Raw genomic sequence first — 69,927 nt, 5'->3', positions numbered from 1 at the left:
AGAACATAGCAAGACATGGCAAGATCAAACCTCCAATCTTCCTATCAGAGGTTGATTGCTCTACCTCTGCACCACAGCCACCCAAATAGCAAAAGGTTGGAAGACGCCTCATGGCTAAAGGCGCCTAACAACCCTAGAAATATCAGGACTAGCCATTTTTTTTTTTTTATTACTTGTCCTGTCCAACAGCTAGGCAGGCAGATGAAAGCTGAGGGCCTCTTATGTTGGACATATTTTAGTTTAACAAGAGGGGTTGTTAATCTTCAGACAAACCAAAGGTCTGTCTGAATAAACCCCTTTTGTAATTGAGGCCAAACTTTATTAATTTCAACCATGTCTGAAAATCTTTGGTGTTGGAACGGACGGAAAAGGAAAAGAGGGAAGAAGAGGGAGGGATGTCAGAGGGGGGGGGGGGGGGGGGTGATAGTGAGAGGGGGGGGTAAGACCTTGAAGCAGCATAGAGCAGACAGGTTTACTGGTTGTTTATCATTACGGTACGGTTCAAATGTAGTACAAAAAGGGCGGGGCCTGTTCACACACACACTCAAATATTATCAACACACCTGCTAGCTGCAAAAAAATGTTCACATGTCAACATGTACACAAAACAGATAGTGTTCACGAACGCATACCTATGCCTTTAAACCAACTAGTGTGAAATCTTTCATTCATTCAATCATGCAAACTATTAGTGCAAAGGTGAGCTAACACCTGTGCTCAGGTGAGTGTTTATGTTCTTCTAAAATGGATGGTGGAATGTGAAAAGAAGGAGGAGGAGCGCCCAGCCACCCCCACACCCAGACCCCCGCCGCAGCAGCAGCGGCAGCCGGAATTCCCCCAACGCCACACGGGAACAGGCAGGGAACAATCGCCCCCCGGGCGACCAAGACCGCCACCCAGGCCAGGGCCAGCAGGACCGCCGCGAGGCCCCCAGAGCCAGAGAGCAGGGAGGCGCGGAGGGAAAGAGAGTGCCGCCCCAGCCCAGCCAGGAAAGCAGCCCCCCCGCCGCGCCGGAAGAGCCCAACGCAGGGCCCCACCGGAGAAGGACGCCCACAGCCCCAGACGAGCACCCCACCACCACCCAGGAGTTCCGGGCATCCCCCCGCCCCAACCCCAGGTACGAGCCAGGACCCCCCAAGGGAGACCCGCTCCGCACTCCAGGCAGCCACCCACCCGGCCCACGGTTGGTCAAGGGAGGAGCAAGGCAGGGGCCCGCCGCCCCCGCCCAGGAGGGCGGAACCCCGGGGAAAATAGGGTGGCCCACAAGGGGTGTTATAAATATAGCCCGACCAGGCTCGGCCATGTTGGAAGTTTGGCGGGGCCCAGCGCTCAGGGGCAAGGACCAGGACCCACCCCCCAGGGACACGAACACCCCCGGCTCAGGTGTAATATGAACCCCCCCACCGTGTGGAGAGAGCACCGCCGGGCCCAGGGAGCCGGCACCCAAGGGACACGGCCGCCGTCGCCAAGGGGCCCGCACCCCCCACCAGGGAGGGGGTAGGGGACAGATGGACCCAGGTCCCACCTTCCTTGCAAGATGTGTGTGCGTGTATGTGCGTTTGAGAGGGTGTGTGTGTACATGTGTGTCTGTTTATGTTGGAATGTATATATTGAAGGGGGAGGGGTGTGTGTACTAAGGGGGGTGCAGTTAAAATTGGCGAGTAGGGCACTAAGGGGACATCTCCTGATTACTCACAGTGATGTCCCCTCACCCTCCCCACCAAGGGGCCCTAAATGTCTGAGGTGCGGTTAAAATTGGCGGGTAGGGTGCCAGGAGGACATCTGCTGCTTGCTTGCAAAGATGTCCAAGCACCCCCCCTACCAAGGACCCTACATGTCTAAGGTGCAAATAAAACCGAAAGAGGGGGGCCCCACTCCATACGGCAACCATAGGAGGGGACCATAGGACTAGCCATTTTTGTCCACTTAGAGATAGTTTGGGGCAATACTTCCCCCCAAATGAACAACTGTTGTAACTGCAGGATTAGTTAAGCCACTGTGGTCGTCCAACTATCTAAATGGATCAAAGCAAACCAAGGCTAGAAACCTCTCAGCCTTTCTGCCAAGTTGAACTCAGCCAGCCAGACTGTTCAAGTGTGAAAGCACACTTAAAGCCATGACCTAACTTCATTTTTGAGGATTTTATTACTTTCATTTTGTGAAATGTTACAAGTGTGCTGCATGAACAGGCTCTTTATTCTGCAACTCCTACAAAGCGTGATACATGAAATATTGAACTTTCGTCATCATGCAGGATCACCATAACAGCAGTTATCTTTTTATATACTCCCCCAGAAACACAGGTGAACCACAGCTGTGTTTTTCTCCACATCTTTGGAAAAGTATTTTGAAAAGTGTATAAAAGTCTGATCAACAGGTTAAAAATCTAAGTACGTTTATGAAATATGACCCCCTAAAAAAGTACCATTAGGCCAGGGTTTCTGCCACAACTAATGTGGTAAAACCTTTCCTCTGTGAGGCTCGTGGAAGCAGGATTGAGGTAGGTCATAAAGAGTGGGGATTCAGGACAGAGAAAGGAGACCATCATAATTCAAAAACTCCACATTTCTCTCTCCGACGGCAGAAAAAAGCTCAACAGGCTTCTCATTTGTGAGCCTGAGTTTGTGTAAACTCAGGCATGCTCACTATGCATGCAAGTCTGCACGTTTTCCTGCACTGAAGCTTTGCTGAGGATAAATAACTGCTTTTCCAAAGAGGATGAGACCTGCAGCAGGAAGAAAGCAGCAGGCATGGGACCTTCAACAAATCCAACGAAATGAGAAAAACATCTGGCAGTGACAGGGACACAGTTACACATTAAATTAATAAAAACAAATGTTGAATCCATGAATAAAAGGAAAACTTTTTGATAATGCTGCCAAGTCTTTTTCAGGTGTGACTAAAAATTGGTTAAGTTGAAAGAATGCTGACTAGCAGAGAAATTGTTTTTTAACTGGCTGAAGAACTATTTTGCTAAAATTTGTATAAAAAATCAAGTTAAGCAGTTTTTGGAAAAAGCATGGTACCAGAAAAACTTAATAATATGACGTAGAAACAGTGCAGCTGAAACACATCCAGGAAGGACTACAGTTGTTGTTGTTGTTGTTTCTCTTTCGGCTTTTCCCATCAGGGGTCGCCACAGCGAACGAGTCGCATGGTAAACTTGGCAATGTTTTACGCCGGATGCCCTTCCTGACACAACCCTCTCAAAGAACCTGGGCTTGGGACCGGCACAGATGTGGAGAAGGGAACAGGGAGCAGCCCGGAGTCAAACCCTGGTTTCACGGACGGAAGGCGCCGCAAACCAGCACGAGCTAAACCGGCTCCAGGAAGGACTACAGTAGAAACCTTTAACTGTTTTTGTTCAACGTTCAAAGTACTATTGTGGTTTTATTGTATTTTTATTATTTATATAGCTGTACAAAAGGAGAAGGGCTTATTGCAGTTGCTGCTGAAGAAATATTTACTATTAACTCTGATCAATAAATGTGTACCGACAAACAATTTATTTAATTAATTGGTAAAAAATGTATACATTTATAGACATGCTTTCTCTGTATCATGGAAAAAGGAAAGCAAGACACAAAAACAGGCAACAAACTATTTAACCCTTGTGCTATCCTAGGCACTTTAACATTGGGAGTTGGGTCATCTAGACCCACTGTACAGTGTGCTGAACCTTTTTTCTTCAATGATTTGTGAACCTCACTGGTGTCCATGGATTACATGAAATCTTTCTACCTTTATCCACCTTTGTCATGGTATGGAGAACACGTCAATGTAAGGGTGGGGTCATCTAAGATAGCACAAGGGTTAAAATGAAAGGCTGTTGAATGGTCAAATTTATTAGACATACAGTCATGTCCATCATAGAGAAATTTGAAGGACATAGATCTTTTGTACTGTTGTGATAAACTGTGGAATAACAAATGTCCACCTATGGTACAAGTTTCTGTTGTTCTGGTAAACATCTGGCGTTTAGACCAATATTAGCGCAAATATATAGAACAATCAAGGCTATGTGACCGGAACATCTTTTTGAGGTGTCCATTATCACTTTTTAATGTTGCAACCAGTTAAGTACTCACCTGGACCATGGAATATTAACATGTAATTTTTTAAAGAGAGAATTTATTTTGGATGGATGATATTAAGAATAATTTTAACATAAAATGGAATCTGTTTTTCCAGCAAGATCCAAGTATAGAAAGGTGCATGCTACAGTCTAAAATGATAAACCTTACTACTGAAATCACACAACAGAGATTCAGAGCCAAAACTGTTTCCAGGCTTCCACAGGTTGAAAAGCATTCCGCTCCTCCTTGGTTTCAGCATAAACCCAGCGACACTCCGTCTAGCGTGTGGACACATGCTAAAGCCATTTGTCGTGGTGGAGCATTCACGCTGTTATCAAAGGGCAGTCTTGTCAACAAAAGTTTACTCTGAAAATGTAAAAAAGTTATAATTCATGGCTGACAGTAAAATCTGAGGAAACTGACAAAAGAAATCAAAGCAGGAGATGTTTAACCCTCTAGGATCAAATCAAGCGATGTGTGAGGCACAAGCTGTCACCCGCACATGTGTCTCCCAGTTGTTATTTACACACATTTCTGGCAAAAACCAAAACCCTGAGGAAGCACGAACACGGAAGATGAAGAGACTGCCATGAACTGCAGACAACCCGACATCACGTGCGGTGTGTTTGAGGAATCAACCAGGCCGGCTTTAGAGAGGATTACTTATTGCGCATTAACAACTAACATGCAACATGATTCTGCCTGATTCTGCTTGTTCTAAAGAAACGTGTTTCTGCCATAATTTATCCTGAAGGATCAACTGATCCAGGCCAAAGTCTAAATGAGCCACAGAAAAAATGAGCGTTCTGGCTCCCTCTTCTTCTTCTTTTTTTTCATTTGTATTATTATTCATGCCTGTATTTCTCGTTAAAATAGTTTCCAGCTGCTGAAAAGAAGATTAGAAAGAGAAAACGGCCTCAGGTCATACCTGCAGGGGTTTTGGCCAAACAACTGGGCTGAACATTTTTGATAACTACTCAACCTTTTAGCTCCGAAAGGTTTTTTTCTTATTTTCTTTTAATGGAGAACAAAGCAGGTCCTCTGCTGTTAGAGCTGCTCATCGAACAGCAGAGGACCAAAACAAAGAAGAGCAAAATTAAGACATTAGGAATTCTTTGAGCAACCTCCAAAGAAAGTCTGCTAAAAGAGAAAAACAACATTGCAACCAATAAAAAATCCTCATCCATTCAGCTTGATACTAGTAACTTTCTGTCACTGTTCATCCATCCATTTTTTTAACACACTATATCCCTTTCAGGATCACTGGAGCCATTCCCAGCTACTGTTGGGCAAAGGTGGGGTACACCTTGGACAGGTTACAAGTCTGTTGCGTGATCACTCACATTCACACCTCTATGGGGACGATTTAGAGACACACATGAACCTACAGAGTATGTCTTTGGACTGTGGGATCAAGCCAGAGTCATCAGAGAAGACCCACACATGCACAGGGAGAACATGCAACCTCCACCAAGAAAGGTCCCAGCTGGGATTTAACCCTGGTGCTATCCTAGGCACTTTAACATTGGGAGTTGGGTCATCTAGACCCCACAAGACAGTGCACTGAACCTTTTTTCTTCAATGATTTGTGATCTTCACTGGTGTCCATGGATTACATGAAATCCTCTTCACCTTTATCCACATTTGTCATGGTAGGGATAACACATCAATGTAAGGGTGGAGTCATAGGATAGCACAAGAGTTAAACCATGGCCTTCTCACTGTGAGACAAGCGTGCAACTGTCACTGTTAAACTCAACTGAAATAGTCATGAGACACAACAAGATGAACTCATCACATACATTTTCCAGACTGTACTTTTCTCAGTTGGCTGGGTGGAGGACTCTCACACAGGAAACCTGAGTTCAAAACCCAGTATGTGTCATGACTAGCAGAACTGAATAGACCCAGACGCTTGGAACCCGGAAGGAGACGCAGGTGAGCTCTGAATTGGTTTAGAAAGGGTTTAATATTCAGATCCTGAATCAGAGGTGAGTATGAGAAGCGGCAGACTCCGAGGAGAACCCACAACGAAGATGGAGGATTTCCGTCGGCTCGTGACGTCACTGGTGGCTTTGTCCGTGGCTCGTGGTGAACGGCAAGTTCGGCAGAGGTTTGTGGTGGAGAGGAGGATCGGCAGAGGCTCGTGGTTTGACTGGTGATAATGACAAGGCTGGGTTCCGGATTGGCAGCAGACTGCCACTTGTGGCAATGGAATCCTGGAGACAGGTAAGAGCAAGATTTTAGGTACAGGCTTGAGACAAGGGCAAAAACCGTGACGACCATGCTATGCAGCATCAGGGGCAACGAACTGGTGATGAATACCTGGAGCTCCTTATGAAGGCAGGCGGGTGATGAGGTAAGTGGCAGCAGCTGAGTTGCATCAGGAGCCAAGCAGAGAGGGGAAGGGGAGGAGACTGACAGGGGCACCATGACAGTATGTCCCAGTATGAGCTTAGGCATCCCATTGCATTGCTGCCTATCTGCGTCTCCCTGTCCCCTGATGCAGGGTTGTGTCAGGAAGGGCATCCAGCAGAAAAACCTTCTACCGAGGCATCCGTGCAAATCAGTGGCAACCTTTGACAGGATAAGATGAAAATTGGACAGCTGAAATTACTGTCAGATTCATTTTGTGCATATAAATTAGTATTTTATGCACACAAATTAGTAGTAGGACTTAAAGATAGTGAAATAGGCTACTAATTCCTATTGTGCAAAAAAAATTGTGATTTGTGTGCACCAAATGCTTATTTGTTGCCACTAAGTGCTAGTTTGTGCACACAAAATACAAATTTTTAATTTGAGAGAACAGTTTATCATATATTTTTTATGTCCAGGTAGTTTTGCAAATATTTCCGTTTAAACGGTTTCAAGCAGCCAAAAGGCTAACAAAATTAACTTGACATCTGCTCTGTTTCTCTCTACCACACTTTCCTGAGTTTCACCTTTAGATTATTTTCACCCATCTGCAAAGAATTGGAGCACATTTTCACAGCGATAGATTATGTTCCACAGATTTACAATGGTCCAAATGGGATTTTCAGGACACTGTAAAGCAACGGGAAACCCACACTCACCGGGGAGTCAGGAGATCTGCTGTTTTGGAAAACCCTTGAGCGGAGTTAGAAGAAACCAGTGTGACACTAAATTAATCTGCACTGCTAAAAGCTGTGTTTTTTTGTAAATGCGCCTTTATATTCTTTAAATGTCTTATTGTACTTTTAATTTTTACATTTTAATAGTTTCTGATTAGCAAATATTTAAAGACTTTAGTCCTTTTCCTCTGTCCAAAAAACTCCTCTGGTTGTTTACATCCAAACCTTGGTCAATCCTGATTTTATTTTACTTTCCTTTACATTATTCTCACAAGGTTTGACAAAAGAAACAGAATTAAAAAAACAAACAAAAAAAGGAATTTACGTCATAATAAAATCAAAAAGAAAACTTTAATTCATACAAAATCTGAGATGTTTTAAAAGGCTGAGCTGCGTTTTGGTAGATTTGGTAATGTGCTATTTTCAACGGATTCATCATCCAGTGTATTAAATGTGTAAAGTGAGTAAACTAGTGTATGTATGTTTTTTGCTTTTTTTTAAATGTTGTTTTTGTTTACAGCAATTTTAGCGGAGAGATAAATTACCTTAAAGTCTCAAAGTCTCTTTTTTTGTCTAAATGTCGTTTTAATGAGCCTGCATTCATCCGACCATATTTCATTAAGTTGGGGTCTTCTAGAAGGTAGTAAAACGCTAAACGGTGTATGATTTACCACTTACCCTCTGTGTGGAGAGTAATACTTACTACAGTAGAACCTTTCAGCTGAGGTGCTGCCTGTCATTTTAGGAGGCTATATATGATAGGATCCGCCTTCAAGAACTGGTTCTAAAGTTCTGAAATCGTTCAGCCGCTGCTGTGAGGAATTGAAGTTACGAAATGGACAGGAGACAGGCAAATGGTAAAGATTTGTATTTTACCCATCCAAAGTTTGAAACTCATGATTTATTAAGTTTAAAAGTTCTATTGTTTACTTTATACTTCGAGGTAATTTGTCATAAATTGTATATTTATTACACTCCACAGTATTACAATTGCTAAAAAGAAATCAATGTAACCGGATTAACTGAGAAGCAAATAGTTTAATTCTTGGGTCTAATGAGGTCTGTGTCATAAAATCAATAAAATGTGGCCCCCTGCACTTTCTAGGAACTACGATTTTTCTCGTTTGTGATTGGCTGAACTATGTTATTAACCGTTGTAAACCTGTGACAACGACCTGTGGCTACTTGACCTTTAGGGCCTTAAAGGCCAAACGAGAAGAACAGATTTATTTGTTTCTGTGATCACAACCACAGTGGTTTGTACTTCTAAATTGGAGAACTATTTGTTTTTTTTTTTTGTTGTTCACATTATTTAAATTTAGAAGTTTACTGTGAATATTTAGTAATGAATAATCTGTTACATTTCAAATAGAACAGATTAAATAAATAAACCCAGATTTAATGTTGACAATTTCTTCCCCAGATGGACTTTTACTTTAATTTACTTCTGGTTTTTTAAAAGGGAAATTCACTGTACTTTTAGTAGAAAATGTATTGACTTATTTATGTTCAATGTGAATAAATGAAAAGTATCCCACTACAAAAACGTTTCAGGTAAATTGTTAATATGCATTCAATGTTATAATAAGACTTCAGAGACTGCCGGCCAAACGGTTGGCCCTCACCCCTTTTTTATTCCACAAAATCTGTCCCTCTTTGAAAAGGTCTGGACACCCCTGATGTAATTTGTAATCAATTTATGTCTTTATTTTCCAAAATGAATTATGCAAATGATTTGCACTTCCTTCAAAGACAGGAAGGAAAATAGCTGAAGGGACGAGAAGGTTTATGTCAGTGTTTCTGGGATTTACACAACCACTTTCTAGTGGATTTTACTTTAACGGTTTGAAAAACTGTCACAAAAACGAGGGTAATTTCAGTTTACTGTAAAAAGAATCGTTTTTTTTTTTTTTTTTTTTTTTTTTCTTAACTTGTCCTGTCCAACAGCTAGGCAAACAGATGAGAGCTGAGGGCCTCTTGTGTTGGACATATTTTATTTTAACAAGAGGGGTTATTCATCTTCAGACAAACCAAAGGTATGTCTGAATAAACCCCTTTTGTAATTGAGGCCAAAATTTATTAATTTCAATCATGTTTGAAAATCTTTGGTGTTGGACCGGACGGAAAAGGAAAGAGGGGAAGAAGAGAGAGGGACGTTAGAGAGAGGGGGGGGTAGGAGGGTGATAATAGGAGGGGAAGGGGGGTAAGACCATGAAGCAGCATAGAGCAGACAGGTTTACTGGTTGTTTATCGTTACGGTACGGTTCAAATGTAGTACAAAAAGGGCGGGGCCTGTTCACACACACTCAAATATTATCAACACACCTGCTAGCCGCAAAAATGTCCACATGTCAACATGCACACAAAACAGATAGTGTTCACGAACGCATACCTATGCCTTTAAACCAACTAGTGTGAAATCTTTCATTCATTCAATCATGCAAACTATTAGTGCAAAGGTGAGCTAACACCTGTGCTCAGGTGAGTGTTTATGTTCTTCTAAAATGGATGGTGGAATGTGAAAAGGAGGAGGAGCGCCCAGCCACCCCCACACCCATACCCCCGCCGCAGCAGCAGCGGCAGCCGGAGCCCCCCCAACGCCACACGGGAACAGGCAGGGAACAACCGCCCCCCGGGCGACCAAGACCGCCACCCAGGCCAGGGCCAGCAGGACCGCCGCGAGGCCCCCAGAGCCAGAGAGCAGGGAGGCGCAGAGGGAAAGAGAGCGCCGCCCCAGCCCAGCCAGGAAAGCAGCCCCCCGCCGCGCCGGAAGAGCCCAACGCAGGGCCCCACCGGAGAGGGACGCCCACAGCCCCAGACGAGCACCCCACCACCACCCAGGAGTTCCGGGCATCCCCCCGCCCCGACCCCAGGTACGAGCCAGGACCCCCCAAGGGAGACCCGCTCCGCACTCCAGGCAGCCACCCACCCGGCCCACGATTGGTCCAGGTAGGAGCAAGGCAGGGGCCCGCCGCCCCCGCCCAGGAGGGGGGAACCCCGGGGAAAAAAGGGCGGCCCACAAGGGATGTTATAAATATGGCCCGACCAGGCTCGGCCATGTTGGAAGTTTGGCGGGGCCCAGCGCCCAGGGGCAAGGACCAGGACCCACCCCCCAGGGACACGAACACCCCCGGCTCAGGTGTAATATGAACCCCCCCACCGTGCGGAGAGAGCACCGCCGGGCCCAGGGAGCCGGCACCCAAGGGACACGGCCGCCATCGCCAAGGGGCCCGCACCCCCCACCAGGGAAGGGGTAGGGGACAGATGGACCCAGGTCCCACCTTCCTTGTAAAATGTGTGTGCGTGTATGGGTGTTTGAGAGGGTGTTTGTGTGCATGTGTGTGTGTTTATGTTTGAATGTATATATTGAAGGGGGAGGGGTGTGTGTACTAAGGGGGGTGCAGTTAAAATTGGCGAGTAGGGCACTAAGGGGACATCTCCTGATTACTCACAGTGATGTCCCCTCACCCTCCACACCAAGGGGCCCTAAATGTCTAAGGTGCGGTTAAAATTGGCGGGTAGGGTGCCAGGAGGACATCTGCTGCTTGCTTGCAGTGATGTCCAAGCACCCCCCCTACCAAGGACCCTACATGTCTAAGGTGCAAATAAAACCGAAAGAGGGGGGGCCCACTCCATACGGCAACCATAGGAGGGGGGCCACTCCCAAGTAGCCCCCCCCCCAAGGCGCATCGCAGGCTAGACCCCCCACCCCCTCACCCTAATATGAGGTTATATAAGGAAGGGGGTAAGTTGGGGACAGCTGGTAGACTGTCCCCCGGTGGTCAAACAGCCGTCCCCCAGCTCACCCCCAGCAAAGGGGCCAGGGCCACCCAGCCCAGGGGCCCACCCCCGGAGGCGCCGACACCCCAGGCCCGGCACCACCCACCCCACACAGAGAGAGAGGAGCCAGAAAGCGTCGCCAGAATCGCCAGAATCGTTTGCCAAAGAGCCTGATCTGAACAGTGACAGCTGCGTTTGACAGAAACCGTAATGCTGAAATATAAATCTGAGCTGCTTTACCATGTGTTTATATAAGAACTTTGGGGGGAAAAAACTTCCTCTGGGGTATAATTTGGTATAAAATGCATACCATCTGTAAAAACATCTGACATCATAAACAGAAGTGTCGAACACACGATAGGAAAAGATGAAAGAGAAAAAACTCTTTCCAGACTAGATGACAAGAGGCTGTAAAAACCCACTTTTTCTGACAGGTGTTCAAAACTATAGGGCGTCTTCTGTGTTACACAATACACACTCAGCAGAAAAGGACAGCTGCTCATTTTGGAGCATGTGTGTAAAATAAAACCATCACATTTCAGGGTGACTGAAACAATAACAGAGACAGTAACCGCAATGCAGGAAGTGAATGGTCATAAAACACATGATGTCCATTTTAATGTATTGAATGTCACTTCTTCAATGTTTTTTTAAATCTAAGATTTAAAGCTTTTTTTTATCATCTTTTCAGACGTTAAACCCATACAAGCAAGCGATTCTATTTTTCTTTTTTTAGCAATTATTTTAACAGAATCAGTATCGTGGCTGCATACAACACCATCTGTGTGGTGGCGTTTTACCACCAAAGATGGTGGTAAAACCTCATTTTCTTTTGCACAAGTTTAAAATGGTTCATTGAAAAAACAATGTCAACTCTTTAGTTTAAATTTTATACATTTATTTTGTGTTCTTGCAGTACATTACTGGGCGGCCGTGGCGAAGCGGTAGGGCGGTCAACCCATGATCATAAGATTGCAGATTCGATTCCCGCCTTGCGCGCCCATGAGTCAAAGTGTCCTTGGGCAAGACACTGAACCCCACCTTGCCTCTGGTGGGAAATTGGCGCCTGTGTTTGGCAGCGGAGCCACCACCAGTGTGTGAATGTGTGTGTGACTGGGTGAATGGGTCTGTGACTGTAAAGCGCTTTGTCCTTGTAGGAAGAAAGGCGCTATATAAGTATACGCCATTTGCCATTTTACATTATGGTTTGCCGTCAATTTTATTCATACCCAACATCTGTTCTATGTGAAAAACTGCAAATAAATGTAATTTTTTATTTTTTTAGTTTATTTTACCAATAAAACATTTTTTTAAAAGATAAGAAAAAAAGATAACTTAAAAAAAGAGCAATTAGAGTAAAAAATAAAGTTGGTTTTCGTGAATCCACAAATATACCGGTAGAAAAATCAAATACATTAAATTTTTCAGATATTGTGCATGTAAGAACGTTGGAAATTTCCTTTAGTGCCTTTAAAAAAACTTTACCCTTGAGAGTGTAGTCATTTCATAAAAACAATAGAGGAACATTAGAATTTGAGAGGTAACTTTATGTTTGAATCATGCAGAGTAAGAAAATATGTTAAATGGAGATGTCCAGTTTTTGGAACAAAACTTTGTAATTGTTTGGATAAAGATCTTAAATTAGTTAAAACTGTCAAAGAAAAATAGGTTTACTGCTAAAATCCAATAGAAATTGGTCAAATTTGTGAAACTTAATTTTGCATTAGAAAATATGTATGTATACCACGTTCACAAGCCCATTTATAATTTTATTTTATCTACTTTTGAGAGAGGAATTTAATTTACAAATATTTTTTATATTCCTTTTTTTTGGTTATTCCATACATCATTAGTTTGGAACTAGAATGTATTTTAACTTTTGGTCCAAAAGTTCACACTGTCCACAGCCTGTTCCAACAAAAACAATCAAATCACTGAGTATTTTGTACTGGTCACCAAACTGTGGAACAAGCGGCTGCATATAGAAGCAGCACACACAGCTGTCTTCAGTCTCTTCTCAATATACCTTCACCCAGCCAATAAGTCATGAAATAGAAAATTATGTGAGTTTTTTGCATATTATGTGTATTTAAATATTTATAACATTATTTAATAATTTTTTGTGGGTTTTTGTTGTTATCTAATTATTTTGGAGGACTTTAACAGCTTTTTGTTGATAGAAAGTGTTTAACAGTAAATTGTACAACCTAAAACATTTTGTTGTTTGAATTTTTATTTAGCAATTACTTAACGTATGGCAAAGAAGCAAAATGAAAAAGAGGAAGATGGAAATGCTTTTAAAAAATGCAATTTTAGACCAATTCTAACCATTGTAGTCCACATTGAACAAACATGTGGTTACTACCTAGAGAGAGGTGACAGTCAGCCATGAGTAGCCACACACAGCCATAAATCCAACACAAACTGTTGACTGGCTGACATCTGAAGGTGCCAGCTCGTCCTCATACAACATTGTAAATTATGGCTTCACAGATGGCAAGGAGAATCATTCCTCCATCATCCTTAGCCAGTTGGTGATGGCGAGATCATTGCTTACCTTTGCTTTGTAATTTATCTGCTCGTAAACCTGCAGACGTTTATAAGACGCCTCACCAGAGTCTGCGCAGACGCATGTGAGACAATGAACTGAAGACTTATGAAGCTGTCAGACAACAAGTCTGCAGGCCCAACAATATGTTCTGAGGTTAAAAGGAAAACAAAAATCCTTTAAATCCACTGCAGTCGCTTACAGACATAAAAATGGATTTATTGCACGTCACATGTGCAAACAGATGTTGCAGAAAAGAAATTCATTATTACAAAGCTACCACTTCGTAAGTCATACTTGAGGACAGTAAAGACCTAATCCAATCATCTTATATTCTATTTTCAAAGTATTTCCAGTGGTCTTTTAATTATAATGATGTTTTTGGGTCTAGGACTATTGCAGAGCGGCAGTGGTTAATTAGATATTTACCTGAACTGTGCTGAGAAACCCCGCCCCCACTTCCCCTCTTTGTCGCTGATAGCTTGTGAATTGCAACAATTTAAATAAAGAAATACTCAGAAATGTTATTTTGGGTTCAATTTTCTTTATTCATGTCCTCCATAATCAGAAAAATACCACAAGTACTTGTTAAAAACACCAAAAACACAATTTTTATTGGAGTTGGCCAATAAGTGCACATTGATCTATATCAAATCAACCCTAAGGTTACAATTGTCTCTTTACTGCAGCACCTTCCAAAGTTGGATTTGTTGAGGAACAAGAGCATGGTTTGTCCACAAAGTTAACGTGTTGGAAGCAGGAGAAATTGGCAAAGATATGTTCTTGCGTTTGACAAGGGCCAAGAACATCTGTAAAACTACAGCTCCCGTGGAGTATCGCAACCTTGCACATGTTCATACCCGTCAAAAATGAAGCCAAGGAGAGAACAGAGGGTCAAAGGTGGCTCATGCTTTCTGATGCATCTGCATGATTCAGCTTCCGTCACTCAAATGACCGAAGAAGTACATGCTGAAGTTTTGGAGTCTGTTGTGTGAGTAGCTGCAGATGAGTGAGGGTTCCCATGCTGTTTCCTGTGCACAGTCAGAAGCACCAACAATGGGAATACAAGCATGAGAATTGGAGTAAGCTGCGATGGAAGAAGATGGCCTCCTCTGACAAATCACACATTTTTCACCTGCATCATCTCTTTGGGCCAGGAACATGTGCAACCCCTGTAAAGGAAGAAAAGGCGTTCCTTATGGAGAAAACACAACCCTGTGGAGGCAATGCTGAGACATTTAGGCCTGGTCATGCCTGTGGATGTCACTTTGACATATACCATACCCCCCTAAGTAATGTTGTAAACTTTCATTGAAGCCATGATTCCTGATGGCCAAATTCTGAAGAATCTTGTGCTCAGTCACAAAGCAAAAAAGGTTCATAAATGGCCTCAGTCAAGTATGAACCATATGTTAGAGGAATTAAATCCTCTTGGTCCCCCTCAGAGCTGTAAAAAGAACAGGCCTCAATGGTTTGGCAGTAAAAAAGGAAACCAATGAAACATGCAGCTGTTTATATAGTCATCTCTGATCGGTATGTCATTTCAAGACTTTATCTGTGAGCAGATACTTTTCGAGCAAATAGGACACCCATTCGTTTTCGGCACCGTTTTTACGTTCGTAGGGTGATCGCCACACAAATAGCACTCCTAACAGCTGCCGAGAGTCTACATCAGTTATTTTGGGGATTATCCAAAGTGCATGTCAACGATGGGCAGTCTGCCTGGGTTTCTATTAAAAATATTAAAAAGGTAAAACTTTGGCCATGGCAGGTCCATATCAGCATGGCGGTTTTGAGAATAAAAGCTGGACTTAGTTTAACAGCTAGAGATGAAACTGGAAAAAAAAACATAAAATCCTTTAACCCTTAAACGCCGGAGCTTTAGCTCCAGTGTTTACATCTTTCCACTACCGTAACTCTTCCACCATTTACATAATTTGCATAATTCAAATGGATTCTGAAGTGAAGAAAAGCAGCTTTGCGCTGATAAGCCACACTTTACAGTAGTTAATCAGCTGATTCTGTCACAGAGAAAACCCGCTTTGTTAGCAATGTGTTAGTAACCCTTGTGCTATCCTAGGTACTTTAACATTGGGAGTGGGGTCATCTAGACCCACTAGACAGTGCTCTGGACCTTTTTTCTTCAATGATTTGTGATCTTCACTGGTGTCCATGGATTACATGAAATCTTTCCACCTTTATCCACCTTTGTCATGGTAGGGAGAACACGTCAATGTAAGGGTGGGGTCATCTAAGATAGCACAAGGGCTAATGCAACACCGATGGGAAAAGCCGCTTTTCTGCGCATCGGAATCCGCTGATTCCTGGTGATCGTGTAAAGTATAAAACAGACCACATTATCTGCACTATAAAGTTGACTTCAGAGCATCATGCATCATACATATGTATTCCTTCTGGTTGGTTTTATTGATGTTGAAGCAACTTTGCGAGGTACATTCTGCTCTTGTAAAATGTTTGGTTGGGTGAAACTGTGAGTATGCTAATGTGGCTGACGTGCAGCTGTGTCAGACTTTTCTTTTTACGTGTTACTAACAAGGTTGGGAGTTACAGTTAACACAGTTAAACCTTGTGCTATCTTAGATGACCCCACCCTTACATTGACGTGTTATTCCTACCATGACAAAGGTGGATAAAGGTGGAAAGATTTCATGTAATCCATGGACACCAGTGAAGATCACATATCTTAGAAGAAAAAAGGTTCAGAGCACTGTCTAGTGGGTCTAGATCAGTGTTTTTCAACCTTTTTTGAGCCACGGCACACTTTAACCTTGACAAAAATCCCGCGGCACACCAGCATCCCAAAAAAAAAAAAAAGCAGAAACTCATAGTCTGTTTTGATCTACAGCCCCCCCCCCCCCCCCCCCCCCCGGCAATCTGACGTGCATTTTTGTGATAATTGTGGCAGAAAAAGCAGGAAGTTGCAGATGTTTTTCTAAAAGATTTAATAAAAGTTAAGTTATATACAAACTGTATGTTCGTTGTGTTTTCAAGACGTGTAAGAAGGACGACTCATTAAGCCAATGCATCATGGGAGATGTAGTGTGAAAACTGCGAGAAAACGGCAGAAAGACTCGCGTCTCTGAGCTTCATGGTTTTGTTCACTTGTTCCACGGTCTGATACCGGATTCTGTGGAAAGCTCCACCGCTAAAGACGAGCTTTAGCTGGTGTTTTTGTCGGAACTGACTGAGTTATGAGCTAAATTGGAACAAGGAAGTGGAGACTTTAACCACTTCTGATTGGTCAGACTGATGACATGTGATTAAGCCTTCAAGAATGATTGGTGGAGTCGTGGAGACAGTAAAAGCTGCGGGACTTTTCCTTACACAGTTATAGCTGCAGCTATTTCGCGTTACCGTCATTCTTATCAAAATGTCTTTAATAGAATCAAATAAACACAAAGAAAAAAGTATTTTATGATCGTTTATATTCCTAACTACTCAGTGTTTTATCAGGACCTGTTTGGATGAACAAAGAGCTGATTTCCTGGAGATGGGAAATGCTTTTAGATCAGTTAATGAGGGCAATTTTCCACGGCACACTTGACCATCTCCCACGGCACACTAGTGTGCCGCGGCACACTGGTTGAAAAACACTGGTCTAGATGACCCAACTCCCAATGTTAAAATGCCTAGGATAGCACAAGGGTTGATAAACTCTGACTGATTTATCTCTGACTTGTATGTCTTGTTTACTGCAACTTATGGCTCAGCGCACCTTATAAGTGACATGAGTTTAAAAATAGACCACTCCTGTGCGCCTTTTAATTTTTTGCACCCAGTGCGAAAAATAATTGCTCAAGGATGCTCAAGATCCTTGATTGCCACTGTAATACATGAAATAGTCTACTTCTTTTTATCCCAACTGGTTGCAAATTTGCTGTAAAAAATATTTTTACATTTGGGTTCTGCAGACACAGAGATACAGAATGATTACATCCAGTACATTTTCAATAAATGTTGTTCTGTGTAGAAAAGATACACAACCTGTGAAAAGCCTTGAAGACCTTAAATAAAGAAATGTGAAATAATTATTTACACCAGACATATAAAAAAACACTGTTTTATTTTACACAGCAGCTTTTGAACACAGTGGTGAACAAACACACTCTATAAAACTGTACATTGCTCTTTATCTGCTTCTTTGAACAATAAATGCACTATTATATAGATGACAAAACACTGTTTCATAAGCAGGTGATGACAAAACTGTGCAGACAAACGCACAATCTATAATAGAAAAACAAAACTGAACGCTCAGATTGCAAAAAGCAGCACATCCTGGGCAAAAGATCTGTTTTTTGGTCTTGGCGTCTAAAAGGAGACAACAGTGCACCAAGGCTGTAATGTAAACAGCAAGACCTGACCAGTCCAGACGTTCATGCTGACTATAATCGACTGCAGCTGTCCAGGTCCACTGAGAGCAAAAGAAAACACTTTAATTTATCCGACAGAAATGTTTGTGATCCAGCAGTCAGATGGCAGCTCGTTCCAAGGGCATCTAGGGAAGGGAAAAACCAAGCTGCCTGTGCTATCGTCCTAAGATAAGGATGAATATAATCTATTTCTGTGTGTGTATTAAGGCTGATCTAATGCCACATTATTATTTCTGAGGTGATATCACACCTAAACTCCAGACCTATCAAAAAACGGCTAAATAGCCAGGACAAACAGGTCTCACAGTTGATGACCCCAAAATATTTAAGAGCTGAGGATTGATTGTTCACTTGTGGGTCAAAATGCTTTGCCCCTTCAGCAGTTTTAATCTGAAATGTCAAATAAAATTAGCTTTACATAGAAAAATAAGCCTACCCCGAGAGTGGTTACGTTTACTTTTAGTAAAAAAAAATTAAAAAAGACAATGTATTTAAGTATGTTTATTTCTGTTGTAAGACTTGTTTACATTTTTCTAACTGTTGTGAATCAGGAGCAGATGGAAAAAAATGCTGTTGGAAAAAGCTTGTGGTTGTTACGTAAGCTACATTTGGCAAGCCACAATACCACTGCTGGATCAAACCTGTTTGACTGAATAGCTCCAATATTGCTCGCCATTTTTGTTGCACAGGTAATTGAATCAGTTAGTTCAAAAGGGGCCCAAGTCCAAGAGGTTTGTTTTTCCAGGGAATGATTTTAATTGCATAGCGTATAGGGAGGCTACACCAAATGATTAATACTTTACCCAGATTTAGCACCAGTTCATAGGTTACAAATACTATAATATGAAGCACCTCACTTTTATGATTTCAGAGGACTAGCAAACTAAAGTCTCTTGATTTGGGCCATTCTTGAATTAAACTGGGGCGCTGCCATATTGGATAACTAGTGCTGCCATCTATGGGATAAAGAAAAACCCATGCATAGAGGCCCAAGTCCAGGAATTTTGCACCTAATGCATTTTAAATGTCAAACAAAGTCAATACATTACAACGGACTTGGGACTTTTTTGCACATAATCAGGTAATTTTTCCCTTGAAGACCATAGAACATTGTTGAAAAATTGTGGACTTGGGCCCCTTTTGAACTAACCGATTCAATTTTTGGTTGGTGGTATGAGAGGCTGTAAGCTAATGGGAGAGAGTGTAAACTACTGGATGATGGGAAATGAAGGGAGGCTTGCTCTGCGCAAACAGTCCCGCCCACAACTCAGAGGTTAAAGATGCTTTTGGAAAACCAACTTCCCCTTCACAATAAAAGCAGGAAACCAACTACTAGTTACCTGCACAACATTAGGAACGTGCAAAATCCCCAAATAAAATCAAAGTAGTTTAAAGCCAAACAACCAAAATGTCACCCACTCTGCACACGTTTTTTTTTTTGGTTTTTTTTGCTTTCTGTCCTGCTTGTAAAAACCAGAGATTCTGTCGCGGCCTTAATAAATGAAGACGTTTTTCTTCTTTTTAATGTTCATTTATTTTGAGATATCTACATTTTTACCGTTTAACAAGTATAAAAACTAACAAGTAAAATTACTCACCTTGCTGTTTTGGACCAAGCCAAATGCTGTCATAATTTAGTGACATTTTTAATAATTTCTTACCCTTTTACCCGTGTCCTCTAGGAGTCAGAGTTGCATAAATTGTGACATTTTGTACATGGAAATGTCCAAACATATAGATAAATTATCCTTTTTTTGTTTTCTGCAGGAAAACCACGACTATGGTCTCAGATGACCAGAACAGCACGCATCATGTGATGGTCATTTCTAATGTTGTACACTGAGAGAGATGATTTTTTTATTGATAAATTTAAAGTGACTACGTTTTCTTTTTAAACTATGATAGCACCATTGTCTAAAACAGAACAGTTTTCCAAAATCTGCCTCTTTATGAAAAATTAAAAGCAATAAAAAGACAAAAAGCAGTAAAGCAGCCTGTTAAAAATCGACAAGCAAAAGTCACGTTGACTCTAAATATTTTCACAGTTTATGCCTGTCCACTTCTGAAGATAAACATCTGATAAAAGATAGGAACACTTCCTCTATATCATTTCAATACAAACCTGGTATAAGTATGTGCTAACAGTTCAAGTCATGAAAAGCAGTTCAGCTTTTCCTAGTGGGAAATTAGACTGAAGCTCCGATGAGAGAAGGCACGTAGAAAACTGAAGGAACAGTCAGTAGAAGGTTAAGTGGAAGAATTTAAGGACCATCAGCTAGGAGCTAGGAGTCCAGGCTTTGAGGAGCATCCTGAAAAAAAGCCTCAGTTTGGACAGGACAGGTGTGTTTCTGTGAAGCAGAGGTAGACATTTTTAGTTTTAATACAACCTTCACTCTACGCACGGGTGTCACTGTTTAGCCAATAAGGAGCTTCAATGGCAGGTCAGTTGTAAAAAGATGTAGGACACTGACCCTCGCATCGAGGGTCAGTGTCCTACATCTTTTTACAACTGTCCTGCCATTGAAGCTCCTTATTGGCTAAACACGCCTGACCCAGGTAATCAGCAGCAGACAAGGCAGAACGTCTGAAAAAACCAGCAGAAGTTTGACACTGCAGTCTAAAGCCTAAACTGTCTGTCTGCTTTTCTTAGAATTAACTTGTTCTAAGTTTTATTATGTCAATTTAAAATGTGTTTTCTGTTGAAAATTTGAGACAAAGCATGACACTGTAAAAGAGGCAAAAAAAGAACCTTAAAAATTTAAGAATGTCAAAAAAATAATGTTTCGCTAAAAGGCTAAACGAATGTCTGAATAATCTTTGAACTGATGTCTGGCATCTGCTTTCAGGTAAAATAACAGTTGACAATACTTTTATAGACTCTAATTCAATTTATTCTATTTTACTGTGTAGTTTTTGCTTTTGTTTTTTTTTTTGTGGTAACACTTTATATTTAGATTTGTCCTAATAAATGTCTTACTAACACCCTAAAAATTCTATTATAATGCTTGTTTATGCATTGACAATGCTTGTTAAGGAATCTTAATATAAAGTGTTGCCGTTTTAGTTTTAATTTGATGGTTTTAATTCGTCTCTTTATTTTGGTTCTTTTTATTGTTTCACTTAATGGTGTCTGTTTTACTTTACTTCAGTGGTTTTTTTTGCTGGCTGTAGTTCCATAACGTGATTTGTTTACTGTTTTGTTTATTCGGTTTATTTAAAGGCATTTATTTTGGCTACAGAAATTTTCAATATTCAATGCAAAGCTCGTTTCTGCATCGTAAAATGATTAATGAGCAGTTGAGTGATTCAGACGTAGCACTACTGAAGGCCCAGGTGTGTAATGCACGGTCCACCACTGTTGTAATCCCTGACTTGTGTTCAGCAAATGAGAGTAAAGTACCTTGTTGTACACACGAGATTTTCATGTCTGTGACGATGAGTTCTCTCTGCAGGTATCCAGGACACTGCAACAAACCAAACATATGTGATCAAACCTGAAAAGAGGACTGTACTTTATGCAACATGGAAGAGGGATTATTTGATTTAAGATGACAGTTTTCCAATAAGCAGATGTAGATCTGCACCTCATGATAGTTTCCTGTGCAGCTATGTCAACCCAGCGTTTGTTGTTTTGTTGGCCAACTGCACAGATTCTTCTCTTCTTTCTTCTGTTAAACTAATTTCCCTCTACTTTGATCAACCGTTTTATTTTCTGTTTTCCATCCAGCATGCATATATCCAAGCTTAGTCCCCAAATGACTGAAGAACTCACGATTGATGCTGCCGCACAAAGTCTGCAAACTGGCGGTCCTTAGCATAAAGTTCAATGATGCGTATCCTGTCTTGAATTTCCTGTAGAGAAAAATGATGTCAGTTGGAGAAGAAGGTTATATCACAGAAAAATAGAGCTGAATAAACTGTGGATGAGTCAAAAACACTTTGCAATAAGGAAAAACTATGGTCAGTCAATGCTTGAAATGAGCTTGCACCTTGCTAACAGTTTTGAAATGTTCTTATCTCCTCAGGTTCGTTACAGTTTAAGACACTTTTTTATCCATGTGTCTAAATGATTTTTGTAATTCTTGCATTCTGTGCCAACAAAACAAATTACCGAATGTACTAAGTTCCCCTTTACAATAACTGTGCTGAATTCCAAACTTTAGGGTTTTACACGAGTCTTTGCTGCAGTTCTGTTTTGGACACACCTCTTTGGTCAATTCGCTGTTGTCATAAATGTGTCGTATCTCCTCGCTGCTGAAGTCAGTGGAGGCCTCTGCGCTGGCGCTGCTGTACACCGGAGGTTCTGGGTAGCGGCGATAGTAGTGGCTGTAGCCAGTTGTGGCTTCGCTCTCATACATGGGGTTGTACTTGGTCGCCCTCTCCAAAGATGGGAGGCTCTCTGCTCGCCTGTAAAATTAACAAAGAAACTAGGAAATCAATGGAGTATTTCTAGATAGTTTTCATGCTGTTTTCATGTAAGCTGTCCAGGGTGTACCCCGCCTTCATCCAGGGCAGGCTCCAGCAACCCAGTGACCCCAAAAGGGATAAGAAGATGGATGGATGGATGGATGGATGGATGGATGGATGGATGGATGGATGGATGGATGGATGGATGGATGGATGGATGGATGGATGGATGGATGGATGGATGGATGGATGGAACATTTGGTAATTATGAGGTTTTCTTGTTCCCATTGGATATGGACACCAAGTTGCAGTGGATGCAGTTTATTTTTCCAAAGAAGCAACACTGCTGTTTTGTTTGGCTGCATTGCATACAGACAGCTTTGATGACACAATTCATTATAAAGCTAAAAGTTCCATGTTGCTCCACCTTAAAACTAGGAACGTTTTAACTGATTGGTCAAAGGAGGAGTCTGTTGAAAAATTGTTGGTTTGTGTGTTGCATAAAGAAATTGAACAGTGAATTGTTGGTTGTTATATTTAGATTTTATAGTTACATTCCTTGGTTAAACCACGGAATTCACATTTGTTGGTGTTTGCTATCTTTTGTATTTCTTTTTTGTTTTGTTTTTGTTTACTGTTTTAAAAGAGGGGGTAAAATTATATCAATGGCTTTAGTATTTAAGTACATTTTTCTTTCTGTTCCACTTTCATTGTCAAAAAACAAAAAAAACTTTTGTTTTGTGGGACATAAATAAATAAATTAATGTGGTCCTGGTGTGTGTGTAGTTTTGTTATTACTCTAAGTATAATATTAGGGACAAATATATGAAGACAAACAGGAATAAATTCAGTGTGAAGTCTTACTGCTGTCACATTAGTTTAAAAAGTAATCATTTTAATTACCAAGTTGTTTTTTTTCCAAACAACTAACCAAATCAGTGGCTGAAGTTTATCACTACCAAAATGTTTGCAGAGAAGTGAATTGTACATTACAATAAATATGAACACAAAATGGGACTGAACTGCATCACAGCGCAATGCTGCTCTCTAAATAGTTTGTTTATCTGAATTTCAGAAGTTCATGTGGAGCAGAAACAGATCTGATGTCTCTGTTAGCCGAGTTCAAATTTGCCTCTCCCGGCTTTCTTTGGCTGTTGTTCAGCAGAGTTGTTTATTAGAGAAGTGTTGACATCAAAACATCCAGGAAATAATGCAATTACACAGATAAATACGATGACCTACATCCCACACCTAGATTCTTGTGTTTTACTGAATCTTAAATTCTTTGGGTTTGTGTGTATCCTGCTGTCCTGGTGGGTTCAGGTTGTGCATAAATACCTGTCTACCTCTGCCTCTGATTAAGCCCACCATGACACAAACATTTTCCTGAGCCAATACCATCATTTATATCAGCGTCTCACCTCCAACAAAAACAATGACCCTGCAGCTGTGCTGGATGAGAAGCCAGTTTGATGAAACAGCTTTAGTTCATGATATTAATCAAAGCAGCAGATTTATCAATAACAACATTAGTGAAAACAGACAGATTATTAGAAAAACAAAATTGAGTGATGTCTATGTGTAATGTGTAATTTCAGTAATTGTGGTGAAAAAGTTCAGGGTAAGTTTAAACGAATGAAAACTCATAATGTAGGTTTACAACCACTGGTGTTTCTGTGAATGGAGAAGATGGCAGAGTCCACCTCTATATAGTGAGCTAAATAAAAGCTGATTAAAATGAATATGCTGGACGGTTGTTTTTATTTAATGCTTTAGTCAGAACTGTCTATACCGGTGGATATGGGCTGTCTGCGGGTGGGTCACACAAAATGATAAGGTTATAGACCGCTCCGTGAGCCAGTAGAGTGAAAATGTTCATGCACATTTTTTCTACATTTATCCTACTGTTGTCCTACAAGTTCTTACCTATCACGTGCACACCCCGTGCATGCAGCATTTGCGCATGGTCATTAACCCTTGCGCTCTCTTAGATGACCCCACCCTTACATTGACGTGTTCTCCCTACCATGACAAAGGTGGATAAAGGTGGAAAGATTTCATGTAATCCATGGACACCAGTGAAGATCACAAATCATTGAAGAAAAAAGGTTCAGCTCACTGTCTAGTGGGTCTAGATGACCCAACACTCACTGCTACAGTGCCTAGGATAGCACAAGGGTTAAGGAGCCAGTACACTTTACTAACGATGAGAGTGGTGTAAGGACACAGCACAACAGCATCACCAGTACGTGTAACTTGCATTATCTTTACAAATACTTCACGATATGTTTACCACGCACACAACAATGGTAGGTTCCATGTTCATGACATTTCATATGAGCTTCAACTGCAAGACACACCTGCACCCTTTATCCTTCTGTTTACGACCTTCTACAGGCATCGACATCCCAAAAACCTGCAGCACTTGTGCGGATTAACCCTCTGTATGGTTGTATGTGAGTAAGGCCTTCCTTAGTTACATTAACCAATCAGATAAGACCTGGGCTGAGGGCAGGTAAAATATTACTTAGAACAGCTCGTATTAGACTGACGAAGCAATAAAGAGCAAACATTTTGACAATAAATGTTCCTTTTAAAACCACGTATAAACTAACGCTGGTGTTAAGGTATTAGTTTGTTTTAAACATGATGCCTTTTTGCCTGGCAGTCCGCACCTTATGGGGTCCTCCGACTCCTCTTTGTCGTACTGATCCCGCAACGTCCTGGCCAAGAAGAATAGGACTCCTGATGCCACAAACAGGAAGCCAGCCACTGAGGCAATCGCTATTCCGACCACTAGGGGCTCTGATACGTACTCCTCACAGTGTTCGCCCCTGTACCACCAGTTCTCCCCAACACGACACCTGCAGACGAGGAAGAGGACAAAATGAAGATGACTTAAGACAAATCAAATCAATACATATTCAAAGCAATAATGTAAAAGATGCTAACTATCTTAGCAATTAATTAACAGCATTTTCTTCTTGACAAAAATTGTAACCTCTTTGCAAATCCGAAGCTATCCTCGCAACAGCCTCAGCGCTTTCAAGCAGCCACTTCCAATAAAAAATCTATGTAAATGCGTGTCCGGTTTTCATGTTCAAAGTTTTTGCATTTCATGTGTCGCTATGCAAGTTTCTACGACCGTTTTCGGGTTCTACAAACAATATGCGTGGCAATTGAATGCGTCTTGTAAGATAAACCAGATTGAACTTAGACCAATCAGGTTTTGGTAGTGACATGTGGACAGCGTCCCTTTTCATTCACAGAAGTGCGAACCATTTGAAAATTGATCATGGGGGAGAAATTCACATTTTGCCGTTTGTCCCAAGCCTCTTCCAAATGTAGGTGGTGGACATGCGCTGGTAAACGGTAGCGACAGTCAAGCGTGAACACCTTGGACTAAACGCACATTCAAGAAAGCGTGTTTAGTACGCTCAACAACGCGTGTCACATGCCCGTAGCGAGTGTTGTTCAATTATTTCTACCTTACTATGGAACAAAGTCTTCATGTTTGTTTTCTGTCTCCATAGAGCCATACAATAGCTTTAGTTTGACAGCATGATGTAAATAACAATCCAAACGCATCTGGATCTGCCTGTGTGCTTTATGATGTGCTGGTGGGTGTGAAACAAAGGTTAGCACTCCTCTTGGCACACAGAGTCCTTCATGATGGTTCAACTCATCATAAACGGCTCCAGATGCAGAGATTTGAGCAGACTGTTGCTATTCTTCCCAAGATCTACCCACAGTCAACCAGATGTGCGTCTGTATCAATATGTAAACAGAAAACATGCTCTGTACAGTGTCCTTCCTCGTTAGTGCTTTTAACAGTAAGTGAAGGGGAAAACAAGATTTTACTGTTTCTTTTTTTTCCTTTTTACAATCACATGGTGTGGGCTTCAAAAATAGTGCACGTGAGGCGAAATTCAAAGAAAGAAAGCAATGTGGTTTATTCCATCTTGTTCCAACTTTCAAGACACGTGAATCATTGGGATGCAGACCCACCTGCAGATGGCTCCCTGACCAGGAATTATGTCACACTTGCCATCGTTGAGGCAGAAGTCTGTCTGCAGCTCACAGATACTCTGACAGGGCAGGCCGTCCACACTGAAGTACCCCGCGTTACAAACGCACTCCGCCTCCCCTGACCACCGGTTGACTTTGCACTCTGCATACTCGTTGCATGCCTGGAACTTACAGGGGTCTGCTTGATCACCTATAAATTAAGATATGAAAAGGGAAGTCGTAATTATCATTTGTTTTCTGTCAAGTTTCTTTCAATAATGTTAAATATTTACATCAATAATCCAAGATTTCAAAATAAATGTGTGCAAGTGTTCATTTTTTTGTCCGTTCATCCATTTACAGGAATAAAGAAATAAATGCTAAATCACTAATTCGTTTAAATAAAACTGTGGTTGTTTTTGGACTATCACACTGTTTTTCTGTGTTTTTACAGAGCAAAACTGTGTAGATACTTTTTTATTTTCTCTGTATCTGTACCGGAAGAAATAGAGAATCACTGCAAAAAGCTGCTTCCAAGTTTTCTTTAATAATGCCTAAGTTGTGTAGTGAACCAACTGTTTATCCCTTGTGCTATCCTAGGCACTTTAACATTGGGAGTTGGGTCATCTAGACCCACTAGACAGTGCGCTGAACCTTTTTTCTTCAATGATTTGTGATCTTCACTGGTGTCCATGGATTACATGAAATCTTTCCACCTTTATCCACCTTTGTCATGGTAGGAATAACACGTCAAAGTAAGAGTGGGGTCATCTAAGATGGCACAAGGGTTATATGTACATATGCTAGATTAAAAACAACCTAAACATGTAGGTTTATGCTGGAAAAATGGCTTCAAATAGCCTATTTTGAAATAAAATAATGATTATAATAATTGTGAGATGTCAGATCTCTGTCTGCCCTTCTGGTCATCAGTGGGAACCATCTCCGGAGTTCTAAAGACACTACATCTCCCAGAAACCCCAGCACAGAGTTTCTCGATGCCACACACCTGCCTTTCATTTGCAATCCCTCACAGTATATACTCAAGCACTGCACTGAGCCTCACTTGGTGGGAAGTTTTATTTGTGCCACTCTGCCTGCATTACTGAGCGTTATATCTGGATTTGATCTTCTGATTTCTTGACCCTGTTTTATCTCTGAATCTGTTGGCCTACTGCCTGGCCAGAATCTTGCCTGGATCCTGATTACTAGGGATGGGAATAGAAGCCCAATGAAGCTTTCACGTGGTTCATGTAATTATGCCAGAAATATAAAAAAATGAATCAACCGTTCACACAGAACAGCGGCATCTGGTGGCGGACTAAACGTTAATCATATGCTTCAACTGAGCTCTTTGTAACACTTCAATGTGGAAATTTTATTCATTCATTCATTCATTCATTCATCTTCTTCCGTTTTGTCCCTTACGGGGTCATGGAGCTGCCGGAGCCAATCCCAGCCACTTATGGGCGAAGGCAGGGGACACACTGGACAGGTCGCCAGTCTGTCGCAGGGCCACATATCACACATCCACTCTCACACCAATGGACAATTTAGAGTTGCATGTTTATGGACAGTGGAAGGGGAGAACCTGCAAACACACAGAGAGGTCCCCCATTGCTGGGGTACAGTACAGCAATGTACTGTTCCCCAGCCAGGACTTGAACCGGGCAAGAGTGCTAACCACTGCGCCACTGTGCAGCCCATTCAACAACAACGTTGTTTTGTTTTACTTTTTTTCCCATGATGATGAAAAAACGTAAAACAAAACGATGTTGGTAATGATGATAAAAAAAACAACACAACGTGTGACGTTTTTCTGTGAGAAGTACTAGACACAACAAAACACACATCACATGAAGAAAATAAACGCACAGCAAAAAAATTGTTAAATACTTGTCTTGAACCCAAGACCACTATCTGCAGATGCCATTGATGTTTCCACTGAACTATCTCTACTGTCACTGTTACATCTTGCCATTATAGATTAACAGAAGTATTTTCTTTATAATTAACGTTCATAGTATATTCTCTTATTGGGAGAAACTGAGTTGAAATGATCCTGAGCCACAGTACGTTTTTTACCAGGAGTCATGGTATGGCTATCAGCGATGGCCATCAGCGTTAGCAGTGAACTGACACTGAATCCAATTCAGGGGAAACAATAGAACTGGTCGGGAAACGTTCAGGATTTCTTTGCATCTATAGAGAAAAGCGCGCCCAACTGTTCAAACACAAGTTACATCTCAACCCTGGTTCCACCAAACAATGCATTTGGGCGCTTCACGTCATTAACCACGTGATCTGCGCTAGTTGACACACGCCCCGAAACACTGTGTCGAACCACTCTGCTTCATGAAGGTGAAACAAGCGCCGGAGCGTCCGTGTCAAACGGGCTATCCCTACTGATTACTGTCGTTTTCTCTCTGGTGCTCCCATGTTCATTGTTGACCCTTCTCCACCTGACCCTGATTTAGCTTTGGGAACTTTTACCTGAGCTAAGAAAACCTGCTGCAATTGGAACCAGTCATCTGCCTGTTCTTGTGACAACAATAAAAACAACAGTAAGTATAGCAATAACAATGATAATTTATTTTACATAAGAATCAATAAAAATACGTTAAATAACTTGTTTTTTAAAACAATACATCATTTAAGTGAATTTGTTAAACTAAATATATATATATATATATATATATATATATATATATATATATATATATATATATAGATAGATAGATAGATAGATAGATAGATAGATAGATAGATAGATAGATAGATAGATAGATAGATAGATAGATAGATAGATAGATAGATAGATAGATAGATAGATAGATAGATAGATAGATAGATAGATAGATAGATAGATAGATAGATAGATAGATAGATAGATAGATAGATAGATAGATAGATATTTTTTTTTTTTAACTGACAATAAAAAGGGAAAAAGGAAAAGCAATTACTGAGAAAAAAAATGCATGGCTTTTCTTTAGATTTTGTGTTTTTTATTTGAAACCATAATCAATTTTGGATGCAAACTTACATCAGATTTAGATCAATGAGTAAATGGCTGCTGCTGCATACTTGAATGCCAGTTAGTCACAATTTGGGTAAAATTAAAATGTCACCATCTTTCACAGTTGTGTCACTCACAAATAACTTTGACAACTTTGATTACTTGGCAAAAAAGTCTTGTTTTTTTTCCTGTAGTCAAGGAGCTGCAGATAAAGCCAGGAAATAACAACTACTGCAAACTTTTTTTCAACATTTGGTAACTTTTTGAGCAACATTATGAGTAATTTGTCAAAAGCTTTTGCAGCTCTGTGAGAATATCTATCAAAGTGCATAGACAGGACATATCCCACTTCTGCTCGTTTGTGACCCAACTGCAGAATTTCTTTCACCCTTTTGTGCTCTCATAATCAAAATATTGGAATCATCTGTTTCATTTTAATTTATTTACTTGTGAAGTGAACTTTGCATCAGTGAGAACCAACCTGACTCCACATCCAGCGAGTATTTGTCGATGGCCAGGTTCATGGTCTGGTAAGCGGTGTTACAGAAGTCCTCCAGGATCAGGTAAACTGTAGTTGTGACGCCACGAGCCACAGGCTTCCCGAATTTCATCCGACTGTTTACCACAATGCTTCCATTCCTGAAGTTCAGGATCTCCAGGTTCTCAAAGTTACTTAGGTTGGACTGAAGATAAGGTACAAGCTTGAAGAGTAAATGCAGACGTTAAAACCACACAACAGTGCTGAAATTTGGAACCATAGTAGTAAAATGCAGGTGTTTACCAGCTCGAGGAAGCGTTGCTCCAAAGCCTTGTATTCGGGAGAACTTTTATTGAAGAGATCTTCAGAAAAGATCATGTTAGTCACTCTCAGGCTGAAAAATACCATCAGTGCTCGTCCAGGATTCACAGGCATGGCCATGCTGGCCTGGTCTGTGGCATGCTCCACCCCCGATGGAAAGCCAGTGCTGCCCTCCTCTGTTTGGTTAGTTAAACCATAACCAAAGGAAACCACACCGTGATCTCCAGAGGTGACGTCGTCCAAACCCACCACAGAGGTCTTGATCTGGGACAGACAGAAAATGAAAAAGTTCAAGTTTTACTTCAGCATAATTAAACCTATTACAGCCAAGCTAACAAACCTAAAGTAGATCAACGTCTCTCTGCTGCTTTTGAATTTAGCTTTTTCTGTTAAAATCCTGCATCACTCACTGCCTGCAGGACTTTCAGGTAATCCCCATCCTGCTCTTTACCTGCTGCAGATCTTTGCCAGAGAATCTTCTCCTTTCGGTCATGTCACACAGCCACTACGTACATTTTGCACCTATTGCACATCCATATTGAAAATTGGTGATCTGTGACTATACGTGGAAAATGTGAGAAAGGTTGTGGTCTTTATGTGAAATTTTCACAGATGTGTCCCAAAAAAGAACAGGTAAATAAACACAGAACATAAATCATATATGATTTTTCTGCTGTTTATGTGCAGTTCATCAGTGATTATGCATCTACGTAATTTGAGCGTGATATGTGCGCCGTGTACGTAATGTAAAAGTTACATGTCTGTGGTACATGCTTGAAAAGTATGTTAGACATACGCGGAATGTTTGTGGAAAGCCACAAATTTGCGAATGCATGTGCAAAAATCACACACAATTGTGGACAATTTTATGTAATAATTGTGTATAAACTATATAAAATACGCATAAACTGCATAATTCTCAACCGATCCAAAGCTTTGAACAGCTCAAAACAGCCGAGACCCTCGACGGACATTTGTGCACGTTGACGAATATAGAGCGCAAGAAACACTGATGAATTACGTGTATCTCGCATGTACTACTAAAGACCAAAATGTCATAGATGGAAAAGTATGTAGTGGCTGTGTGACACGTGGTCTTTAGCTAAGGCTCAGTTTGTCCCAATGTTTTCTGCACTCTAACAATAGATCTAAGCCTGCATCTTGACTGCACAGCGTTTTGATCTCTATACTGGAAGAACTTACAATTCAAGTCAATTCAATTATACTTTATTAATCCCACAAGGGGAAATTAGGTAGGTACGCTAGGCATTTCATGGAGTGAATCTTTTTATGGATATTGGACCTTTTTCCCCTTCAAGGTATTTTTAGAGTTTTCTGTTTCCATAATCATCTGTCTGGAGACTCTTGGTGCAGGTTCCTGTCCAGACAATTGAAAATATTGAACATCTCCAACAACAGTTACTGAATTTAAGGACTAAGTAGCTATCAGCTTTTTTATGAGTTTTTTATTGCACCTTTGCTAGGCAGTGTCCAGTTTTCTTATTATTCTGATTCCTATTATTCTATTATTTCTCACTATTCTTCTGATGTATGTTCACTTTGAGTTAACGATTTTACTCATAGGTTAAAAAAAAAAAAGGTAACCCAGAAGAAGATTAAAATATTAGTTGATAATAACAAGAAAAACTGTATATAGAAACACAGGTTTTACAATCTGATATCATCAGTTTATTTAGAACTCCTGTACAAATCTAGGGGAGAAGCCAGTTAAGAACCCACAATAGTGTCACAAAAATACCAAAAAAAAACGCTTTTATATATTAAATTATACAATCAGAGTGATTAATCTGGGTTTTACATCTATCTACTGTCAGGTTTCTTTGTCCTGCTTAGGCCTTAGGCACAACTGTCTTTATGGGTGGATACAGAAATAGGCAGAACTGTATGGGGCAACCAGGCGGCCTGCATGGAATTTTAAGATTGTAGACCGCTCGCTTTTAGAGCTAAAATGTTCATGTACATTTTTTCTATGGGCATGCTGTGGGCGACAGGTCATAGCAAACACTCACACAACACAATATGGGCATCAATATGGGCAGCCAGACGACACTAGTAAGTAGTGATTGGCTTGAGTCTCCGTTGCTATGACAACCACCCTCACCAATCAGGAGTGAGCTTGTTGGAAGTTCACACCCCTACCACTCGAAAGCAGGCTCAGGAGAATCTGAAGCAAGTTTAGAACTAGAATAATTTGCTCTACAGAAAAAACATATAACGAAAAAGAAAATTATCAAGAGAACATGTTCAAAAAAAATTATCCGAGCAAGAAAGACTATTTTGACCTATAGGATGACTGAGTAATAGCTGGTTCTTTCTCTACAGACGTCTTCTTGGAGGCAGCAGCTACTTCCTGTTTGGAACGTGGGGGGAGGGGGAGCTACTCAGTCAACTTTTCATATACAGTCAATGCTTCCACCATTTTTAGATTAAGACCTAAAAAGTGCCATTTCTAAACATGTTGGGGAATACAAAAGCATGTTAAAAGTATGTGAGATTTTAGGAAAAGCAGCTGTACCTCCACCACTGAAGTGACAGCTGGGACAGGCAGGTCCTCAGAATCAGGATGAATGATCGAGACAACGGTGAAGGCTGATTCCCCCCCTGGAGTCAACACGGTTGGTTTTTCAGGGTCTGGATGATCTGTCACCGGTGGCTCTGGAATATTTTTGTCCAACAGCAAAATTTCGTCCTCAGTAAGGTCTTCATTTGAGATCTTTGTTGCTTGTGCCACCCTTTCTTCCACAGTTGGGGCCTCAGAGAACATGTCCTCCATCACGTTCCCTTCCTCTCTGATTATCGTCTCATCCAGGTTTACTTCTTCAAATGTAGGCGGTTCTAGATGGACCGACACAGATTCATTTTCTTCAGGGATGTGGGTAACTACCTCATTTGCAGGCATCACATCTGTATGTGGAGGTTCTTCTGGGGTCTCCACAGGTTCAGCAGATTCAGGAAGCAGAGTTGTAGGGACGCCCAAATCTTCTGAAACTTGATTTACCAAAACTTCACCCAGATCCCGATCCTCATCACCTGCAGGAGGATGTTGCACCTCCTCAGCAGTAGCATCAACTTGCTCTGTTTTGGTGCAGTTATATGTACAGATGCTGCTTTCTTCTGTCCTTGACACTTGCACATTCTCTGCAGGTGCCGGATCTTTCAGACCTGTACCAGAGGCCTCTGGGGGTTCTAGAAGTGTGGAACTCTCCGTCAGTGCTGGGGACGCTGCTTCAGGCAGGACCACCCCTGAATGTGAGGTCTCTGGAGTCTGTACAGTTTCTTCTAACACCAGACTCTCCTCCCCAACTTCTAAAAGGAAGAGGAGACGGACAAATGAGAACTGAAGGAATCGCAAATGTCAACACAGACTAAAGGGACACCTCTCAAAGGCAAACGTGGTTCATACTGCTAGTTTCAGGCGGCGTGGTGACAAGCCCAACAGCAGGAGGCACTTCCCTTTCCTCCTGGACAGCAACGTCCTTTTCCATTGTGGCCACAGTGTTGGTTTCTGAGACTTCAGGCAGGCCTTCTTCCTGCAAGGTTAAGACCTCTGGCAGGTCATCGACGGCACTGACCTGCAGCACAAATTGGCTTTATTATCTACTCAATCTCGCGTGTGTCCAGTTTTGCTCCTGTGCTGAGCCGTGCAACAGACAAGGCCGGACAGAACTGCATTCAAAATGCACATCACCCCTACCTGCAGCTCCTTTAGACCTCAATTTAGATAACTTTAAACTTTTTTAATTGTTTTTTTAAATAAAAACTTTCTGCTCTGATTCAGCTTTCAGTTTAACTCCTGTTTGAGTTATTTAATTCTGTTTTTTTTTGGTTTGCAATCAGGTTTTTCACTTTTTGTTCTTTTTAAGCCCCCTGTCTCACAACCCAGTGGTTTCTTTTTTAGTCCCACCAAACAATATTCATGAAGTTGGCACTACTGCCTCCTAGTGGGCCCACTTGCACAATTCACCTCTTTTCTACTATTGGTTTTGAAAGACCCAATTAGATCCAATATTTTTCTCTTTAAGAAAAATATGAGGTCCACACCAAACTGTTTGATCTTTGGAAATGATTTGGACTTTCTATTAAATCCAATACTAAAAGATTTTTAAAGATGTTTGAAAAATGGAGACAGGAATTCTTGACAATTTAAAGTCTACAAAATTAAGGATTTACAGCTAAAAGTAATACAAACAGCTGAACATTTGAATAAATAAACAATGGCCAGGTATTTTTAATTTGATCTTTCCATTAACTTGAAGCAGGAATCTTTAGTTGAAAAAAGAGATTGGGAGAGCAGCCAAAGGTTTACTAATACATTGTGATAGTTCAACATAATATTACCCAAAAAAAAGGAAAAAGTACTTTACCAAATATTTTTTAGGATAATATGGAATCAGGCAGAAACGTTTGTGTGAAATCTCATACAATCCCACAATAAAGGAAAAATCAAACACAACTTCTGCAGGAAAAGAAGTGATCAGATGAAGGTAGGTCAACACATCCAATATTGAGTTTGGATGATTCCTCAGAAATATTCTCAGGTAGAAGTAAAGCATCTGTTGAACTAAAGCTAATTTACAAAAAGTTTTTTTTTTCAATTTATTAAAGACCCACTCCAATGAAAATTGTGTTTCTGGCATTTTAAATGTGTTCTTGGTATATTTGGAGGACACATAGAAAGAAAATTAAGATTAAAATTGCATTTTTGAGTATTTCTGTGTTTAAATCATTGGACGTTAGGTTGGGGATGTGAGGGGCTGTAAGCTAGAAGGAGAGCATGTACACAGAGAACTCTCAGCAACAGGAAGGGGAAAGGGGGTGGGGTTGCTTCAACAGTCCCACCCACAACTCAGAGGGGAATTCTTAATGAACTACTGCTGCTCTGCAAAAACTAGAAAGCAACACAGGTGGATAGATTTTGGCTAAAAACGACATAATCATAATTAAAAGACCACTGGGAACACTTTGAAAATAGGTCTAAAGATGATCAGAGTGGGTCTTCAAAGCAAATGTATCTGAGTAACTGTAACTTTCTAGAAAGGTTGTAAAGTAAACAATGGTAGCACAAACACTAAAAATGCAAATGCGACTGATTTTGCACCAAATAACCTTGAAGGTGAGAGGGCACTTAATGATAGTTACTTCCAACTTGTGCCTGTTATTTTTTGTGAATGATTCCTAAAACGATTTTGTTTGTGATCAATATTGCAGTTTTTTTAGTGGTTTTGCAGGAGATCCAACATAAAAAAAATCATCCGGCATGCATGTTTGATGCAGCGGCACACTGATGGATGCATTGTCCGGTTGTCTTTGCCCTAGAATAGAAGTGGATTATTAACAGCAAGAGCCACAGAAATCCTATAAGCTTCACTTCATCCTCCCAGTTGAGCTCATCTTCTATCTTCATGACTAAAGTCTGGATAACGTTTCCAGGTTATCATCCGTCACGCCAAAAAGACCAGGACGGCTAAGCGTGAACGATTTGTGTGGTAAAAACAGCTGGACTGCAGATGATCACAGCACACTGTCAGGATGGCTGTGAGTGTTGCTCACCTTGGGTCTGTCTGCAGGAATTTCTGACTCTGAAAGCAGGAGGAGACAGAAAAAACAATGTGAGCACACACTGTCACATAAATCTTCTGACCTTTTTTTGGCTCTGAAATCTGCAGATGAGTATTTTCTCTGACTCTGTCAGCACACATCGTTATGTCACCAAAAATCAGCAAATCAAGAGTAAAATTTGGCAATCAAATCGTCTGTTACAGCGTTTAGCGCAGAGAAACAAAACCAGGTTGGATCTTTGAGTTTCTCAGCCCGTATGTCGGCCATATGAGCACCGTTATTTTTAAACGTCACGACCTACTGTCAGCATCACAGCCCATCCATCTCCAGGAGTGAACACGAACATGGTGCTTTCTCTAAAATACGATCATGAGGAAATCTCCCTGGAGAAAATAGATCATTCAAATGCAGTTAACCTACTTACTAAATGTCTGATTGGACACATGAACGCCACAGTGAGACAAAAAAGCGGAACCAGAGTGGAATTGCCTTTAAGTAAAAATCACTTATTTCAGAACTGCTGGAAAAAGCTAGTTTTTTTTGTAACCCTTGTGCTATCCCAGGCACTTTACCATTGGGAGTTGGGTCATCTAGACCCACTAGACCACATGTGTCAAACTCAAGGCCCGGGGGCCAAATGTGGCCCTCCATGCCATTTTATGTGGCCCGCAAGAACATAAAAGTTTTTCATTTATTAAAATAAAAATAAAAATGTATGAGTATTTATCCATATCTAGGGGGAATTGGACTTCAAATACCGAATTGGGCAACTATACATTAGGACTTAAACACTGTCCATATAACATAACTTGACAGAATCAAATTTAAAATGATTTATGCTAGAGTAACAAGCAAACATATGTTTTCTATGCAACTGTAATTGTCACTTTAAAATGTTATAGCAAATAAATAATGAGTTATTTAACATCAAGGAGTAGTTACATTTATTTTTCATTAATTCATCAAATTATATCTGGCCCTTTGAGGACAGCCACTATGCTGATGTGGCCCTCTGTGAAAATGAGTCTGACACCCCTGCACTAGACAGTGCGCTAAACCTTTTTTCCTCAATGATTTGTGATCTTCACTGGTGTCCATGGATTACATGAAATCTTTCCACCTGTATCCACCTTTGTCATGGTAGGGAGAACACGTCAAAGTAAGGGTGGGGTCATTTAAGACAGCACAAGGGTTAAAAACACATTTTAAACGGCATTTCTTACGTCATACTCACCAAAAAACACAACATTTTAAGTATCTTTGTCTAGTTTCTAGTTTAAATATCCCATTACACTTCAGGTCAGACTAAACTGATAAACAATTTAGTTACAGTACTTGGGTGGGAGTAGTTCAGGCAGTGGAGCGGGTTGTGCAATGATCGAAGGGACAGCGGTTCAATCCCCGCTCCCCCCAAGTCAACTGTCCTTGGGCAAGACACTTCACCCTCCCTGCCTCCATTGTGTTTCCACTGGTGTGTCAATGCGTATGAATGTCTCAGTGATGGTCAGAGGGGGGCGAACTGGCAGCCTTGCCTCTGTGTGACATCAGTAGCTTACCATCACCAAGTATGAATGAGGAGTAAAATAATTATGGACACATTGTAAGCACTTGAGTGTCTGGAAAAGTGCAGATAAATCCAATACATTATTGTAGGTTTGTGAAATTTAACGACTCTTTTTACAATAAGAGAACGAATTGCGAATATGTTATTGAGATATTTGATCTTGAAAACATCTCATTTTAGTAGATCTCTAATGAAACAAATATTTTTACCGTAAATAATATTTTAAAGCAAAATATTTGTGAATGCTGCGTGGTCCTATTTCAAGAAAGAGACTTGCTTGATTTGGGTAAACTGAAGTTTTTTTTTAGCATGGACGGGCACAGATGCGACGCTGGACACTCGCCAGTCCCGCAGATCTCCCCAGTTGCTGCCTCAGCTGGCACCTAGCAGCTGACTTGTGTGGACTAGAGGAATCCGACTGTTTCATTAAAACAAAGCATAGCGAGGGCCCGTGGCAGGTGTTGACGTGATGTGATTTCTGCCCCGTGCTCTGAATGTCAGAATGAAGAAATTCAATGAAGAGTTTACGTGCTCCTGGCATGGTTTATTCGCACTTCCTTTCAGGTTCAGAGCACTGTCTTGTGGGTCTAGATGACCCAACTCCCAACGATAAAGTGCCTAGGATAGCACAAGGGTTAATCTTAGCTTTGGAGGCACTAGGGGACCAAAGGCTGATGAAAATACATCGTTAATTCTGTAGAGCCCACCACACCAAAGAATTGACAGAAAATTCAATTTTGTGGGGGAATCAAGATTTTTTTAACCCTTTTTGAACCCTTTGATGAAATCAAATTTTTTATGAAATACAGTTATAAAACATTGCATGATTTGCTGAGTTTTTGTTCACCACAATGTTAGTTTAAGATGCAAAAATATTCACATGAAAGTTCAGGACAAAAGCACCTATCTATCTACCATCTCAAATTTGAGACAGTGGTGAAACTGTATTAAACAAGAATATTTATCGACAAATGTTTCATTCTTTTAATAAGGCAAGTAGTCATTTAAGAAAGTAAATAACAGTAGATGAGTTACTTTCACCACAATTTTTTTTTAAATATGTCAAAACCTTTTCCTGTTAAAAGTGTTTTTGAGATTTCATGGAAGCAGCAGAAACAGAAGAATATGTCCTTTAGTTTCCATTGATGTTCAATCATGAAGCCAACAGAAATGACCGGAATTTGTTCATTCATAATTCATGTCAGGGTTGTGTTCACCTCAAGAAAGAAAATACTAACAAATACATGTGGCAATTTTTACCAGAGCCAGCCAGCCTTCAAAAAGAAAACACAAACTTATACATGTTAAGTGTGAACTAACTTACATACTATATCTTACTTGTGAATTCAACTATAAATGTATATTTTACTTGTGTTTAATAATAAAGTAAAATAAATGATGAAATTTGTTCTTGTGTTTGTTTATATGTATGCAAGCTGGGGAGGGGGGGGGGGGGGGGGGGGGAGGGTGCCGTCCAGTGTTTCGGCCAGGACGTCAAACTAGCCAGGACCGCCTCTGAGTTTAGTCATCTGACTGATGAAGCCACTATGATTCCATTTCAAAGCAGCGTCACCTGGATAAATGAGAACCTTCACCCACTTTAGGGCTTGTTAGACCAAGCAACATTGATCCAGTTTTCTACGTTCCATTGGGAAACTGTTTTGATTTTACCGCAGTGGCCCCATGCTGCTTCCAGGTTTCTCATGTTCATTCAGAAAGGTGAATTCTTCACTTGTAACAAATTAATATTAGAGCTGCAACTAAGGACATTTTGCGCATTGTCCACGTATGAAATTTCGGTCTTTTATGATACATGCATGATATACGTAACTCATAAGTGTCTCTTGCGTTTGTCATTCATCATTGTCCCCCATATAATTATAATAAACTTCAGGATGTCATCACCAATAACATTGCACCAATCTGCCTGTCAATCAAACGCTCCGATCTTCCCTCACTCGTGAACAAGACTCCAAAAGACTTAAACTCCTCCAAATGGGGCAGATGCACTCTACCCCAGAGAGCGCAAACTACCATTCTCCAGTAGAGAACCATGGCCTCAGATTTAGCGGTGCTGACCCTAAGAGCCCAACTGCTTCACACTCGGCCGCAAAACCACCCCTATGCACGCTTGAGGTCCTGGCTTGATGAAGCAAACAGGACAACATCATCTGCAAAGAGCAGAGAGGAAATCCTGTGGTCCCCAAACCAGACCCCCTCTGGATCCTTGCAACGCCTAGAAATTCTGTCCCCAAAGACAATGAACAGAACCAGTGATAAAGGGCGGAGTTCAACAACCACCGGGAACTGGTCCGATTTACTGCCAGCTATGCAAACCAACCTCCTGCTCTGGTCATACAAAGACCGGACAAATGAAAGCCTTTGAATTAAAAAAGGAAATCAGAAACACTTTAAGAAACCTATTAAAGAGCATTTTTCAATTTGCTGTACTATACATCCCTTATCAGGTAAGGGTCATCTAAACAGCTACACGAAAACCTAACGATCCGTCAAACTTCATCTTACCACTCTGCTGGTCGTTCTTGTTCTGGCTGTACACCACCGTGGAGAGCTCCTCGGTTTTGTGGTACAAGCTCTCCACCTGATTGGACTGCTGGGTCAGGTAGTTCAGCTGTTCAGCGCTCACTCCATCTCCATTCACCAGCACTGTGACCGCATAGTCCACGATGATACCATCCATACTGCAGATGATGTCACGCAGACAAATATTTACATATTTAAATGCATACATTTTTACGTCAGTATAAATGAAATGCTTCTCTGGTGAGTAGAAAGCTGCAGACAATGCCTAAAATAAAAGTTTTAAATGATGTAAATTTACTTAAGGTAGTTCAAATATGCCTTAGAAAGCAATACAATACTTATCAACTCATGCATGCTGACATACTCCCTACATCTTTACTATCTATTCAGATCAGTGAGGTGGTAAGGCTCTGATAATCGTCTCTATTGAATAGCACCTGTTTATATGTTTGACCCATCTTGATCCCACTTAACAGGTGAGCTACTGCCCTAAAACCATTAACACATACAACCAGTGATACGCTCCCACACGTGCCCTACTTCACAGCCCTGGAGGCGTGACTAGGGGATGATAATGATCGTCAGGAGCGATCAAGAGGGAACGATTGAAGAGTTCACTACTGTCATTGAAGACTCACCCTTGGGTGTCCTTTTGAGGTCTGCGTGAAAGAAAGAAGTGCTGTTAATATAACAAAAATAAAATGTAAGTTTTGCCTTTTTGGTAGCTGTTTTTGCACAAACAAATAGATAAAAACTCACCTAAAGTCCAATACAGACACACTCTTAAATCCAGGCAGCATATCAAGAGCCTCTTCAATCTATGAACAAGATCAGAGCTCTTCATTTAAGAAACTGAACAAAGTACTCATGTCTGTTTAATGGCATAGAAGGTTTTGAAGGATTTTTCTTACATCCATTTATCTTCATCCCCTACAGCAAGTCTTTAAATGTGAGGTCAGTCACAGTGCTGCACTTTTTTAATTATCTGAGATACGCAACTGCACAAAAGATTTTGAATATGTAGAAAAATGTGTTTTTTGTTAGCTGTGACATAAATCACTTCATGTTTGCATTCTTAAACTGGTTTTTGAGCAAACTGCAAAAATGTTAACATTGTTTAGAATAAACCTATGTTGTTACCTACATAAGGCCAAAAATATGCATGTTACAGAGAAAACTCCTCAAGTTGTATACATGGCAAGCAAGAAACAAAAAAAATGATTTGGGGTATCTCTATCTTGAGCAAGGCTGTGGAAGAGACCCATTTTACACTTAAGACAATATCCAAACATAAAGGACTTTAGGAACAAATATGGAAATGTGATTATTGATACATATGTAAATATACAAACCATAAGTAAACTGTTTTTGTTTTTTAATTTACTTTTATTTATCCCACAATGGGGATATTTGCTCTCCACATTTGGCCCATCCCCTGGGGGGGGGCAGTGGGCTGCAGGCTGGCCGTGCTCAGGGGGCGATGGCTGGCTGGGGAGGGTGGGGATTGATCTGCCAACCCTTTGGTTGTTAGATGACCTGCTCTACCGCCTGAGCTAAACTGCCGCCCAATATACTATGTTTATACATGACAAACGTGAGTCAGATGTTTCCGTGTCTTTATTAATATATATGTGTGTTGTTTTATGTGTGTAAATGGGTTTCTGAACTGAATAAGTACTAATTTGGGAAGAAACAGGACTAAAAAAGCTACGTCTACACCAACCTCTGCAACATCCGACCACTTCCAATGAAAAGTCAGTTCGGTAAAGTTAGAAAGATATTCACAGATTCGGACTTCCGGCCTCAATAACTCTTCCGATAAACGTTCAAATGTGCCAGCAAGTATCTAATTCCTTTTGTATTAACCCAGAGAGTGAACTACAATTTCACTTCAAAAGAAAAAAGATCGTTTTTTCACCTCTTGATCAGTCCGAATCTGTGAATATCTTTCTAACTTTACCGAACTTGAAAAGTCTATGTAAAGGTACTTTTTGGGCTTCTACATTCCAACCTTACGTATTCACATGTCACGATGCTAGTTTCCTTTGGGCTCTACATACAAAACACCCGACCATTCAATGCACGTTAAGTATTATGAATTTTGAATTTGACCAATCTGGGAATTTGGTAGTGACGTATGGATGGCGTTCCTTTTCATTCATGGAAGTGCCAAAAGTTTAAAATTGACCATGGAGGAGAAATTGAAGAATTGAAGAAGAAAAAGAAGAAGAAGCCCCCCCCTTAATTGATCTTCACTTTTACAAAATTTTCTCAAAATCAGCACAATTTTACGGAGCCCGTGTCCTGACATTAAGATATAAAAATATATCTTGTTCCCACAGATTAATATCTTGTTCCCACAGGTTATTATGTCGTTCGCACGAAATACTATTCCGTTCCCACAAGATACTATTCCGTTCCCTTGAAATGATTAACTCGTTCGAACGCAATAATTATGTCGTTCGAACGCAATAATTAATCCGTTCGAACGCAATAATTATTCACGTCATAAGTCATTCACGCGGATATGCTCTCTGTACGCCGGCAAAAGCCGCTTTCAGCGGTAACTTCCGTGTCTCTGTGACCCATATTCGTTCAAAAAAGGAACATGAAAAACAAAAATGATCACTTTATTACTGTCTCAATGAATATAAGAAAAATATCAAAAGATTTATGATAACTAGGCTGCTTTGTCATACGATAGCTCCTGCTAGGCTACTACTAGCTCCTCCGCAGAGCTCTTTGATGTATGCCGGCATTTGGGCAACTGGCTGGTCTGTTGTCAGACAGCTGATATTGTAGTTTAGGGTCGAATAGGAATAATAATATTCAGGACTTGTCTTTTATTAACTTTAGCAGTCAGTATCTTTACATTCGAAGGCTATTAGGCTACATGATAACTGACTAGCCGATCATTTCCTGTTATTAATTTACGTCATAGATTTACAGCAGATACCTTCACATTTCTGTCTGTGTGTGTCTCATTACATTGCATTGAAGACACGCAGGATGTTTAGAGAACAGATTTATTTATTTCAAAAAGCACAAAAGCATCCATCGTATTCACGTTTATTCACATGGTGATGTACGCCCTCAGTCATCTTGCTGCAAAAGCCGCTTCCTGCCGCTACTTCCGTGTCTCTGTGAGCATTCAATAGGGGTAAAAATAAAAGCAAGAATGGTCGATCTGTTATTTTCTCGATGAAAATCTGAAAAATATCATATTAAGCTGGCTGCTTCGCCAAAAGCACTTACCTTTAGCTCGTAGCATAACAACAATAGCACTACGTCACGTTTCCCAGCGTGCTTTGCTGCCAATCACTGGCCAATCACCGTGTCCCTGTGACCAAGGTCTAACAACAAGACCAATGATTGGCCAGTGATTTGCAGCAAAGCACGCTGGGAAACGTGACGTAGTGCTATTGTTGTTATGCTACGAGCTCACAGAGACACGGATGTAGCGGCAGAAAGCGGCTTTTGCAGCAAGATGACTGAGGGCGTACATCACCATGTGAATGAACGTGAATACGATGGATGCTTTTGTGCTTTTTGAAATAAATAAATCTGTTCTCTAAACATCCTCCGTGTCTTCAATGCAATGTAATGAGACACACACAGACAGAAATGTGAAGGTATCTGCTGTAAATCTATGACGTAAATTAATAACAGGATCAATGATCGGCTAGTCAGTTAGCATGTATCCTTATAGCCTTCGAATGTAAAGCGACTGACTGCTAAAGTTAATAAAAGACAAGTCCTGAATATTATTCCTATTCGACCCTAAACTACAATATCAGCTGTCTGACAACAGACCAGCCAAATGCCGGCATACATCAAAGAGCTCTGCGGCGGCGCTAGTAGTAGCCTAGCAGGAGCTATCGTATGACAAAGCAGCCTAGTTATCATAAATCTTTTGATATTTTTCTTATATTCATTGAGACAGTAATAAAGTGATCATTTTTGTTTTTCATCTTCCTTTTTTGAACGAATATGGGTCACAGAAACACGGAAGTTACCGCTGAAAGCGGCTTTTGCCGGCGTACAGAGAGCATATCCGCGTGAATGACTTATGACGTGAATAATTATTGCGTTCGAACGGATTAATTATTGCATTCGCACGAGTTAATCATTTCGAGGGAACGGAATAGTATTTTGAGGGAACGCAATAGTATCTGTGGGAACGGAATAGTATCTTGTGGGAACGGAATAGTATTTCGTGCGAACGACATAATAACCTGTGGGAACAAGATATTAATCTGTGGGAACAAGATATATTTTTATATCTTAATGTCAGGACACGGGCTCCCTACAATTTACTATTTTTTGTCTCATTAAAAGCTAGGATCTAGAAATAAGGAAATTATTATTAAAACGATTCAAAATCATTTTACTCTGTACTAGATCTGTACTGACAGTGATTTAATTCTGGTTTGTGCCCGGCTGGAATTATATAAAAACAAGTCTTTCATATCGGAATAGAGCTGTGAAAGAAAAAGCCTGTAGCAAGATTCACAACATTTGCATCGCTTTAACATTTCAGACCAAGCCCTTTGGCCTCATAGGCGGTGGATAGTAGAAAAAGAAGAAGTCCCTCTCTGGTTGTCTAGTATGAACACCATGTGCTATATGTGCATTAAAAAACTAGTGTTTAGAGCGTTCTTGAATGCACTTCACATGCCCGGTGTGAACGCAGCATAATAGACGGCGGGTGCACTCATGTAGCAATAAATCTGGTCAAGGGTATGGGGGTGAGAAGGATTTCATGTCTTCTCATTCCCTTTTGGATGTTTCTTGTATTTTTTTTTTCATTTTGTCCTATCTTTCCTTTTAAAGTGTATATCATTATCGTCTTACTTCATCCCAATAAACTCATTTTAATAATGTTTCTCTGATTGCATTTTGTTACTTAACAGTTAAGAATAATAATATGAGGTAATGTAGGCCCAGGCTGGTGCAGATAGAAGCAGACTAACCTTTTCAGCTAGATGTCTGCTGAGTGCCTGGAACTGGAGGCTGGCTGGATCGTTGAGCTCATCGCTGAACATCTCTCCAGTCAGGAGGATGCTCAGCTCCACCACCTGCTCCAGCGTGGGAGCTGCAGTAGGCTGCACAGTGATTTCATTCAGCAGCTGCATCACAAAACACAAAACAGTGCTGCTTTATTAGCCTTTATTTTAAAGCATCCTTAATAAGTCCATCTGTGGATACCTACTGGACTTTCCTCCACTTTTCCTGAAGTGGTGGCTGCCTCCTCCTCTTCTTCTTTTCTTTTGTCTTATTGGAGGTTAAAAAAAAAATAATGAGATGGATGTGTGGATTACGCTGCCCTGACCCTGAATTCTCTCTAAATCTATTTATGAGCTGGACTAAAGCCAAGCTTACGGACTGAACCCTCATTGAGGCCTGCAGCTGACATGCATCATACGGAGCTCAAAGCTCGGACACGACTGACCCTGAAGCTACATGCTAGGTAATGACAGTAATCCTGCTGCACAGGTGCTGCTCTGTTTCATATGAAAACGTGATTCTGGATCAGGACGGACACTGACCTAACTCGGGAGCTTTGGTGGCCTCTGACCTCGGCGGTGGGGGCGTGCTGTGTGGAATGGAAAGACTTTATTAACATGACACTGACTTCATAACACAGAAATGAATAAATACATAGAATAAATAAACTACTGCCTCCATGAGTTTAGTTTCACCCTCAGTGGAGATGAAAATAAAACATAACAAATAACTTATTGGTTTTTTTTCACATTTCCTAAGGAATTCTACAAAAAAAAAAAAAAAAACTCATCTATGATTAAAAATTGCTTATTGCTCCCTGTGTGAGCCAGATGTGGAAACTTTCTCTGCATTGAATCTTTCAAAATTTAAGATTTCTTGTTTTTAGACGTTGAATATATTTTACCAGGTGGTTTGAACCTAATTGATCTTCACTTTTACAAGCTTTTTCTCTTAAAATCAGCACAATCTACTATTTTTTGTCTTACTGAAAGCTAGGATCTAGAAAAAAGGAAATTATTATTAAAACGATTCAAAATCATTTTACTCTGAACTATTGCCAGTAGAAAAACCTAAAATTGCTTAATTTAAGAAATGTTGGTAAGACATCTAAATAAATTTCATTAAACAGAATTACTGCATAACATGGAGAAGCCACATTAACTCTCAGACCTTTTTTAGCATTGAACACAGTTGTTTTATAGATCATGAATGGGAGTTTTTGAAACGTAAAACGTTATTTTCATTCAGCGCTGATATTTTATTTATTTTCTAAAGGTAATAAGAAACACTGTAATTTTTGGTTCAATTTTAATTTTTTTTAATTTTAAGTTAGACTTGCTTTCATTGTCCTTATTTTGAAATCAAAATTTTCAATTTTATGTTGTAAGAATAAGTGCAATAGTCCCTTTGATGATTTTTTAAGATTAGCCAACTTGTACTAAGATTGACAACAGACCGATCCACTTTTTGATTTCTTCTTCAATACTTGTAAGCAAAAAATACTATTTAGTTTAAACAAATTACTTATTTGGATACACAAAATGCTCGCTTGTGTGCACAGTACTGTGTGTGCACAAAAAGCTAATAAAAAGGCTAATTTAAAAGGCTCATTTGTGGGCACAAAATGCTAATAAAATGTTAATTTGTGTCCAAAAAATGCTAATAAAATGCTTATTTGTGTGCATACAATGCTAATTTGTGAGCACAAAATGCTAATAAAATGTTAATTTGTGTCCACAAAATGCTAATAAAATGGTTATTTGAAGGAATAATTTTTTATGTCATGTCCAGGGCTCCATACATACCACATCATCTCATTACAGACTTTTTATGATTTTTTTTATTTTATTTCTTTTTTGTTTTCAAAGTTTATTTAAAAACACTATTGTTTGCAAAAACAGCAACAGCAAAAAAACTAGCAAAAGCTGTAATGTTTTCTTCATTAATCTTTAACTTATATTCAATATTATTTACCTAGTGGTTTTTTTATTATTTTGTGTTTTCTTTGAGCAAAATAAATCAGGCTGTGGACACATAATTAATAACTTTGACTGCAGTGTAGACTTTCTGATTTGAAAAAAAGGTACATAAAATTGCAAAAATGAAAAATGTCCCCAAAATGTTATCTCTTATAATGGAAACTTTGGAGATACTCTCGTTAATGTCAAAGACACACTCTCAAAACAGCACAAACACATTCATCCAGTAGATATGAGCACAGGTGAGATCCCAAGTGGTTGAAAAGTAAAGACTGGTAATATGAACAGGTAAGGTTGAGGGGCCTGAACAACCTTACCTGCACATATGCTGCCACGACCTGGTGGGCTCACTACCGGCAGCAGGAAAAAGGACAGATTAACAGACGTCATGATCACATAACATGTATGTCTCTGGAATCATACGCCACTAAGCTACTCTGAATTTACCTTTTAAAATTCATGTGTGACAATCGCTATTAACCAAAAGAGCAAACACATCAGCAAACATGCAGGGAAATTTATTATACATCTGTTAACATTTTCAATCAAACTGCGAGTTACCTCTTTAACCAGAGCCTGATGCTCCTCTGATTGGCTAAAAAAGCTTCCAATGATCAGTGTGGTGGCTGTTCCTTCCCGGCATTGGTTCATCCAGCTTTGATACTCTTCTTGCTCAGGGAGACGATCCCAGAAGATTTTGAAAGCCTCCCAAACAGTTTCCTGGCAGACTGTTAAAAAAAAGGGAAAAAATACCACAAAAATGAAATCATCAGAGTTTTCTCTCATATAAATATTTTCATTGACTCCACCATGAGCATGAATGCAACTTTTTTTTTTTACAAACCATGTCAGGGACACTAACTTTAATCCTAAATCCGTAGGAGAGTCTGAAAGGTTCATCCAGAGCCACAATGTCGGCATGGCATCACTGTTACAGCTCAGCCCACCAGGAACTGGTCCAAAGTCAGAGCCACTACGCTCTGATCCTCTTTCTAATTCATTGCTGTTTGCAAAGCCATAGATGCCAAAGGTCAGTGGTACACAGTCTCAGGGGTAACACGTTGTAAAGTAACAAATTAATGTCATTTAATTATTTTTGTCAGTAACTGAGGAATGTAACAAATTACAGTCCAAATTTTGGTAATTAAATTACAATTGCAAGACTATAGAAACCCTCTTCATCACGTTTTTAGTGCAGTGAAACCATTATAGGTGACTAATAACACTAATTAATTTGTGTGAGATGGAAATTAATTTAAAAAAATAAAAATGTTACCGCAGCATCTGCATGTGCAGTAATGCAGGATTGGAGATCAGTCAACGTAAGATAAAGGAAAAAAGGTAAATATTGACATGGAGGATTCATTGGCCCATTAGGCAATTGGATATGTTATTGATCACCTTTCGGCATATCCCATCTGGGGTCGCCACAACGAATCGGATTTTACTGAATCTCACAGGTGGTTTGGCAGAGGTGTTTATGTCAGATGTTCTTCCTGACACACCCTGTATTTTATCCAAGCTGGGGGCCGGCACAGGGAGACCCAGACTCATGCCCCCTTCTGGCTACATACTTATGCAGTCGCAAGAAGTGTCTTGCCAAAGGACCCACACTGGATGAAGCTCATTGCTTCTTTTTAAAAGTAATTTACCTATATGTCAGCTTTGAAACAGTCCATCAAACTTCAGTTCTCTGTAAGCACATGCAGACAAATTCTGTAGCAAAAAACTAATAAAGAAAATTTTTTCAAAGCTACAGATGTTTGTGGAGTATATTCTCTGGACCCAAGGTTTAGACTCAGTTGTTTAACCATCTGCTCTTAGAAATAAAAAAGAGGTTTGCTTTTGGGTTCAGACTGGCAGGAGAATACTGCAAAAACTGAATCTTACGAAAATTAAAGCTCCTTGTTTCAAGAAATGAAACAATCAATTTTTAATACAATTTTAATACAAATTAGTGTTTGAGAAAAAACTTCTTAGTGAATAAAATATTTTTCTTGAGATAAGAATGGTTGGTAAGACCATTTTTCTTACCCTATTGTCAGATTTCTTTGCTTTTACGTAGAAAACCATACGATGAGGTTTGAGTTTTTGACTACTTTCTAAGAGGCCCGTTTTTGCTGTGAAAGTAAAGCAGCTTGAAAAGAAAGTGGAGACTTTTGGAGTCAGTAAGGGCAGCAAAGATTAAAGAGATTAAAGTGGTTATGTCGCTTCACCCTCTTCACTGGTTCTGCTCGGAGAACATTTGTTTGCTTTTACAACACTGTCCTCCTTTAAACACGTAAAAGGTTATTATTCAATATTTAGAGTCAACATTTTGTTCAAGTGTTTGAAGATAATGCAAGAAAGTATATTTACATATTAATATTTTTTTAAACAGATCAGAAATAATGAGATGAAAGCAAAACAGCCTTCACTAAGGAAAATTGTATTTAAACTATGGGTCGTTTATAGAATAATAATTAATAAATACGTATTATGGCTAAAATAAAAACAGAAGACATACAATTATTTGAAAAATTTGTATCTATTTGTTTTATGAATAGTGTTACCATTTTTCAAATGGAATATAGAAATAATCAAAAAACAAATAGCTATACATTTATATGGTATACATAAATTATTTTTTCAAATTGTTAAAAAAATCTGAATTGTTGAACTGTTGCATGAATGCTTGTACAACGCACGTTCAAGCCACCACTTTCTATGAAAAGTCTTTGTAAAAGATTTGTATCACTTTGACATTTCACACCGAGCCTCCTCCTAATGTAGGTGGTGGACATGTGCTAGTAGAAAGAGAAGAAAAGAAAAAAAAAAAAGAAAAAGAAGAAGCCCTTCCCTGCTTGTCCAGTGTGAACGCCATATGCTAAATGTGCGTTCAAGAACCTACATTTAGCACGTTCTTGAAGGTGCGTCAAATGCCTGGTGTGAATGTAGCACAACAGGTTAGTCCAAGTGAAGTCGTGCCAGCTCCAAGCAGAGCTGAACAATGAGAAAAAAAACTGTAAAGTGCTTAATTTTTGATTTCCAATTTATAATAATCTACATCTCAGCCACAGCCACTGTTCTCAAGGATCGTGGTTTGATTGGATGAAGCCCATCTGCTGGACTACTTAAATATGTAGTTGTAGAGTTAGAGACGTTAATTCTTCTCTAAGAGTTCTGGTACATCGCCTGTCCGACCTGGGGAGGATCCTTGCTTCATGTGGACACCCCTCAGGTTTCTTCTTTTTTTTCCGGAATCAATTTTTTTTAGGAGTTTTTCCTTACCGCCAAGGAGGGGTTGGAGGGCAGGGATATCCAGTTTGATCTGTTTAGTTAGTTAAGTTTAGAAGAGGCCCATTGAGACGACTGTTGTGATTTGGGGCTAAATAAATTATATTGAATTGAATTGAATTGACTAGTTGAATAGTCTGTATTCAGATTAATCTGTCACCTAAATATCTCCCAAAACACTGTGGTGATATTTGTTTATTTTGTTCCGCAGTGAGGATCTTTTCTTTTCACTTCCTGTGCTGAACTTTACCTCGGAGATAAAAGTAGTTTAGGTGGTTGGAAACGACCTGCTCCGCAGTTTCTTGTCCACACAGCCTAAGTCCATTCTGGTAAAAAATGTTCCTTTTCCGTCGAGAAGCTGCTGCGTGGTCTTCAACGAACGCCTTCACGTCAGACACATGAGTGATGCGTGGAAACCCAACCTTTGTCTGAGGCAGATCCATGAAGCCCATTGAGGATCCCTCCAGAGCTGCATCTGCAACAGAAGCAGAAGGGTTTGCCGTGTCTCTCAGGAGCAGTGAGATGGCTCAGGTACCTCTCAAACATACCTGTAGGTCTGCCCAAAAAGGTGATGAATGAGCTCAGCAGAACAGAGAAGAAAATGCTCCTCCAGGATGTGGCGCTCATGTTAAATCCGTGACTCCGTCTAAATCCGTGGACTCGGAAAGGGATCAAGGAAATATTTGTTTCCTCTCAAGAAGTGCAGCAGCTTCTTAGTTGTTTGCATAGTTTAGAATTGTCCAAAAGGATGGAAATGAGAAAACAGTTGATGATACGCTCTCCCTAGGAGTGCTGGGAGCTCAGGAAGACAGGCAGATGGTTTCTGAAGAGTGGGGGCGTTTTTTTATGCTCTCTAATCCTGTTTGCTTTAAGCCTTTTGGAAGAGCCTGTCAAGAAGTTAGTGGAGCAACAATGCAAGGGGAGGGCAGGCAGCGAGGAGGAATAAAAGAAAGGTCGGGGACAAAGGCAAGGGGCATAAACACATGATGACCAGGAGTTTGTTTTGCCTCAAAGGAAGCATTATCCCTTTACAGGCACCACATATAGTCAGGGAATTAAAACTCTGAAATTCCACAGTGCATTCACTCAAATGCTCCAGAACAATAAGCATATGCATGATCTGACAATGAAAGACGTCCCACCTTCAGCAATCTGCTCTGGATGAGTAAAAACAATGGAAATCCTCTCACCGCTACTGTGTCTAAGTGAGAGTCATGGGCTTAAAAGTCAACCTTCAGCCCCAAACTCTTCCTGCAAGTTTTATCCTGCTTGTATAAGGCAGATCTGCCTCATTTAATCTTTAAATAGCTGTAATCTATGGTTAAAATTAAAGTGATTAATCCCCAAAGTCTCAAAATGTGCCAACTTTTAGTTGTTTGTAACTAGGCCCTTAGCAAAAAGTAGTATATTTGAGTACACATATACATAATCTATATTAAAAGTGAGGCTGTATACTTGAAGTTTACTCTTTTGTAAACTTAAAATGCTCAAAGTTTAGTCTGAAAAAGTATTCAGTAAGAATACTTCCTACATCATTCATACATGGTTTATGGTGTTGTGGCGACCTGGGGTTTAGCCCCACCTATGGCCACTAAGACTCCTCGGTAGGGTGAAATCCTGTAGCACGAGCGAGAAAGCTGTTGAGGGAAGCTCATGTTGTACGCTGTTAGTAAATACACTTTAATAAATGGGCTTTGATGGCAGAAAGGAGAATGTTTAATCTGCTTATTTCTCTGTCACACCCTCTCTGACACTACTCCAGGTCATGTAAGTGATGTATCAGCTGGGTTGTTATAGTATATTTTCTTACTTTCTTACTTAATAAAGTAAGCTTAAGTTGGGGAAAATGAAATGCTATAGCCCTTAAAAAAGACAAAAAGGTGTTTAATTTGAACTATTTTCTTCTCCTTTTTTTCTGTTTTGCTTGGTGACGTCATTTTTTTTATTTTCAACTTCCACCTGAGGTGGTAACACATGCCACCTACTGGCCAGGAGTGTAACTACAGCTGATGTTGACAATCTTGTTTAAAAATGGCATTTACCTTTACACTTCATTTACCTTTACATCACCGCCTTCATTAAAACTCTTCTGCCCTTGTGCTGAAGCAAAAACAGAAGAAGTGAAAACAGTTAGCTAGATGCCACAAGATTTATTGTTTAGGGAATTGGAGCCAACTACCAACTACAGGAGAAACACTCCTCAGCCTCCCTGAGAAAGTCTATGCCAGGGTACTGAGGAGGAGAGTCGGTCTTAATAGTCAAACCTCAGATCCAGGAACAAAGTATAAATATCTTGGGATCTTGTTCACGAGTGAGGGAAGATTGGATTGGTGCAGCATCTGTAGTTATGCGGTCGCTGTATCGGTCCGTTGTGGTAAACAGAGAGCTGAACCAGAATGCAAAGCTCCTAATTTACTGGCCGATCTTTAGGTGACTCGGGCAACTAGTCCGGATGCCTCCTTGACGCCTCCCTGGGGAGGTGTTCCGGGCATGTCCCACTGGGCGGAGGCCCCGAGGAAGACCCAGGACACGCTGGACAGACTGTGTCTGTCAGCTGGCCTGGGAACGCCTGGGGGTCCCCCCAAAAGATCTGAAGGAAGTGGCTGGGGCGGGCAAGGGAAGTCTGGGGATCTTTGCTTAGACTGCTGCCCCACAACCCGGTCCCAAATGAGCAGAAAAGATGGATGAATGGATGGATGAATGAATGAATGAATGAATGAATGAATGAATGAATGAATGAATGAATGGATGGATGGATGGATGGATGGATGAATGAATGAATGAATGAATGAATGAATGAATGAATGAATGAATGAATGGGTGGATGGATGGATGGATGGATGGATGGATGGATGGATGGATGGATGGATGGATGGATGGATGGATGGATGGATGGATGGATGGATGGATGAATGAATGGATGAATGAATGAATGAATGAATGAATGAATAGATGAATGAATGGATGGATGGATGATGGATGGATGGATGGATGAATGAATGGGTGGATGGATGGATGGATGGATGGATGAATGAATGAATGAATGAATGAATGAATGAATGAATGAATGAATGAATGAATGAATGGATGGATGAATGAATGAATGAATGAATGGATGAATGAATGGATGGATGAATGGATGAATGAATGAATGAATGAATGAATGAATGAATGAATGGATGGATGAATGGATGAATGAATGAATGAATGAATGAATGGATGAATGAATGGATGGATGGATGATGGATGGATGAATGAATGAATGAATGAATGAATGAATGAATGAATGAATGAATGAATGGATGGATGAATGGATGAATGAATGAATGAATGAATGAATGGATGAATGAATGGATGGATGGATGATGGATGGATGGATGGATGGATGAATGAATGAATGGGTGGATGGATGGATGGATGGATGGATGGATGGATGGATGGATGGATGGATGGATGGATGGATGAATGAATGAATGAATGAATGAATGAATGAATTAATGAATTAATGAATAGATGAATGAATGAATGGATGGATGGATGGATGAATGTATGAATAGATGAATGAATGAATGAATGAATGAATGAATGAATGAATGAATGAATGAATGAATGAATGAATGAATGAATGAATGGATGGGAGCCGTTTTTGTAGTAAGGCCCATCTTGACCGGATATGACGTCACCAGACCCTAGCACTTCCAAATATATATTTATGTCTTTGGCTACGTCCTTATTCCTTTTACTACTCACTACACACACGAGAGGAGCCAGCACTATATATAGTGCACTATGTGTCATGTACTATATAGGAGAAGAGAAAATGTAATAAAATGTTTTTTTAAAATAACATTTTCATCCTCAGAGCACAGTGGATTCATAAATGGTCATCCCAAAATGCTTATATCAATGAGATCTCCCCTTCGTCAAATCGATGACGTCATATTCGCCATTTAAAAATTCGAATTGCTTTAACCCTTGTGCTATCTTAGATGACCCCACCCTTACATTGACGTTTTCTCCCTACCTTGACAAAGGTGGAAAGATTTCATGTAATCCATGGACACCAGTGAGGATCACAAATCCTTGAAGAAAAAAGGTTCAGAGCACTGTCTAGTGGGTCAAGATGACCCAACCCCCAATGGTAAAGTGCCTAGGATAGCACAAGGGTTAAAAATCCAGGGCACTACATAGTTCTGCACTATATAGTTTTTTAGAAGCTAGGATTAGGGTGAGAATTATTTTACTTGGCTGACACAAAAACAGAGATCTGGTTGGTTTTGATTTCTACCTTCAACCGTTATTTTTAACCTACCTTTTATTTATTTTATTCAAAGCACTTTAGAACACGCACGTCTAACATACAGTATTTCTTCTTGAACATATTACTCAGGTTTATTTCAATCATTGACACAAAAATGTTATCTCTTAATTAAATTTTAACTTAATATAAAACATTTATTGTGTTATTAAATTATGATTGCTATTCTTATATGTTATTCCTCTTTTTTGAAGAACAAAAAGGCTATTTAAACAAAGTTTTTCATAAAGCATGTTTAAAAAAACTAAGTAGGAAAAAAACGGACAGAAATAAAATCTTTACCTTCTTTTTCCCATTTGGGTCACTTTGGTTTTTTACTATTCATCTATTAATATTTTGTGTGATATGTTTTTTAATTCTTCATGTTAAAGCACATTTATTATTTTTATTTGAGCTGCATCCTTATCACTTTCTGCAATTTTAGGCAGATTCCATACTGTTTCAGCGGTGAATCCACTGGAGGGCCAACAATCCTCCAGTTAATCACATTAGTCGTTCCAAACAGCAGTGTCACCAAATCTAGATAAGATCCATGAGAACAGACATGATACTGAAAACTAAAAAAAACGGTCAAATCAATTTGTCCCTGTAGCATAAAAAAAGTTCCATTTTTGAAATTGTCTTAAGTCTAAATGCCATGACTCAAGTTCAAGACAACCCCACATGGATGGATAATTTATATAGTAAAATATCCATTTTAGAAATGTGTAGGTTCATGAATGTAAAAACTGTTTTTTTAAAGGTCTGAATCCTTAACCTGGACAATTTATAATTTTTTTTTAAGCTAGAATGTTAACTAGGATCAAAGAAAAACCAGAGAACATTGTGTCCTCTGGTTCCTCTTCATATACCTTTGGTGTCACTGACAGAGTTTTAGCTGGCGTGGGGGGGCTGCAACGAGCTGCTAAGCAGATCAGTGGGATTATTGAGCTACAGTGAGGGGATGAGACCGAGACAGTAAATACACCTAAGCTGACCACGAAACACTGCGCAGATTTCATCTGAAGGCTCTCCAATGTAGAGAAAATCACAAAAACAAAGCCAAAAAGAAAAAAAAAGGGGGGGGGGGGGGGGCTCTGTAGATGACAAATGCATCCAACTTTGTCTCTCATTGACATTAAAAAACAAAACCACAACTACAACATTCTACAAGTTTTAATAGTTGAGATGCATTTTTGGACTAAGCTTCTGTTTGACACAAACACAATGTCTAAAAAAAAAAGGCAAATATGAATATTTTTGTACAAATAGCATCATATTTAGAAGCAAAAGAACTACAAAATTTCTCTCAGTAAAAAAATATACATATTATGACAGCAGTTAGGGTCTGAAGTCTCTACACTGGTGATGGATCTAAAGTCGTTTGTAAAAAAAAAATTGCTTACTTTCTTCTGCATTAAATAAAACCAGCTAGCATCTTTTCCCAATTGTAGACCAACCACATTTTGGGCATTTCTTTTTTTTAATCCATTTTCAGTGAATCTGAAATTGTGAAGGCTTGGGATTTCAGAGTTTAAAAACATTTCATGGATTTGCATGTTGGGTTTGTGACGTGTTTGGAGTCTCCAAAATCTGAGCGGCGTGTTACAAACAAATGGAGGAGGGGAGGGGAGGGGAGGGGAGGGGGGTCTCTATCACTATAAGATCATCTTAAAGGAAGATCCTGAGAATGCTAATGCTAATGATAATGCTACGGAGAACAAAAGCATGAAATGTCTTAACAGAACTAGACTTTCCAGAACATTTATTGCCGTCTGGCTTGAAGTGAGACTCTGAACTCTTACATAAAAACAGGATTAAAAATACAAGAGTCTTCATTCAGTCTTTGAGTCGTTTCTTCAGTTCCTGCTGGTTGATGCTCCTCTGCTCTCTTAGGAACCACAGGAAGCAGCTTTGTGTTGAGGAACCTTCAAAATAAATGTCTTCTGCTCAGTGTGAGCACAGTGACGGACTCAGGGCTTCTCTTTATCCAGCTGCTGATGTCGATAAAGGTTCAGTATCAAATCTCTGATTTCATCTCGTTTCCTCCGAACCTGTTGCCTTGGGAACCACTGTTGTAGCTGAAGAGGGAGATCAAAGTGTACGACGGGGTCCTGAGGAAAAGAAAAAAAGCACAATGTGCATTATTTTAAAGCATTTCAAAATATATGTGTGGTCACATCTGGATCAGCTTAAAGAGAATGCCAACCAGATCGCAAATTTGAAAACAATAAAAACATTTAAAAACAGTTTTTAACCCGACAGTACACGTAAACTTGAAGGAAATATCGGAAAATAAAATCCTAAATTTGAAAAAATATTTATTTAAAACTTGAAATAATTATTGACAATTTTTAAAAATTGTTTTAATTTTGAATCTTGAAATAAAATAACTATAAATCTTATTCTTTCACCTAATGAAAAAGCATTTGTTTTGTGTTTTCAGTTCTGTATTCCCAGTTTCAGTTCAGTGGGGGCGTGGCTTTGATCCCCTTGGTTACCAGGACATGATTGACATCGAGTAATAGAGGCTGAGGTGATGTGATTTCAGCTCCAGAAAAGTGTCTGTTGTTGGCGGCGCCTGCCTCATCCCTCCTCTGCAGTACCAAACTTTGGGGGAGAGATGACACAGACGGCACAAAAGCAGCAAATTACGAATAAATATTATTTTTCATTTAGTAACTGAAGTTTTAGGTTTATAGTTTTTTTTATTTAAGTTTCAAATCTACAATTTCTTAAATTCTTAATTTATTTCTAATTTAAGGTATTTGTTTTAGATTATTTTTTAATTACAATTTTATTTTTTTAGTTTAAACATTTTCTTCATATCTACATCTTTATTAATCTTAGATATTATAGTTTAATTTTTTTCAAGTTTATAATTTTAATCTAAATTTTAAAAAATACTTTTTTCAATTTCAACATTTTTTTAAATCTACAATTATTTTAAAGATATTTCTTTTAGTTTGATTTTTTTTTCAACATTTATAATTGACTTTTCAAATTTCATATTTCTTCAAGTTTAATTTATTTATTCACATTTTATTTTTCAAATTTTTATATTTCACTAAAGTTTTATATCATATATTTTATAACTTTTCAAATTTTATTTTCTTATTTTTTTCAAAATTATAATCTGGTTTTTCATTCACTTTAAGCTGACCCTGATTTGATCCCACAGAAAAGTCTATCGTTTTAATCCCGGCTTTTTTTTTCTACAGATAAACCCACATGTTCCACAGTTTTTACACAATGACATGGTTCCGTTAAACCACGTCAGCGCCTCACCCCACAGAAACGAGGAGGCGAGTACCTTCAGAAAACACTCCACGTATTGAAGCAGGTAAAGGCCGCAGTCGCTGCTGTTATCCTGAAGAGGAACTTTGCAGTTTGAGCTTTTCATCTGGTCAGGACCAAAATCTCTCAGTGAGCCGCGACGGACCTCCCACTCCGACTGCAAATAGCTGTAGGATGAAAATGCTCCATCTTAGAATGAGGAATTAGAAACAATCAGAACTAAAAGAAATCCAAACTCACTCTCTGAGAAGTTTGACGACTCTCTCGTGAAGAGAAATTTTGAGAGAATCCATGAGGAGAATGCAGGGCCTTAGGGGAGAAAAACATGAGTCAGCAGTATTTTCATTAGAATAGGTTACCTTTCAGCTAATAAATCCGATTTATCTTAAAGACCCGCTCCGATCATCTTTTGATCTATTGTGAGAGCGTTTCCAGTGGTCTTTTAATTATGATTATGACGTTTTCAGTCAAAATTTAAAAAAACCTGTGTTGTTTTCTAGGACATAGTTTCTGCAGAACCGCAGGAGTTCATTAAAATTCAACTGAGTTGTGGCACCTGACCTTTCTGTCAACTTAGTTTACACTCTCTCCCACTAGCTTACAGCCACTCACACCCCCAACCTAACGTGAGCTAACGTTGAGCTTAATTTTCTCTCATGTAAACATGTTAACAAACCATTTTGAATGGAGCAGCTCTTTAAGGTTGCTTTTTCAAAATGTTCAATATGTTTTGAACAAAACCAAAATATTTCTCTTTAGCAATATGGATGGAAAAAAAGGGATATTTTTGGAATGTTTTTCATTTATTTGATATCATTCGTTAAAACTACTGTGTTTGCATTGAAGGAAAGCTGACCTCCTCTGGACTGTCTGTCTGCAGCACGTCTGCTCTGTGCAGCTCTGGAAACAAATCAATCAATCCATTTATTTGGCATTTGCATGAGTTAAATCACAGGAAGAAAGAGACAACACAAAGACACAGATTAAAAGCATAGATAAATAAATAAATTACAAACAGTAAAACTAATTTTATAAAATACTTTTAAAAAAGGGTTAACACAGAAACCTGTAGGAAAATTATGCAGAAAAAGAAAAAAATGTCATTTTTCTTACTACTGGAGAAGTTGGTGAGTCTTTGCTGGGATCCTTTGGAACATTTTCTAAAAGAAATGAAAGCAAAAGATCATTTTTTTTTGAGCTGAAACCTTTCAAATGTGTAACAGTAGCAGAGTCATGTCCCACCAGCTTCTGCCTCCACGCTGTTGCTGCAGATCATCTCAGCGTCTGCTTCAGATCTCCCAACCGTCTCCTCACTGGGGGACCCTGCTGTCCAGGACTCCACTTTCGGCTCATCCAGTCCAGGAAAGCAGATGATGACTAAATACCAATGAGCTCTAAACCGAGGTAAAGAAACGCCGTCATTCAGCAGTAGGGATGAACCTGAAACTGCACTGAAGAGGCCCCATGATGTGTTCACTTACTCCTGGTTGACGGGTACGAACAGGAAATCCTTTTCAAAGATGTCCACATGGCGTGTCCAAGTCTTCACCCGCTGATGGCGCCGCTGTCTCTGACAGCTGGAAGACAACACATTAGCCAGCTACTTGCATTGCATCTGAACTAATAGGTGTATCAGGACAAAAAGGAGGCGGAACTAAAAACACAGTTATAAATTATCCGGTGAATCTGGGATTCGATCTAAAATGATATAACTCGACAAAATCAAGAGTTACATTTGAACTCTCTTAAGTTTACCGTTGTTTTCTGAGCAAACTGGGCATGTGCAAAATCCGGAAGTGAGGATAAAATGTAAATACAGTGAACAAAACCCCATTTAAAGTCAAATTAGAAGTAAATAAAATGTTTTTAAAAAGGATAATAGTGAATAATTTCAGTATTATTTTTTTATGTCAGCAAAAATTCTTTAAAAAGATAAATGCTTTTTCAAAATTAAATATTTAGTACGGTACTTCTATGCATCTGTAAACACACATGGTGCAACGGATCACAGCCGATCACCGTCTTGGTTTTAACACGCATCAAAGTTGCTGCTTGATGTCTGTCCACAAGTGTGTTCACCTGCAGCTCCTGCCGCGTGTGGGAGGGGCTTCTGTCAAAAGCTATGCTCGACCTCGTCACGGAGGATGCGGATGCCGATTTCCGTTTTATTTAATTTAAAGAACTGAACAAAAGCGTTGCTGTACGTCCCTAGGAAATCCTTCAGAAATCACTGCTGCTGGCACCAGTGGGAGGGGCTTTGTAGCAGCAGGGGGCACAATGAAAGAATGAATCAGTTTAACATCCCCTGATACTCTAACCTTTTTTTTTTGCCTTTTTTTATTCTTCTCTTTTTTAAAGATGCAATGTAACAAAGCCCATTTCTTTAAATGGGCACCTTTTCCATAAAGGACTATCTAGAGTACAAAGATTGTTTTATAAATAAGACTCAATAAGCAAATATGCTGAAGTTATAAAACATTTGTGTCTGTGTTTATATGTTTTCAAGTACTTTGTAGACTTTTAAACAGTTTAAAAATGATCCGAACCAAGACTCTATAACTGTAGCACATCCGATCCGTGAGTTTTGAGATCCGTTGCACCCAAATAAATAATAATAAATAATAAATAAATAATTTCCAAACTAAATGAATACGTTTTAGACATTACAGTCATTTTGGCGTATACTTATATAGCTATTTCTAATTTAATTTGCTTAACTATAGTTATTAAATATAACTAAGAACAAAGATTATGTCAGTTTGTAAGCAAGTCTTTACAAAAATATTACCTGATCCTGCATTTCCCCTAAAAATCTCTAATATTCACGGCACATTTTTCGGTTCAAAGGAAATGCACCGTTATTTTTTTATGACAAAAAAAAAAAGGTTAGCTGAGATACTAAACTTGTCTGTTTGTAGTCTACCATGAATAGTAGGAGAATGGCAACTTTTAGTGACCGTAAATTATGTGTCTTCAAATGAAACTCCTTTGTGACAGTAATTCTCTCTGCTTGTCCTGTGCGACAGCTCTGTCAGAGTTTGCTTCGGAAAAGTAGAGTTGTTTTTAGTTTCCAAAAAATGTCCCATCTTTCGTTTTCCGTAACTCAAAAAGCACCGTTTTTGTAGAGAAACATCATCTCTTGGGCGTTTCCCTCCTGAACTTTGTGCACTCACGCGTCGCTGTTGGTTCCCTCGCTGGCGTTGTCTCTGCGCGTCAGCTGCTTGTAGAAGAAGCTGCTGAAGACGTGGCAGCGCTCGCTCAGAGCGCTGGGCGTGTTCAGGAGCAGGTATCTGGTTCACAAAGCAGCATCCATCACAAAGAAGCAGCCACGACTTACGGCTGGAAGACTGGACCTGCTTCTTACTTGAGGTAAAAGTCGATGATGACGTCATTCAGGTACTTTCCGCTGTCGAGACACTGCAGGTCCTCCATGGTGACGGTGATGCCGCCCTTTATCGGCGGGGGAGGAAACTGGATTAACCTGAGCGGAGAACAACAGGAAAACGTTTGATTGTCTCAGCCTTAAGGGGATGGGTGAAGAGAACGCCGACATCTGGGCAGAGGGGGAACTGACCTGCGGGCCACGCCCTGATGCTTATAAGGGATCCAGTTGGAGCTGGGCTTACACAGAGACACAGAATACGACCCCTTGGTTCTTTGATGGCGAAGCGTGTACGCAGGAGCGGCGTCCTTCTTGCAGTCCTGTAGACATGAGTGGAGGTTTGACAGCAAACTGAGAGGCCGAAGAACTACAATAAAACTACAGCACATTCTCTGAATTTTATTTAATGTTGATTTTCTTTCATAAATTCTGGACACAGCTTACGTCAGGGGGACTCTGGAGCTCCTCCTCCTCCTCCTCCTTCATGTCCTCCTTTGGTTCTGCCTGCACCTCCTCCTCCTCCTCCTCCTCTTCATCTTCCGGTGGCGTCTCTGGTTCGGACTCTTTCTGGGAGCCAGTGTCCAGCCAGATGTGAGCCGTTGGGAGTTCGTCTGCATCTGAATGCAAGCTGCTCTGGTCATCGTTCAGGTCCAGGCTGATTCTTGTGACGGTCTGCGTGAGCAGCAAGTCCAAGTCCAGTCCGCTTCTCTGAATCAGTTCTAAGCTTTCATCCAGGGACAGAACCGGGGTGTCTTCAAAGTCTGTGCTTTCATCTGTCTTCTTACTTCTTCTTTGACGAGTCAGACTCTTGATGCAGTCTATGTCCAAGATGGAGCGCAGCAGAGCCCCTTCCATGCCCAACAGAGGGTCTTTGAGACTCAGGAGAAGAAAAGGACAGGCCTTTCCTGGAAAAAACAAGACAAATATAAAGACAGGAAACGTTGTCATGCCGTACCATGGAAGTGCCATTACCCACCAGTATTCATGTCTCCATCCTCGGCACTGTGGAGCTGGCAAAGGCTCTGCTGGATAGCAGCGGCGGCGGTTTGTGACACGCAGATCAGCAGGACGGCAGGGAAGTCGGCGCCGTCGCAGACGAAGTGCAGCCCCCGCTCCTCCAGCTCAGATTGTTCCCAAACGCTGTACCTCCGCAGGTCTTTGCGCTCCAACGTCAACACCACGTGGCGCTCCCCGCTGGCATCTGGAAACAAGAGGTCAGAATCCATCGCTGAGGAAGCAAAGGTGCTGAATATTCACAATCTGTTTACGAAAAAAGATTACGAATATTTGTGACGTCTGAGATCACTGATTCGTGATTTCTATAAATCTAGCAGACTGTATTACAAATATACTTTAGATAATGTAATTATTCCTCTAAACTACATTAAAATGTGGGATTTCAAGAATAAACTAAACGAAGCGCTTTCACTACTGTCAACACAGGAAAAGAAATATGAAAGTTTAAAGTGGTTTTTGTAGATGGAAATACAACCAGACTTAAGTTTAGTTTACTAAAATAAGTTCTGAAAACATATTTCAGTTTAAATATAGTCTTTAATTTCAAACAAAAAAACATATTTCTGAATTCAAAAAACATGTTTATAATAAAATTAAACATATTACAATAATCTTGAGATCAATTATGTGATGTCATGACTGTCTGCTAGCGCGATAGAGAAATCACATCTGTAAAATGTTTTTGGGGTATTTCTACCCAAAGTTGACTAAATATGGAAAAAGTCACTTTCCAAAACATGTTTTCTGTTGGAAACATGTCTGTAGTCAGTTTAGATGAAAGGACTGTGAGACATTTCTAGTTGTTCCATTTTGATTAAGGTGTTGCATTTATGATCTTCTGGTCATTCAGCCACTGAACCTGTAATCCGAAAAACTTTAAAGATGGAGAAACATTTTCAGGATTTGTAGTTAGATAATCCAAACTAACAGTGATGTTTAAGTTTTATTCAATGCTGAAGTTAACCAGGAAGTTGATAGAAAAACCTTTGAGCGAGACATTAAATAGCTGCAGTTACAAAATGTCTTTGATCGGATGAAAGATAGGATTAGAATAGAACTGTGTACATGGGCCCAGAAACACTTAATCTGATTATAACAAACATTTACATACGTCACATATTCAATCGGAATAAATCATTTGGACATAAGCAGAACTCTCTAAAATACCCGAAATGGCCGTAAAAGAAGAAATAGCGAGTTCATTGTAAACAAAACAAAAACTCCCGCATAGAGTGAGATGATCTTTTAAAGGTGTTTTTATTATTGTTATGATTATTATTAAGCGCTGTTTAATCATAATTGTTTTAATCAGTGCGGCCAGTGCTTTATTCTCGGCGGAACGGAGATGGAAGAAGGGTCAGGGTCAGGCTAATACGTGCTAATAACATTTAGCCGTGGATGCAGTTAAAAAATCTGTGCCGTTAAAGCCGCAATCTGCATCTTGGCTGAACAGAAATATGTTGCAATAACATCAGCCTTTATTTCGTCTGGACACGATTGGAAACATGAATTCACATGCTCGTTTAAACGGTTTCTCAGGACTGCATAAAGTGGCATTTCTGCTTTGAAAAGCCGCCTCCGTTAGCTCACAGGCCGTCCCAGATCTGCTCCTCTGCTCTTAGACACGGTTCTCCTGGGTCCGGAAAGAAATTTTGATCCGAATGAGTCTGATCGGGGCAGAATATTCCAAACGATGTGTTTAAATGACGCATTTTTATTCTGATCGGACGTCCATTCCTTTTTACTTTTGTCCATGTAACCGCAGTGTTTAAAACAACCACATTCCATTTTTTTCTTTCTAAATCAAACTAACAATGTTTTAAAACGAAAAATGAACTAATAATGGATGATTAAAAAGTTATATTTTCTGTATGAATGTTCTTTTTTCTCAGCATCCATCAAAATTTTTTACTTTCCATCTTTTTAAACTGATTCAAGTCTGTGCTCCCAGATAATTTGTTGTGCTGTTTTAGATGCCCCCTGTCTTTGTATTTTCTGAATTCCTTTGTTCCTTCATTTGTTTTCTACATAAATGTAACATTTAGTTTGAAAAATTATATAATTAGATCCACAAAGATGGTACACTGGTGTCACCATTGGTTCTGAGGGCTTAAAAGGGAAAATCTCCATTTAAACCTCATTTGTCATCAAACCAGAGGGACAGGATGGATCACACCCTTAGAGGTGAAAGTGCACCAGGGTCTGGAAGTCCTAATCCAAGCGCATAAACAAACGCAAATAGACTACTAAGCCAGGTAAGGACAGAACAGAAGCTCCTAAACTACAACAGGATCATAGCAGAACCTTTTTCCGGCTTTACCTTTCAGTGGAATGATGACTTGATCTTCTGTTATCTGTTAAAGAAGAAGAAATGCGGCACATTCAAAGTGTGATCAGGAGGGCACGGGAAATACACTGCTCGTAGAATTTACCACGAACGCTCCGTTTGCATTTCCTCTGTAAGCTCCACAGCACAGACTCCAGAAGGCCACGCTCATCCCAGCGCAGTCCTCATTAAAGACAAAAGATTCCAGTAAGGAGCCATGAGTGGTTTCAGCTGATTCAGTCATCTGCAGCACAAAACATACGCAGGAAAGGGGTGAAACAAGCTGTCAAATGATTTTCTGCAATAATATTTTGAGCCTGTCCTCTTTGGCTCCATCTGGTGGTCATTGCATAGACTACACTTTCAAAAAATTATATTGAAAAAACAAAATATCTTTACTTTACAAATCTTTGGAGACAGCGTGAAGGGATTTGTACATTAATCATACAATGTTCTGGAGATAGAAACAAGAAAAAACCTCAACTTCCCACCAACCTGGGAGTCTGGATCCTCTTGCTCCTCACATGCAGCTTTCTGGAGGACGTCTGGAACCCTGGCATGGACCTCCGCATGACCTATTGCACTTTCATTGCCGCCCTCGTCATCACTGGACAGCACGACTAAAACAGAAACATGACAAACGACGTGGGACTTTTTCATCAAAACCATGGCGCCCTGTTGCTTTTGATAAGCCATTTGTCCGATTCCTACTTGGGGTAATTCCAAGCACTTCATTGAAAAATAACAAGCCAACAAAAACCACTAAATCATAGTAAAAAGAAGTAAAAATTTAAAAGTGATAAAACAGCTTTAGAAGTGACAGAAAGTGAGGCACACAAAGACTTATTCTGACAGTCTTATATTTTCTAACAATTAGCTTTGAGGCAGCACGGGTCACCAAGCTAAGCTGCAGAGACATTAACTATATTGACTTAAATTATAAAATTATACATTAATAAAGTTAATTATGCAATCTTTAAAAAAAAATCTGATAATTTGGGCAAAGTGTTGCAGGAAAAAATAAACACAGCTCCAGCTCACTATTATTTTGGTTGTCCGAGTGATCCGTTTTTGAGTCTAAAGCCCTTTTGGTTCTGATCCAAAAACAAGACGTTTCGGTTCTTTAAAGCAGTTTGGATTTAATGCTGCAGAAAAAAAGTCTCTGGTTTAGATTCTTAGTCAATTTTTAAGTGCATTAACAGCATATTAGCAACAGTAATAGTCTGATACAACAGCTATTTTTTTAAACCTTTTTTTGATTCAAGGTAAACTTTTTCTACATCAGCAACCAAAAATAAATAAATAAACCTGCAGTTTAATGATGTATCTCCAGGATCTCGAGTCCATTTTCTGTAATCGTTGTATCACAAAAAGCTTGAAGATGTGACTGTTTTTCTTAAAAGTTGTAGTAGTTTTCAAAGATAAAGGCTGTAGGAGCATGCTGTAAAATCTCAAAGCAGTTAAAGTTGCTCCAGTTCATTAAAATGCAATTTGATGTAACCTCACAGGAGGCTAAATAAAACCATAATATTCTTCACATTTGTGGAAAAGTAACTATAAACTTTGAGCAATTATGTAATCACAGCACATTTGATGAATTTCACACAAAGGGGACCGGCATCATATTATGGTTTGGATGAAATCAGAGCTGCTATCCTGTAAATGTTTTTTACACCAATTAAGTGAAACTGAATCCTATTTTACGGCACACCAGACAATCTCTAACCCCGGATTTACACTGATCAGTTTGCGGTGCATCTCTGTCGAGTTGCGTGGCGAGTCGACCGTCAGTTTACATCATCTCCGCTGCGTCTCCGGTCTGACTTCCTAGCTCCCGGAGGAGTGGTTTGTCCTGCCAAGGAGTCAAGTAGTTCATCCTGCCGTCTTCACTCATCCCAAACGTAAGCCATCGGCCCCCATGCCCTCTTCTTTCTCACTGAGGCTTTGTAAAATGCATGTTCGGTATCATAAACGATGTTAGGGTTTTGTGCTTCCAACATTGAACTGTTGTCCTCCGTGGCAATCATGGACAATGGAGTTATCTGCGGCGTTCACGTGCGTTATTAAACATAAAGTTAAGCTTTATTTTGAAAGTACCCGGACCCGTTTCCGGTTCTCCGGCTTTTTGCCGCAACACTGACACATCCGCAGCCTAGAAGTGGAACTCCTGCGTAAAGGTTGCGTTGGGGAGAGACGGATGTCAGAGGCAGACATGACAGCGGTGATGTAAACATTCCAATTGATTAATCAGCGTTCTAATTTTTTGTGTCAACGCCACACAGACGCAACGCAGACGGACCAGTGGAAATCAGTCTTTACGGCGCACCAGTGTATACTGCAACACAACGGTTAAAAACAATTGTGTCTATTTAGGATATGATTTGTTCAAAGACTAGACTGTGTTCACTTGTAAAAGTAGTCCATCTCTGTGTTTAGACTGCGTTCAGGAGAAGTTGCTCTGACTTCAATTAATTTTTTGGCCAGTTAGATGTTTTTCTTTCGGAGATCAAATGTTTTTTTTAAATAAATGTTCTATATTGGGAAATATAAGAAAAGTTGAAGTCTTTTGTCTTTCTATTGAGTGTAACTCCATCCATTCATCGAGTTTTTCCTGTTTTTTTTGCTTTGATCGGACAGACTTGGTGGTGCTTACTGGGCTCGAAGGGGCTGGTCTGAGACCCGTCCAGCCTCCCTGAAGATCTTCTTCCATGGCTGCCTGCCGTGTCTTTGTCTCTCAAACTGGCTTCCATAAATGGAACCAGAGTTTGCCTCTGTCCGTCGCCTCCGACCGTGAACTTCATGATGCAGCTGTCCAAATCTGAATCCTCCTCGATTTTGTCCTGGCCGACAGACACGGGGGACGACTCGCCCTCCCCCCGGTTCTCCTCAGTGGGGCTGAGCAGGCGGTGGCGCTTGGAGTTGCGTACTCCATTACACTGAGCTTTGGTCTCCAGACTTTTACGCTTCTATCAAGACACAAACATAGATTTTAGTGAGAAGAAAGCCGCCCTTTGGGCTGGTTTTGGCAGGAAGGACTCAAGTTTCCAAACAGTTACACAATTTAAAATAATAAAGACTCTGTGGATTATAAATTGGCTCATTTAGAGTTTTTCTTCTGTGACTGAATAGTAGAGCAATGAGAACATTTTATTTACGTCAAAATTATGATGAAGTACTTTACATTTTATAAATGAAAACAGTGTTTCTAACATGTTCTCGTGGCATTTTTCTGATGATGGAGGACATATAGACAGAAAATCTGGGGTTGCTCTGCACCAGTGTTCCCGCCCAGGAAGCCGAGATAGCTGTCCAATTTCTTCTTTTCTGAAGTCTCCAGTTTCCCTCAACATTTGAGGCTCACGTTTATCTTCATCCTCTGTAAAATATCTGCAGCTCCTTTTGAGTTTTCTTTGAACACTAGATTTCATTTTAGGAACCATAAAAAAGTGATCTAGACATTTCCTTAAACCAGAACTGTCAAAGTGGAAGCTACAAAATCAGACGTCAACATAGGTCTTGCTCGACTTTTAAGGTGCAACAGATAAATAATATAAATTCCGGGCTATAGAGCACACCTGATAACAAGCTGCACCATTTACATTTTTATTACCGGTTTTATACACACACAAGCTGCACCTGTAAATTGGCTGCATGCGCCCATGTTTAAACATATTGTTTGAACATGTTGCAGCGTACGATCAGCACGTTTACACCAGTCTTAGAGAGGGATAAATAAATGCTAATTACATTTTCTCCTTCCCAGTATTATAGTTTGTTTATTAGAACACACTCACAACCAGCCAAACAGCATGGATGTCACTTCTGCTCACAGCCACCTCAGTCATGGTGAGGAACTTTACACCCACGATTCCCCACTTCCCATGAGTCTTAGGGGCTGAAGGCGGTGTTAACCCCAGGTCGCCACACTGTGTTGTAGATTGAGGATGTGATGTGCTGAAACCGCGTGCAGGTGTGTAAGAAGGAGGAGGGAGCGCGTGCAGCAAGTGAGAGCAAGAGCAGTGAAAGTGTGTTGGGGGTGTGTGTTTATGTTTGTTATACAGAGTGAAAGAGATGTGTAATAAAAGAAGCTTTCCCCCAGAATAAAAATGAATGATTCTTTATAGACCCACTCTGGAGGCTCTGAGGGTCTAAACGGGGAAGTGAACAACTGAAGGAATATCCGCCTTTGGCAGAGAGGAAAGAAAGAAAAAAAGTAATTGCAGGAAAGGTTCAACACATGATATTTACAAAGAACGACGGTACACAGTAAGAGTTTCTGAGCTTTGATCTGAGCTTTTCTTTCCAAACAGTGCCTGTGACACAGCAGTAACACAGCAGCAATAGGATAGTAACAGGGCTGGTTAAAAAAATATACCGGTAAAAGTCACTGAGAGCTTTCTTCATCTTCCTCTTGTGCACTGAAACTATGGAAGTCTTCCTCCTCGGTGTCGGATTGGAATAGCGTCAGATATTCTTCGCCACACACTCTCCGTCTCTCCTTCGTTGTAGTTGTCAGTGTCACTAAGGCAAATTCACTCCTGAGCTTGCACTGTTCTCTCCGTCAGCAGACCAGCTTTTCCAAAACCATTGGTAATGGTGGATTTTTTCACACTGCTTTTAACGATTGCTTTTTAACTTGAAAGCTGCGTCATATTGTAGTGGCGGTCACGTGCACGTTGGGTCTAATAGCAGCAAGGGATTGTGGGACGCAGCCAAAATAGGGCTAAGCATGGATGTTTCTTTTTGTTGCACCATGACTGAGGGGTTAAAGAGCAGAAGTGACCTTGGCTTTTATTTTTAATTATGCTACAGAATCGCTTCCATAGTGAAAATACAGTATTTAAAATCAAAAGGCCATTGGTCTAAAGATGACCAGAGTGGGACTGGAAAGATCCAAACAAATGGAGTCAAAAAAGAAAAGCTTTGTGACTTTTATAGAAAAGTGAAATGCAGAGGAACAAAAATGGGAGTCTGTGTGTGCGTGAGTGTGTGTTTGTGTGAGATGTGGTCATGTGCAAGAGCAGCACCTACCAGTCTCTGTGGTGAATCTTTTTCTGGGTTCGTCCGTCTGACCTTGATGTGAGCCGAGGACAGCTCATCACAATCTCCTGCCTCCTTGTTGGGTTTCCAACTCAAAGACAGTCCATAGTCTGCACCACACAAACACCAACCAAGGTCTTTTCAACAACACAAGCATAGCAGCGACCGTCTGCAACTGACGTCGCCCGTTAGACTCGTTTCAGATCGGAATGTTGAATCAAACAGAAAGATCACCCACCTACGACCTCAGAAAAAGAGCCGTCCTTCCCAATGATCAACTCTTTAATGTCGTGGGGGTCTTCATTGTCCTCAACATTTGGAAGTTTTCTTCTGGAATTTGACCTGAAGAAAGAAAAAGAAGAAGACTGATGACATGAATGCAAAATAAATGTGTTATTTTAAAGCAGAGTGTTTCTGGTTGGCTTCTCATTCAATTAGGATTATTTAAAAAAGAATAAATCAGTTGAAATAATGATAGTTTTGTCACCTTTGAGA

The 69,927-nt window shown here is 40.1% G+C and overlaps 2 protein-coding genes across 3 annotated transcripts in view; both read right to left on the bottom strand.

Moving 5' to 3' along the window:
- Nucleotides 1–19,402: 19,402 nt before the first annotated feature.
- On the bottom strand, nucleotides 19,403–50,927 carry impg2a (interphotoreceptor matrix proteoglycan 2a). Its single transcript, XM_023951132.2, has 22 exons — nucleotides 50,622–50,927; nucleotides 50,324–50,548; nucleotides 47,359–47,525; nucleotides 47,245–47,270; nucleotides 47,115–47,147; nucleotides 45,361–45,407; nucleotides 45,024–45,085; nucleotides 44,785–44,940; nucleotides 40,571–40,629; nucleotides 40,450–40,470; nucleotides 39,794–39,969; nucleotides 35,695–35,723; nucleotides 33,548–33,716; nucleotides 32,660–33,450; nucleotides 30,106–30,387; nucleotides 29,806–30,025; nucleotides 26,309–26,519; nucleotides 24,976–25,164; nucleotides 22,099–22,300; nucleotides 21,666–21,745; nucleotides 21,294–21,357; nucleotides 19,403–20,241 (listed from the first exon to the last, which is right to left on the bottom strand). Exons 1-21 carry the CDS (start codon nucleotides 50,698–50,700, stop codon nucleotides 21,315–21,317), a joined length of 3,267 nt encoding a protein of 1,088 aa, XP_023806900.1. The 5' UTR covers nucleotides 50,701–50,927; the 3' UTR covers nucleotides 19,403–20,241; nucleotides 21,294–21,314.
- A 4,604-nt stretch (nucleotides 50,928–55,531) lies between these two features.
- The window catches only part of senp7 (SUMO specific peptidase 7), an 18,873-nt gene continuing 4,477 nt past the window's right edge, over nucleotides 55,532–69,927 (bottom strand). For both annotated transcript variants that reach the window (XM_011489326.4, XM_011489325.4), the window contains exons 5-23: nucleotides 69,920–69,927; nucleotides 69,671–69,774; nucleotides 69,424–69,542; nucleotides 67,046–67,358; nucleotides 64,888–65,012; nucleotides 64,499–64,636; nucleotides 64,387–64,420; nucleotides 62,026–62,250; nucleotides 61,494–61,954; nucleotides 61,242–61,369; nucleotides 61,032–61,148; nucleotides 60,841–60,957; nucleotides 59,149–59,244; nucleotides 58,910–59,061; nucleotides 58,781–58,827; nucleotides 58,524–58,567; nucleotides 57,908–57,976; nucleotides 57,684–57,834; nucleotides 55,532–56,484 (exon numbers count right to left, since the gene is read on the bottom strand). The exon at nucleotides 69,920–69,927 is cut by the window's right edge and continues 226 nt beyond it. In XM_011489326.4, the coding sequence (XP_011487628.1) occupies nucleotides 56,344–56,484; nucleotides 57,684–57,834; nucleotides 57,908–57,976; nucleotides 58,524–58,567; nucleotides 58,781–58,827; nucleotides 58,910–59,061; nucleotides 59,149–59,244; nucleotides 60,841–60,957; nucleotides 61,032–61,148; nucleotides 61,242–61,369; nucleotides 61,494–61,954; nucleotides 62,026–62,250; nucleotides 64,387–64,420; nucleotides 64,499–64,636; nucleotides 64,888–65,012; nucleotides 67,046–67,358; nucleotides 69,424–69,542; nucleotides 69,671–69,774; nucleotides 69,920–69,927 (2,589 nt within the window). In that variant the 3' untranslated portion in view covers nucleotides 55,532–56,343. The remainder of the gene's footprint in view (nucleotides 56,485–57,683; nucleotides 57,835–57,907; nucleotides 57,977–58,523; nucleotides 58,568–58,780; nucleotides 58,828–58,909; nucleotides 59,062–59,148; nucleotides 59,245–60,840; nucleotides 60,958–61,031; nucleotides 61,149–61,241; nucleotides 61,370–61,493; nucleotides 61,955–62,025; nucleotides 62,251–64,386; nucleotides 64,421–64,498; nucleotides 64,637–64,887; nucleotides 65,013–67,045; nucleotides 67,359–69,423; nucleotides 69,543–69,670; nucleotides 69,775–69,919) is intronic.

Source organism: Oryzias latipes, chromosome 21 (genome assembly GCF_053564925.1).
Source record: "Oryzias latipes strain Hd-rR chromosome 21, Olatipes_Hd-rR_3.1".
NCBI classification, from domain to species: domain Eukaryota; kingdom Metazoa; phylum Chordata; class Actinopteri; order Beloniformes; family Adrianichthyidae; genus Oryzias; species Oryzias latipes.
Note: the sequence above shows the minus strand (reverse complement) of the source record. Positions and strands in the feature narration are given on the sequence as shown.

Coding starts and splice junctions, on each gene's coding strand:
- impg2a (XM_023951132.2), bottom strand. CDS start 50,700: ATGAGCGCCACATCCTGGAGGAGCATTTTCTTCTCTGTTCTGCTGAGC. Junction 47,526..50,323: donor AAACTACTTTTATCTCCGAG/GTAAAGTTCAGC, acceptor TTTTTTTAACAG/TCTGCCAGGAAACTGTTTGG. Junction 39,970..40,449: donor CCTCAAAAGGACACCCAAGG/GTGAGTCTTCAA, acceptor CATCATCTGCAG/TATGGATGGTATCATCGTGG.